Source organism: Labeo rohita, chromosome 12, assembly GCF_022985175.1.
Source record: "Labeo rohita strain BAU-BD-2019 chromosome 12, IGBB_LRoh.1.0, whole genome shotgun sequence".
Lineage (NCBI taxonomy): Eukaryota > Metazoa > Chordata > Actinopteri > Cypriniformes > Cyprinidae > Labeo > Labeo rohita.
Window position 1 is genome coordinate 16,831,124 of NC_066880.1, and position 72,089 is coordinate 16,903,212.

Here is a 72,089-nt window from a genome sequence, read left to right on the forward strand (position 1 = left end):
TTTAATATTGGGGGCATCCAAGTTATTTGAAATATGTGAAAAAAAAATTAAAAAGTAACTTTCCCTGGTAAGTAGTTACTTTTATAATGATGTAATTCAGTTACTAACTCAGTTACTATTTGTGAAAAGTAACTAGTAACTAATTACTTTTTTTTACTTTTCTAATTACTGGTTGTGTTGCTCACTATGCAGGATCAGAAAGTTCTCCGATTTCAATAAAACATCTTAATTTATGTTCCAAAGATGAACAAAGGTCTTATAGGTTTGGAATGACATAAGGGTGCGTAATTAATGACAGAATTTTCATTTTTGGGTGAACTATTCCATTAATATATAATAATGTCATATTTTAAACTCTTATTCAGTCTGCCATGCGCATCTCTTAATCGGCATGCCTTCACATACATCCACCCGGTCTCCATCTTCACTCCATGGTCTTGCTGGCAAGGCCACAGTGTTGTGAGATCCAGGTAACCTCTGAGCAGTGTCAGCAGAATGGCAGGTGACTGAATTCCAGGCTCTGCGTCTTGGGATACTCCATTTTCTCAGGTTTGGGCTGTTCATCCTTCCATCTAATGCAGAAAGTATTCTCTTTCCTAACTGAGCAGCAGGCCCCATCAGGGAGGACTCTGAGCGTGTAGCACGGCGATGTGGAAGGGTATTAATGACACCTTGGAGAGAAGTTGGAGTGGGGTTACATTCTGAAACAGAGGTAGATGGATGTCGAGGGAGCGGTGGCGGCTTTGGTGTTGGATCACGTCCCTCGTAGGTGACCTGCTGAGGTGGAGACCTTCTTCTCTGGTAGATTATGCTCTGGATCTGCTGAAGTTGGAGCTCAAAGTTATAGACTTCTTCGGTCAGCTGGTTGACGCGGTCGAAACCAGCCAGGAGGCTGTCAACACAGGGCACCAGGCGGTCCACGTAATGGTTGAAGTCAAAATTGCCTGAAATTACAGATGAATCGGAGGCCAGAGAAGAGGCAGATGTTACCTGGCGAGGAGCAATGGGACTAAGCGGGACGGAGCAGCTGGAGGCTTCAGAGCCCTGGGAGGATCTGGACGGTGGAGGAACCATTCCCTCAAACTTGACTCTGTGTCGAAACTATGAGGGAAATAAAAAGGAATAAGTTTGTTAATATAATAATGTAATAATATTTATAAAAATTACCCTGTTCAAAAGTTTACACACACTTGATTCTTAATACTGTGTTGTTACCTGAATGTGATAGTGATAGTTGTTCATGAGTCCCTTGTTTGCCCTGAACAGTTAAACTTCCTGATGTTCTTTAGAAAAATCCTTCAGGTCCCACAAATTCTTTGATTTTTCAGCATTTTTGGGTATTTGAACCCTTTCCAACAATGACTGTATGATTTTGAGATCCATCTTTTCACATTGAGGACAACTGAGGGACTCATATGCAACTATTACAGAAGGTTCAAATGCTCACTGATGCTTTAAGAAGGAAAAATTATGCATTAAGAGCTGGGGGGTGAAAACTTTTTGAATTTGAAGATCAGGTTGAATTTCTTACATCTTCTGTAGCTTCTGTAGGGCAGGACTTAATGGAAAAAAATATATAATATTTATACAAAATAAGAATGTAGACATCTTCATTCTGTTCAAAAGTTTTCACCCACGATTCTTAATGCATTGTTTTTCCTTCTGGATATATATATATATATATATATATATACAATAGTCAGATATGATATTTCTACCTCTTTGGTCTTGCTCAGCCCCATCCATAGCTTGAGCCGTTTAATGAGGAACTGTACCATCTCATAGTCCTGCGGCTCCATGGATGGTCTATAAATGTCTGCTTGTACCATTCGGTATGTTCGAATCAATACAGCAGCACATAGGCGCACCACTACCCAGAATCCAATGCCCACGGCAGACAGGCAGTAGACAGTTCCCACCACTGGATGATGCTCACAAAGTCGACGCAACCCCATGTGTCCCCTTAACAAACACAGTAGAGAGGAACTCGCCTGCCCTAAGGTCCTAAAGCCCTTCACTGAACCAGAGAAGAGCTGTAAAAGACAGAGAGAACAATGTGGGCCTGGTTTGAGGTGCAAAAATTATTTAAAGCAAAAATACAATGGAAAGAAAAGCATTGTACAATGATGCCTGTGTGAGAGAACAGAAGCAACAGGAGGAGCAGCAGGAACACCACGCCACAGATCTGAGGGAATACCCTTCGAATAACACGTCCTACCACCAGCCATCGCCTAACAAACCGCAGGATTCCCACCATCTGTAAAAATACACCTGTTAATACCTGCACTACACTTTGACTGACAAAATTAAACACGCTGTTTGATTATAGGGCATGACAATAAATTTCATTGCAGTTCTCGCAAGGCATTTTAAAGGGATAGTTCACCCAAAAATGAAAATTACCTTATGATTTACTCACTCTCAAGCCTTAGCCTACGTACTACGTCATCCGCTGGAGCGCCACTTTCTTGTGAAAGCAAGTTCGAAAAGAAATTATGATTTTTGAGGAAAACATTTCAGGAATTTTCTTCATATAATGGACTTGATGGGTCCCCCGATTTTGAACTTCCAAAATGTAGTTTAAATGAAGCTTCAAAGGGCTCTAAACGATCCCAGCCGAGGAAGAAGGGTCATATCTAGCGAAACAATGTCATTTTTTTCAGAAAATTTAAATTTGTATACTTTTTAAGCACAAAGGCTCATGTAGCACAGGCTCTGGGATGCGCGTTCACGATGCTACGAATTAATGATGGGTCTTTCTTGAACAATTCATTCATTTTGAACGAATCTTTAATGTGACTCGGGAAGAACGAGTCATCTGCGGGAGTGATTCATTCAGTCGCACATTCACAACCTCCTATTAGGTTCTGTACTGGAATTAGTTCACTTGTTTTTTGAGTCGTTCGTTCATCTTATGGGGCTGTCATGTGATGAACGAACGACTCGAACCCGAAGACTCGAGAGATGAACTAATCAATTCTTTTTCCCGGCTCACACTGCTTTGGTTGAGCTTATGAGGCTGTCACGTGATGAACGAACGACTCAAACCCGAAAACTTGTCAGATAAGAAGTGAGGTGAGCTAATCATAGACTAAAGACCCAGGTAAACGCAGAACCTGATTAATCTGTTCTGTTTCTTATAGCATTATAGTTTTGTCTTATTTGTAGTGTAATCAACATTTGTGTAAGCAGTAGATACGTTAAGAAAGTAACACTAAATGAATGAATTGACTCGAAAAGAGATTCGTTCATTTTGCTGAACGAGACTCAAAGGTCCGAGGTGGTAAAATGATCCGAACTTCCCATCACTACTAGGAATTACGTCTAAGTTCATTGTCTGTGTACTCCGGCTAAAAAAGGTAGAGTATGGCGAAAAACTCCTTCTTATTTTTTCCTACAACTTCAGAATTGTCTGACATCGTTGTACCTTTTTGTTTGTAAACAGCGTTTGACTTACTTGCACTTTCTTAGTCTTTGCGCGTTCGCTTTGTAAACACTGGGTCTGTAGTTCCGCCTACATTCGGCATGACCTTTCGATGTGATTCAACAGTACGTGAACATGCATCCCAGAACCTGTGCTACACAAGCTTTTGTGCTTAAAAACTATACTTTTTTATAATTTTTATTTTCCGAAAAAAATTACAGATCGTTTCGCTAGATAAGACCCTTCTTCCTCGGCTGGGATCGTTTAGAGCCCTTTGAAGCTGCATTTAAACTACATTTCGGAAGTTCAAAATCGGGGCACCAATCAAGTCCATTATATGAAGAAAAATCCTGAAATGTTTTCCTCAAAAACCATAATTTCTTTTACGACTGAGGACAGAAAGACATGAACATCTTGGATGACAAGGGGGTGAGTAAATTATTTGTGAATTGTTGTTCTGGAAGTGTACTTCTCCCCTGGAGTCATGTGGAGTATTTTTTATGATAGATGGATGCACTTTATTGGACTTCAAAATCTCAACACCCATTCACTGCCATTATAAAGCTTGAAAGAGCCAGGACATTTTTTTTTTGGTGTTTTTGCATTTTTCTTGAAAGGACAGTGGAGATATGACAAGAAGTAAGTGGGACAGAGAAAGGGGTTCAAGGTCAGGAAGGTCCACAAAGTGGGACTTGAACTTGGGACACCCAAAGCACAACTGCGCCATGTGTCAACACACTGCCCACAAGGCTATTGGTGCCGCCAGAGCCAGGGCCTTTTTAAATATAAGTCCAACTGTTTTCGTCTTAAAGAAGCTCAGATATACACCTAGGATGGCTTGAGGGTAGGTTAATCATGAGGTAATTTTTATTTTTAGATGAACTATCCCTTCAAAACCCAAAGTATAATAGTTCTGCAATTAATTTAACTCGAAAATTGATTGTTCCAATTTCTAAAATAATAAAATATGTTGTTTTGCTTTGTAACCAATACCTTTAGAACCAAGAGGGTTAATAGAATTGCTGAGAGCTGATTGGATTTTCTGGCCAGTGTGGCAGCACTATGGAAGTCAGCAAAGGAGGACCGGGAGCGATGTCTGGAAATGTAGGCTATTGTTGTGTAGAGGAAATACAGACGAAGAACAGCTGCTGCTAACGTCAGAAGAGCTAACAACGGCTGAAACCAGCGCCAGCCTTGCCTCAGGTATTGACTTGGCTTCCTGATCAAGGCCCATACTTCAGCACCCACAAAGCACAGGGCAAAGAGCAGTAGCAGAACCTGGTGAAAAGACAGCTTTTAGCTCCATTTCAATTGTGTAAGACACTGTTTAAACTGTGAAATTAGTTTCTATCGTTATTTAGTCTTGTAGGAGAGCCAGTACCGTCAATGTGACGTATAAGTCTGGACCAAATAACGGAGAGATGTGAAAAGGCTGGATGGAGATGAAAGAAAGGATTCTGCCTGTGTCTGTTTGATCCAGGAGAATAGAAACCGGTGCCAAGATGCCGGTCTGTTTATGATAGTGAGTGAACTCAATCAATACTGCCTGTGTCCTGTCACAGAAAGCATAAGAATCATTGAGCTGATGAGCATGTTGGGTCTCTGGTATTAATAACTTCCATACTTCCATCACTGTGTGTGCAGAAAGGCCCTTAGTACATGTAGAGAACAAGGTATTTTATTCTATAGTGATATTTTATGTATAATGGTGTGACATCATACCTTGTTGTCATCCACTTTGCTGTTTGTAGGTCCGACAGGATCCTACGTGTGGATTCACTGTTGTTCCCAAGCACTACTTCCTCTGTTTGACTGAATGCACATGATGCACTCTTACTCCTTGGCCTTAAGAGAGGATATTGTGATCATTTGCCAGAAGACAAATGCACTAAGGAAAATGTTATGTTCAGGCTGCATATCAACGTATTCACACACTGACAGTCCTTCTCTTTGTGTCCTGTTATCTCTCACCATGTTGAAAGTGCTACAGTGTTCTTGCTGTGTGCTGAGGAGCTCTGGTGTCCAGACTTGGCATGGGATGAAACATGGGCAGTCAGCATCAAAGGAACTCGACCAGATTGGAACTTATCTCTGATGTTTTGACTGCAGACTTTGGGAACAAAAACAACAATAAACCTTTGTAAAAGTTATGTTATTATATTATTTAAATATTTTTTAACAAAATAAAATATATTTTTTGACCTAAAGAAGTCCTTACAGTCTTGAAAATTAACTTTCTGAAGTCTTGCAGGGCCAGTTAAAGAAAGTGAAGGGTTTTCATACAGGTGTGATATTAATCTCTCATCAACCCACTTTTCAGCATTCATCCATCTATGACAAAAACACGTTAAAAAAATTACTTTTACTGATTTATGACAAGTTATAACTCACATATTTGTAGGTTTATTCATTTTCTGAATATATATATATATATATATATATATATATATACACACACACACAACAGTTATTTCTAGTTCTCGAATCTGATTGGCTGACTTACTTACACACTCGTGGCATTGAACTGTTGTATAAACGTGATATCACACTCTGTATATTGGAATGCTATGAATATCTAAAGCAGTGGTTCTCAATCCCAGTCCTGGGGGACCCCTGCTCTGCACATCTTGCATGTCTCCTTTATTTAACACACCTGATTGACATCATCAGCTCATTAGTTCAGCTCATGGATCTCTCTCCTAATGAGCTAATGATCTCAATGAGGTGTGATAAATAAGGGAGACATGCAAAATGTGCAGAGCAGGGGTCCCCCAGGACTGGAACTGAGAACCACCAACCTACAGCACTGTATATATTGTTTTTGTTCTTTAATGGATGTTTTGTGCTGTACTTGTTTATCTTTTTTTAGTTATCTTGTACATTTGTTGTTTTTAAAAAACTCTATCTAACTCATATTTCTATCTAACTCTATCTCATCTCTAACCAATGCATCTCTGTTTCTAATCAGTTTTCTATCCATTTATAAGGTCTCTCAGACCCCAAAAATAAACAGCACTACTATACTTAAGTCACATTTCTGATATAACAAAGGGAGAAAGTTTTGTTTAGGCCAGAGGAGCATTTTAAAAGAAAAATATAGATGGTTTGCACATCATGATTTGCTCAGTTACCCGGATGCGTGGACATACTGGCGATTACTTGGATGTAAATGACAGCATGGATTGCAAGGTTAATGTACAACTGAATATGTTGTTCTGCTAATTTATGCTAAACCATGGAAAAAATGTGTGGAAGTTGATAAATCATATAGAGAAGGACTTAGTAAGCAGGAACGGGTGCAATATTTTGGCAAACTAAAGTTATTAGGTACGTATGTATAGTGTTAATTAAGATATTAGCCTTATATTTCACATACCTGACCAAAAATGATAAGAACAAACATGAATGTTGCCAAGATTGTTGCCCTGGAAGTCCTGGTTCAGTTTGGCTAACCACAAATGCCTTTTGTTCCTTAGAGAGTGTTTTGCACGCTTCTCCTTGATTTGTTATAGTACCTTTTGGAAATCTATAGTGCTCCAAATGTTTTCCGGTCCAATTAGTACAGCCCAAAACATAACAATAATTATTTTGAGCAGAAATAATCAGCAAAATATGCAAGGCTTGTTCGACTCAGTGGCATTGTTTATGTTCAGTGCCGCCAATATGGCCAATTGATGACGTTGTGAAAACTCTATAAAACTCTGTTGAGGAACCTATTAAATCACTGAGCTCTCTGAGACCTCAAAAAGAAAACAAGTCAGTTTCAGCAGAACATGTATAATGCATAGAGTCTGCCTTACCCTGATAATGCAGTGAGATTGGGCTGCCCAGGTGAAGCCGTGATCAGCGTTTGTTTAATAGCTGAGTGAAGTCGTCTGCTGTTAACCTCATGCACATGCTCCTGGTAGTTCACCATCAGAACCACCAACAGGAAGAGCATATAGACTAAGCAGCTCTAATTATAATGAAACAAAAGACCATTAAAATAATATTAATATGCATTAGAGTCAGAATGCAGGAGGAATCCAGCTGTTATATGTCTCTGAGGACTAAATAAGTGCTGAATGGATTCATCTGTGGGTCTGAGCTCACCCTCATTAAGGCTCTAAGCGTTCTCAGCTTACGTGCTTCCTCTTTAGCCTGCAGCAGGCCATATCCACAGAGAGGATGCACCTTATCCCCCAGATCCTCTTCTGTCCTTCTGACTTCTGTCTCCTGAGCCAAACGGTCCTCCACCTCTGGGTCCACCGTTCTCACCACAGCAGCCAGATACAGTGCCTGAATACAGATCTGCAGAAAAATACAAGAACATAAAAATCCACATGTATAAGTTATCTAAAGAACAGTGAAAAATAGGTTTAGAGCTTACCGCAAATGGTTCCAGCAGCAAGGCAGAAGTGAGGAAAGCTGACAGGGTGGACACAAGCCACATGAGAACCACAGTGCTGGAAAACCTGCTCCCATACAGTCCCACCAGAGACAGGCAAGTTCCCAGCAAAACAGCCACCAGCAGGTGAACTACAAGCAGAACCCATGATGGAAGAAACAAGCCAGGTAGACCACGAACAACACCTGAAGAACAGCCCATACAGAGCTTAAATTACATTTTCAAAATGTAATATTTTGTTTTTACTGTATTTTATCAAATAAATGCAACATTGGTGCACCTTAATAAACTTTAAAATATATATATAAGTCATTCTATAATTAGGGGTACATTTAAAATTTGACAATGTGAAGAAAAAAGCTTTCCCTTTTCCCGAAAACACAAACATAGCTACTTTGAAACAATCTATATTGTATAAATAAGTGCTATATAAATAAAGGTGATCTGTAGGAATATGTGCATAAAATACCATCTATGTTTGCTACTGTCTACCATGTTACCTTTACTGGGTAACACAGTTGACAGGTAACTTAGTTGACATTTTTAGTGTTTTGGGCCTATACTCAACTTGGAAGCCTAAAACTACTAAGCATATGGTATGTTTAGAAATATATTTTCATAAAGAAAACATAAGTTTTAGTTCAATTGTCTTGTTAAAATTTGCAGCAATTATACTTGGGTAACACTGTTGACAGTCAATTAAATCCACTCACTCTTGACACAGGTTTGCTAGTTTAACAAATATTAGGGGAAGAGAGAGAACATAACTTCTAGTGTTTCATCCATGTGCTTCTGGAGGAAATATCATACTGTACAAATTGGACAAACCATTCCTTTTTGAAGGGTGGGGGGGTTTCTAGTAGGTAACTTAGTTGACAATGTTTTTTTTCAGACACAAATAAAACAAGATCTTACTGACCCCAAACTTTTGGTATTCTGATTAAGAAATGGCCACATGTTCACCCATGGTCTCAAAAGTTTAAATTACACAATGTGTCATTCAATATCTCAGTTGAAAATATCAATTCTCTTCCTGTGTATGGTGTGGGCTCACCAATGCGTGTGTTGGAGATGGTGCTTATAGAGTCGGGTGGGAGACTAGGGAGAAATGTGCTGGCATCGCTGAGCACTGAGAGTGAGGAGGAGGACTTGTGAAAGCCAGGTTCAGATGTAGGCGTATCCACGCTCAGATCAGACCACTCACTACACAAGCTGTCCTGGCTGAAAAACAAAAGTATGTGACCATGTATCCTGGTAAATTGTGCGTGGGTCAGTGTGAAACGTTCAGTGCAGAACTCACATGTCAGACAGGATGGTGTCGTTGGGTGTGAAATGGCCACTGTCAGATGCTTCTGGCTCCAAGGAAAGCGTGTGTGTGGGATCCAGGTCTGCATATAGAGCTCTAAAATCTTCCTCTAAAAAAGAGCAAATGGTTCCATGTAAGAAATAATTCACCTTAGAATGAAACAGTTTTGTAATCATTTACTCACCCTCATGTTGTTCCAAATCTATAAGATTTTTTTTCTGAAAATGTGAAATATAGTAAACAAGTTGTATGGATGACTTTTATAATGCACTTTATGATGTTTTATTAACAAGGTTCGGGAGGAGCGCGTCAGATACCTAGCCTAATTATCACAAGAGGAGCTCACTTAAGTTAATCAATGCTACAATTTAAATACAGCTGACTTGCCTCTATCAGTTTGATGGTTTATCAGCATCCCACCACCACCCCATCGCTTCACTCCTCACACGAGTTCTCACTACACCTAGGGGGGCTCTCTGGGTTCGGGCCATTCCCGAGCTCGGAGCCCTTCCTCGGACAGCACGCCAAATATGCATTACTATACTCCGGCTAATTATATGTAAGCTTGAACTCGTGAATGTCCTTTTGGATTCAGTTTCAGTTCTTATTCACTTTTATTATACGGGAAAAAAAAACACAAAAAAAACAGGTTTGGAACAAAGTGAGGCTGATTAAATAATGACAGAATTCTTCATTTTGAATTCCAGAGAGTGATTTCTTAAAACCTGAAGACTTTATTGGTTCTAAGGTGTCGTGGGCAGAGGTCGGAGTTGACAAATGTAGTTGTAGAATGGCTTTTTTTCTCTTCAGAAGGTGACTGGTTCCTGTGAGCTCAGGCAGGCCAAAGATACTGTCACATGATGGCCACTGATCCACTCTGTAAATGTTTAAAATACCACTGTAGGTTTATGTAAACTTTTTAAAGGTATGTAATACTGCAATTCCATGTAGAATAGACTTCTTACCGGTCATTTGCAGGATCTGGAGTATTCCAGAACTCTGAATCCAGTTTCTGCAGGGAATTCTTTGAGGGGAAAAAAGAAGATGCAAAGAGAAAATACTGTAAATGAATTAAATCAGGAAATTGTGCTTGATGACTCTATAAAATCAATTCATTAACCATGGGAATAGACTTTCTCTCACAGTGAAAGGAGACGGTCCATCATAGATGGAAGAGTCAGGGCCTGTCGGCAGTGACAGAAAAGATGAACAGGAGAGATCTGGGTGACTGAGGAAAACATCCATCTCCACGGTATGAGACACAGGAGAGGGAGGCAGCGATACCTCCAATGTCACCTACAACACAATCCATCAGCATTGCACTATGAGTGTGGAATTTTCACCAACCTTCTATACTGTTTGGGGTCATTAAGATTTATTATTATTATTATAAATTTTTTTGTTAAGCAAGAATGCAAAAGTGCCAGTTAAGACATTTATAATGACACAAAAGACTATTCTTAAATAAATACTGTTCTTTTCTGCCTTCTATTTAGCAAAGAATCATGAAAAAAATGTATAATAATATACACAAAAATATTAAGCAACAGAACTGTTTTTATCAGGGGCATTTCCTCTGAGAAGTCAAGTGAGGCAGTTCATAATATTGGTTAAAAAAATCGTAGTCCAAAAATGAAACAATGCCAATATAACAAAATTTAGCATTAAAAACTCTATAAATCACTCGTTTTGCTAAAGAAACACTGTCCAACAGCGACACCAGAAGGTAAGGTTGCAGCTGGGGATTATTGGCAGGAGTCCTTGTCTATCGGTTTAGGCTAGAAGGGATACAGCTCCGACCGGAAACTAACAAAAATTAGCCCCTATTAGGTACCACTATAATGCCCTCAAAATGCAAAAACAGTATTATTGTTGTACAGTGTGACAAAAATCACGCATGCCCAGTAGACAGAGCTGTATCCCTTCTAGCGAGTTTTAACAGACCCCGTTAAAAAAAAGCGTGCTGTAAATTTGGGGTTAAGGCTAGAAGGAATACAGCTCTAGCTACTGGGCATGCGCACATCAATCTAACCGTATTTTTGTATTATAGTAATGGCTAAGTTTAGGGTTGAGGTAGAACAATCCAATAGGTAGAACAATTCATTTCATTGTTAGTTTCCGGTTGGAGCTGTATCCTTTCTAGCCACAAAAGTCACGTGAGATGATTGGATATGACTGGTAATGTTCGGCTGTGATTGGTTCATGTGAAAAGCCCCACCTCTAGTGTTCGTGTGAGTTCCACATTCGCAAATTAGTCTTAATAAACAATATAACGTTAGTGGCGCTAATGGGAAGACTAATTTTAAATGCGGTATGCCAACAAAGAAAGATGATGAAGAAGAAGAAGACTAATTTTAAAAAGTAAGTAAACAACTCACACACTTATTATATATGATATAACCTCGTTGTTACGTCAAAATATCACTTAAAATGGCATGAAAAAATGATCCCTGGGAGCTTTGAGTCATCAGCTTGGTGAAATTTAAAGTAAATATCTATGTCTCTGACCAATATTTACCCAGCTTTAGCTTTATTTTATATTAAATTTAAAGTGTAATACAGAAATATTTCACAATATTGCTTTTTTTTTGTATTTTTTTATCAATATAAATACAGTCTCGGTGAGTATATTGTAAGCATACAGATGTCTTTCAAAATCATTTTTCAAAAAAAAAAACATCCCCAAACTTCTGAAAGATTTTGTAGTAGATTAAAAGTCAAATACAGTATGGTTTCAGAAGGGATTATGTAGACTGACATATATACCTTGCTCTTGGTTTTTTGGAAGAGAAATCTGAGAATGGTTTGTAGAGGGAACATCAAAGCTGCAACAGTTATTCCAACCAGAATGTTCTCTGCATTCATCACCATCTGGGTAGAGACCGGACCGCTGCAGTCGGAACAGTAACAAATGTGAAGAATAACATTTGTTTTCAGAGGAACGAGAGGAAATTCATTAATTTGTTTAGTGTTGAATATTATTCTCCTGTGCCATTAATCAATAACAAAGACTTCTGTAGCTCAGAGAAAAACAAAAATTGCTTTGTTTTACAAGATGTAATTACCTGCACCTACAATGTAAGCTATACAAGCTCAATCTGTTTTCCATGCCCTTTGAAGGTTAAGTCCATTACCTGCTGCCCTTTCTGCCCACTGCTCCATACCAAACTGCCCCAGCTGCCAGATAGAGATGTAATAACAGGGCGCAGCAGGTGACCCTCTGGGCTCGGCTAAAGCGGCTGTGGGCTGGCCGTTCCCATAATGAGATCCACAGATGGTGCTCTCGAAGGCCAAACAATAACTGGGAATGTAGGATCCTCTTAAACTGCTGGAGCTCCTGAGGACCTACAGGGATCACAAGGTTAGGAAAAGCAAATATGATTTATGCTGTACTGCATGTGTATACTTACAAGATGCTAAAATAACTTTCTCCACCCTTCCAGAGTTCTTCTCATTCTCAACAGATAGCCAGTCTTCAATCAAGAAGAAGAACATGTTGTCTGTCTGTATGTCCCAGACTACCACGTGTTTTAAGTACCAGGATGGGTCTAGACCTGGAAAACACAGCAGCTGTTTGTGAGTATTTCGTTATTTTAAAAAGAAAGAGGGAAGCTATTCACAGCCACTGACCTGTGTTGTCATGCCAGATGCGTATTTTCCAGATCTCTCCAAGATTGGCATCTGTTTCAACTTGGAAGTCATCCAGGCTATTTCTCTGGAAAGCTCCTTCTCTTTGAAGGTGACGTGAGCCACTTTTATTCAGGCCATACAGGCTAATGCCAACATGCGCTGTGGTACCTGATGAATTCAGATGTTTTATAACTTGGTAAGATCTTGTTTGTTGAGTTTGTGAGGTCAGTGAATAATTTTAGCATACTACTCACCAGACCCTCTTTTCCAGCCTGTTTTGACAAGAACACGGTACTGGTAGCGACCTTTCTGACCACACAGAGGAACCCAACTCAGACGCAGACTTTCCAGGTGATCCAGTTTGTGAGCGATAAGACCAACCAGCAGGTGAATTAACAGCAGAACTCCACAAACTATTCCCACCACCACATTTCTCACTGGCTCCTCTGACTGGTGATACAAATAATGTTCATCACTAATGTGTTATGTTACATTTCATTAAGATGTTAAAGGGATAGTTCACCCAAAAATGTAAATGCTGTTATTAATTACTCACCCTCATGTTGTTCCAAAACTGTAAGACTTTTGTTCATCTTTGGAATGCAAATTAAGATATTTCTGATGAAATCCGAGAGCTTTCTGACCCTGCATAGACAGCAGTGGTGCTACCCAACTAACAGGGAATGTTCCCAAAAGTTCTTTCAAAGGTATTTAAAGGTTAAGACAGAACGTTCTTAAAATAATGTTTACAGGCTGTTCTAAAAACGTTATTAATGGTTGATTTACATTCTCGTAACCTTAAGAAAAAAAGATTCTTACAACAGCATTCTCAGAACGTTCTTTTGATGTTATTTGTACACAACTGAGGTTCTTGTAATGTTAAAAGAAAACAGTCTTATAACAACATTCTTGAAACCTTTTTTTGATGTTATTTGTACACGACTGAGGTTACTGTAACGTTAAAAGAAAACATTCTTATTTGTGCAGTGCACTATAAATCATTTTGCACTATGCACTGCTTCCCTCAAAATCTCTCTTCTGCACATTTTAATGCACAAAATATCTCTTTTGCACATCTCATGTACAAAACATTTTTTTTCATGTACAAATGTCTCTTTTGTAAAATGTCATGTACGGTACTTATGTAAAGTTTTTGTAGTCTCAGTTTTGTATGTATAGTCAACTATTATAACTTATTAAACTATAATTTATTATAGTTGTATTTATAGTATATGTATAGTCAGATGGTTAACTGTTGTATAGGTCTATAATTGCTTTTCTTATTCGTGTACTGTTGTATGTTTATATTATGTTTAACTAGTATGTAGCACTATGGTCCTGCGAGACACGACATGTCGTTCTACTATATGTCTGGCTACGATCGGAGTTTACGATCGAGTTTTTTGACATACCCTAACTGTCTTGAGCCAGAATACACAGAGTTCAGGGAGAGCAAGGCAAGACGAGTGTTTGACATTAAAAAGTATATAAATTGTATTATTTTTATGAAAATAATCGATTCGCTAGATAAGACCCTTCTTCCTCGTCTGGGATCGTTTACAACCGCATAAAGCTGCATTTAAACTGCATTTTGGAAGTTCAAAATCGGGGCACCATATTAGTACATTATATGGAGAAAAATCCTGAAATGTTTTCCTCAAAAAACATAATTTCTTTACGACTGAAGAAAGAAAGACATGAACATCTTGGATGACAAGGGGGTGAGTACATTATTTGTCAAAGGGAATATTTGTCCAGTGTTTGTGTAATTAGTAAAAAAAAATTCTCATGACAAAACATGGGGGTTTTAAACAATTTAAATATAAGTTTCTCATAATGTTATGACAATGGTAGATTAGAATGTTCCTCAAACATTGAAGAAAAACTGGACCGTTTGAATGTTTACAAAACATTACAGAAAGTGCTCTGATTTCATCAAAAATATCTTAATTTGTGTTCCAAAGATGAACAAAGGTCTCATGGGTTTGGAACAACATGAGGATGAGTAAATAATGACAGAATGTTCATTTTGGGGTGAACTATGACTTTAATTTCTTTTGAACTTTTGAGTGTATAAGTTATATCTTTAAACAAAATGGCTTACAGGTGGCAGCAGTAGAAGTGCTTCAGGATGGATGAAGAGGCTGGCTCCAAACATAGTGAGGTGATGTGTGAGGCAGTGGGCAGTGTGGGGGCTGCTGCCACTCAGAGGTCTCAAGCCGTCACTGCTCCAATGCCTCTCATCTACACTGAAGAACTGGCACAGCATGCTGAACACACACACTGAGACGGACATATCCACACCGCTGACGCTACTGTTCAGCTTCACAAACAGGTCTTTGGCAGAGCCATTCAAACTGCAGAATTTACACAGACAATAAAAAAGAGTTTCGTTCAGTCTAACATAATATTGATAATCACTATTTTCAGTTAAATGAATTAAGGAACAAGAAGAACCTACAGTGGTGTAAGGAAGATGGTGTGCTCCAGTGATGAAGCCTCAGATGAGAGAGAGAGGGTGAGTTTTTCAGAATAAGTTTGTTCAGACAGTGGATGAACTGGTTGGTCATCTACAGAGATCCACACTAGTCCAGAGGCTTCCTCACTGGCTCCTGCTGCACACATACAAAACACAGACTTTCCGTATTCTATATTGCTAACACATTATGTATTTTTCTTTTACTAAAACGGACACCCACTGACCATTACAATCATTAAATATAATTTAATATAATATGCACTAATTTTCAAAAGATTTTAAGTCTCTTATGCTCATAAAGCCTGTATTTATTTGATCTAAACTACAGTAAAACAGTAATATTGTGTAATATTATTACAATTACAATACCAATTTTCTATTTTAATATATTTAAAAATATTTTTAAAAATTATTCATTTATTCATGTGATGGCAAAGCTGAATTTTCAGCAGCAATTACTCCAGTTTTCAGTGTCACACGATCCTTCAGAAATCATTCTAATATGCTGATTTTAAGCTCAACATTTTTTTTTTATCTTATTATTATAATGTTGAAAACATAATGAATTAATATTTTTGTGGAAACCATGATCATTTTTTTCAGGATTCTTTGATTAGTGAGATAGAAAATTCAAAATATCTTTATCTTAAGTAATACTATAACTGTTTTTAATGTTAATTTTGATGATTTTAATGCATCTTTGCTAAACAGATTTTTTTTTCAAAATGGTAAATAAATCTTATATTATAATATAATATAAAGAACACTGCATTAAAGGTTTATATATTATAATATATTATATTATTATATTATATTATATTATTGTCTGTATTGTTACTTTTGATGATTTTAATGCATCCTTGCTGAATAGAAGCACTGTTTTTATTAATTACATATTATTATATTATATTATATTATTGTCTGTATTGTTACTTTTAATGATTTTAAAGCATCCTTGCTAAATAGAATTACTTTTTTAAAAATGATATTATATTATATTATATGTGAGCCTGGACCACAAAACCAGTCTTAAGTAGCACATATATATTTGTAGCAATAGCCAAAAATACATTGTATGGGTCAAAATTATCGATTTAATGACAAAAATGATTAGGATATTAAGTAAAGAACATGTTCCATGAAGATATTTTGTAAAGTTCCTGCTGTAAATATATCAAAACTTATTTTTTGATTAGTAATATGCACTGCTAAGAACTTCATCTGGACAACTTTAAAGGCGATTTTCTCAATATTTAGATTTTTTATTTATTTATTTATTTTTTATTTTTTTGCACCCTCAGAATCCAGATTTTCAAATAGTTGTATCTCGGCCAAAAATTGTCCTATCTTAATAAAATATATATATATCAATGGAAAGCTTATTTATTCAGCTTTCAGATTATGTATAAATCTCAATTTCAAAAAACGGACCCTTATGACTGGTTTTGTGGTCCATGGTCACATATTATATTATACTGAAATCTAATAAGATGTATTTGCTGGTGTACATTACCTGGAATGAGACTGAAGTTTAAAGCAACATAGAGGCCAGTCTGAGGATCTGTGTCCATTGCTTTGACTGTGAAATTTACACTTCCCTTGGGTGGCAAAGTAAAATTTTTCCATAGCAACCTCTCATCTTCCATCTCTTTTACTTTTTTGTGTAAAGTAAATTGTATCGCGGTGCCTAATGTCAGGTTGGCAATCGAAATGGGCTGCCCCTGTGGGGTAGCAAACTCCATGGCTGCGAGCGTGGTCGATATAGGAGGTTCTGCTGCTGGAATAAATACGTTTCCTTCACCCTCCATTTGCAGAAGGATCTGCAGGACCTCTTGTTTTTCCTCCTTTAGTTGAGAGCTCAGTGCTGATGGGATGTGAAACTGGCAGTGGCTAAGGGGATCTGCGCACAGGAGGTCTTTAGTAGGGTCACCCCGTACACCCACCGCAGTGATCTTTGGAACAGTGAGGGAAAGAGCTTCTTCCCCACTCATCCGCGACAGCATTAACAAACGCATGAGCTCGAAAATCTGGCCCAGTGCTGATACAGCTGTCTCTGATGTATCCACATGCTTGAGGCCTGAATTGTTCCTCTGCCTCTGATCAGCAGTCAGTGTGCTGCCTGCAGTAAAAATGGAAGGATGGTTAAGCCACGGTTCATTTACAACTTCAGAGTGAACCTCTATTATCACGCTGAATATGAATTCCGCTGAACGTAGTTACTTAAAACAGCCAGAATGTTCCTGCCGGTGTCTGTGGGGTCGATGTCACCCTGTCCTGTTTGTTCTCTTATTACTTTGATCATCTTCTCTGTGACCTTCAGCACCTTTGCATGGCAGCCGTTGCACTGAACTTCAGAGGGTACCACCTGCAGACAGGAAAGTGCATTTGTAACATCACACGTGACAATAACTTGTTCTTGGGTCGCACTCCACATTATGCACAGCAGGCAATCTGTATTCAGTGACAGGCCTCTGATTCTTGTATCACATTGTGCTGGATCTATAAAATGCTGACATGCTTTGTGTCAGTCTATGATTGATGTTGATTAAAGCTATACTTTCAATAAGCTTTAATATTAGAAAGCCTTACAGTAGACTGGGCCAAAGCTGAGCTGATCAGAGTCGCATCCTGGAAGGAGGAGACCGGCAGGGACGCCAGAGCTTGAATGACATTTCCACGTATCTGAATCTTGTCCTCCAATTCTTGAGCATTTATGGATTCTAGCTGTGGACATGGTTGATTATGATATAGAAATAATTTTTCAAACAAAATACAAAATCACAGAAACTCTGTGAAATTATTTTTATGGCAGTTGAATTGGTCTGACACCTAGTGGTGTGGATGCAACTACACAAAAAGCAAATATTGTAGATTGCTAATGAGCTATCCCTTTAAATTCAGAATTTAAAGAGACAGTTCACCCAAAATGTAGTCAACATTTGCTCATCCTCATGCATTCCAAACCTGTATGACTTTCTTTCTTCTGTGAACTACAAAAGAAGATATTTTGAGGAATGTTGGAAACCAAACAACATTGATCCCATTGACTTTCTCAAAATATCTTCTTTTGTGCTTCACAGAAGAAAGTCTTTCAGTTTTGGATGATATAAGGGTGAGTAAATGACAGATTTTTGGGCGAATCCCTTTAAGAAGAAATTGCAGTTTCTGTGGAGCTTGAAGGGGCTCTTCACAATCCCAGCTGAGGAATAACTCGTATCTACTGAAAAGATTGGTCATTTTCTAAAAAAAAAAAAAAAAAAAAAAAAAAGTATATATTCTTTCTAACCACAAATGCTCATCCTGCACTAGCTCTGCGTCCATGACTTTACACATTATGGAGTCACGTTGGAAAGGTCACGTTACGTAGGCAGAAGTACTGACCCAGTGTTTACAATGCGAACGCGCAAAGAAAGTCAAACGCCCTTTACAAAAAAGGTAAAACACGATTTTGCAGTTGGAGGAGAAAATGAGATGGAGTTTTTTGCCCTACCCCTCCTTTCTGAACCAGAGTACACAGATTAAGACCTAACAACCTGTGACCTTTCGAACGTGATTACTTAATGCGTGATGTCATGGATGCAAAACTAGCGCAAAATGAGCATTTGTGGTTACATTTTTTTTTTTTTTTTTTAGAAAATAACCATCGTTTTGCTAAATAAGACCCTTATTCCTTGACTGGGATCATGTAGAGCCCTTTAAGGTTGGACTTTCAACCTGTTGGCTCCCATTGAAGTCCACCATGCAGGAAAATCCTGGAATGTAGAAAGACATGAACATCTTGGATGACATGTGAAGTGCTCTATGCTTACTTTTCTTTTTAGGAGCGCTTGTGCTCCTAACTTAAAACATTTAAGAGCACAGTCAAAAATTTTAGGAGCACCTTCTAATCAATAATCCAAAAATCAAATAAAAAATGGGCCTTCCCATTGCGAGGTGATATTTGACTCCTTAAAGTGTTTTACCGGGGAATTTTGTTTTTACCTTTGTAATGGCATTTTTCTAACTTTATTACAAGTATGTCATCTTTTATGTCAGATATTTAACAATATATATTTGTAAGCTTTTTAAAATGTATAATTAAAACAATAGTATAAGTAACCAATCAAATGAAATCATTATTAACAAAAATTAATTTGTTCTACAGAGGTGATATCGAGTCTTCAGTCGTAAAGAAATTATGAAATGTTTTGAGGAAAGCATTTCAGGATTTTTCTCCATATAATAGACTTCATTGGTGCCCCGAATTTGAACTTTCAAAATGCAGTTTAAATGCAGCTTCAAAGGGCTCTAAATGATCCCAGCCGAGGAAGAATGGTCTTATCTAGCGAAACGATCGGTTATTGCTTTTGATTTTGCTGAACGAGACTCAAAGGTCCAAATTGGTAAAATGATCCGAACTTCCCATCACTATTACGAATCACGTCTAAGTTCATCGTCCGTGTACTCCGGCTCTAAAAGGTAGAGTATGTCAAAAAACTCCATGTTATTTTCTTCTACAACTTCAGAATCGTCCGAATCGTCTGTTTGTAAACAACGTTTGCCTTACTTGCACTTTCTTAGCCTTTGCACGTTTGCTTTGTAAACACTGGGTCTGTAGTCGGCCTACGTTCCGTGTGACCTTTTGACGTGATTCAATAGTACGTGAACGCGCATCCCAGAGCCTGTGCTACATGAGCTTTTGTGCTTAAAAAGTATACACATTTTAATTTTCCGAAAAAAATGACAGACCGTTTCGTTAGATAAGACCCTTCTTTCTCAGCTGGGATCGGTTTAGAGCCCTTTGAAGCTGCATTTAAACTACATTTTGGAAGTTCAAAATCAGGGCACAACTGAAGTCCATTATATGGAGAAAAATCCTGAAATGTTTTCCTCAAAAACCATAATTTCTTTACGACTGAAGACAGAAAGACATGAACATCTTGGATGACAAGGGGGTGAGTAAATTATTTGTGAATTGTTGTTCTGAAAGTGGAGTTCTCCTATAATTCTATTTCCTAAAATTCGACATCTGGCTCACTACCACAAATAAAAATCATAACTGAACTGGATGAACATTATGAGTATGTATGCTTTTTTATCCATTTTATCCATCCATTATTATAGTCTTTTTTAAGTAGGATGATATTGAGTACACCTTTCAAAAACATCCAGACAACAGTTTTGTCAGGACTATCTTGGTTACCTGGTTAAGTTGGCTGGTCAGGGCAATAGAATATTGAATAATATCCTGAGGGTTGCCTTGTTGCCGCAAGGCCCATAACTCTGATTCGCTCTTATTCCTCAACCACTCCGTTGTGCACTGGTCACTCAGCAGCACTGTCAGGTTCCTGCAGAATATGTCAATTATAATTTTGGAGCTGTGATGTTTTGTCCACTTTTATCTGACTATATAATTGCGAAGCTGAATGACTAACTTTCTCGCTGTGATGACTGATGCCCCCATACTGTCCTCTACCAGCACCAGCACATGAATAACAGATACGTTTTCCGCTGTGCTCAGACTACCCAGTGGCACCAGGGAGCTGAACGTGCTCTGAGTGCCTCTGTAAAGGGTAATCAAGGGACATAATGGTCCAAAATCTTCACACTGTGCCACCTGCAGTGAAAATATCAGCTGAGCTGAGTCACCGTCATCATCCATCCACCCTGCCGTTGAGAAAAAATAGCAAAGAATGCGTCAATCCGCAGAGCCATTACTTGGGTGAGAATAAGAGGAGAAGAGAAATGACACTACCTGAGCAACTGTAAGAGACCTGGGTTTCCAAGAAATGAAGCGAGTCGTCAGGTGACAGAGTGCAAATACCCCCGTAGAGAGAACGGTTGGGAACTAAGGTGATGCTTGCCGACCCCCAAAGCCCAGAGGCTGGATCAGACACGTTAAAAGTAAAGGTGTATTCTTGGCCCTCCATTAGCGCCGCTGTTTTAATGACTGTTTCTCTCCAGAGTCTTCCTGTTGAGGTAGTGACCTCATTCAGTGTTAGAGCTTCACCTTTCTGGTTCTCTGCAGTCCACCTGTACTGTAGTTGAAGTGTTGTAAAACATTATTAAGGTGTGTGTGTGAGAGAGATAGAGACTTATGAAAGTTATTTTAAGGTACATTCTGAATTGAATACCTGTACAGTGTCTTGACATGAAGAACAATGACCAGCCAATGTAACATAATGACTGTGACTCACATGGAAAAACAGCAGGGAATTACAAGAGACACACTTTACAGTCACAGGTAGCAGTGTGGTATTGTACACTGTAACCTGCAAAAATAAAAATAGAGGCATTTGAGGAACATAGTTTTCTCTCCTCTGTTGATGTAATTTGGTTTGAAACAGGAATGGGACATATTTAGGGGTTAGTCTGTTTTTTAATGACCAAACACTTCCACTTCCCGACTAAAATTGATAGGATAGTTGCGCAAAAAAAAAAAAAAAAATCTCATTCTAAACCCATAAGACTGCCATTCATTATCAAAACACTAATAAATACACTGCCAGTTTCAATGTTTTTTTTTTTTTAATTCTATTCTGCTCACCAAGCCTGCATTTATTTGATCCACAATACAGCGAAATCAGTAATTTGTGAAATATTTTTACTATTTAAAATAACTGCTTATATATATTTTAAATGTAATTTATTCCTCTGATCAAAGCTAAATTTTCAGCATTCAATCATTCTAATATGCTGATTTGCTGTCCAAGAAACATTTTTTTTTTATTATTATCAATATTTAAAACAGTTGAGTACATTTTTTCAGGATTCTTTGACAAATAGAAAAAAACAAAAATCAGCATTTAACTGACATAAAAAAGCTTTTGTAACATCACATATAACACTATACCATTCAAAAGTTTGGAGTATAATTTTTTATTTTTAGGTATTTATTTTTTGGGGGAAAAAGTCTAGAAATTAATACTTTTATTTAGCAAAGATGCTTTAAATTCTACTCAGCTGTTTTCAACATAATAATAATAATAATAATAAGAATAAGAATAAGAATAAGAATAAGAATAAGAATAAGAATAAATGTTTTTGAGCAGCAAATCAGAATATTAGAATGGTTTCTAAAAAATCGTGTGACTGAAGTAATGATGCTAAAAAATCAGCTTTGAAATCACAGGAATAAATTACATTTTAAAATATATTCAAATAGAAAGCATTTATTGTAAATTGTAAAAATATTTTACTGTTTTTGCTGTACTTTGGATCAAATAAATGCAGGCTTGGTGAGGAGAAAAGACTTTAAACATTAAAAATCTTACTGTTTAAAAACGTTTGACTGGTAGTGTATATTTTATTAGTCCACATATATATAATTTTTTTTGTATCATATTTGATGTGGTCATTGCAGGTTGATCAATGTGTATACACAAAGCCAAAATCATGTCTCTTCAGAAGTTATGGAGTAAACGATTCGATTTATACTGATTAATTGTACAATGTCTTTTTGGTACTCTGTTTTGATTGAGTAGACTTTAAATGGATGGACACAAATGATGATATTACATATTAAAAATATATTTGTGTCTCAAAGATAAATGAAAGTCTTGTGCATTTTGAATGAGAAGAGACTAGAAATTGTAGAGAGTGCAAATCTGAACGGAGTCAAAAAAGATATTTTCTAAGAATGTTTCAACTGCTTTTGTCCATACAATTAAAGTCAGTGGGGTCCAAAACAACATTAGACCCCACTGAATTTCATTATATGACAAAAAAGGTTATGTTTCACAGTAGAAAAAAAGTCATATAGGTTTAACACTAAATAAGTGTGAGAAAATTATGACAGAATGTTAATAACACATATGCTCATGCTGCTGACAGCAATTTGAAGTAAAATAAGTTAACACTCACTGATTGTGATACAGAGACAGGCTGTCGTCCACTTTTGTAAAGGGTAAGAGTAAAGTGGTACATTCTGTCTGGCAGCAGTGCACTTCTGGGCAGAAGCAGTGTACTTTCATTTCCTGGAATATGTTGATGAAGAGTGGAAACAGCTGAAGACAATTCTGTTGTGTTCTGGAAAAATTCACAGAATACACCATCAACTGATTGTTTATGTCAGTGAATCAAGTATTTACTGCATTTGTGATTTTCCATACCTCTATAGCGTAACTCCACTGGTACTGAAAAAACTCGATATCATTTTTCTCAGAATCTGGGTCAAAAGACTCACTTGCATCCAAAATCAGGTCACACTGGCTTGACCAGAACCTGTGAGAGCCACCTTTAATCACAGGCACCAACTCACTGTGGACCACGGTAAGCTGTATTGTCCTGTTCTGCTGTAGAGGAGTTCCTGGAAGTCTGGCAGTAAATGTCAGACAGTAGTTTCCCACTTGCAGAGCGTGCTTTGGCAGAGAAAGAAACGGTGTTGTGACATCCACTGAATCATTTAAGGACACCTTGTCCATTCCAGAGCAATCTAGTCCACTGAAGATCTCCCAGAAATAATATGCTTTGTACGCAACGCAACCGTTAAAGTCCACTCTTGCTTCAAAAAAGCTTGGTCTGGATTTGAATATTTTATAATGTTCTTTTACGATGTAAATGTGCGGCTGGCCACACTCCAGCTTTTGCACTTCAATTGTCATTTGAGTAGAAACCTCACTTATGTCATTGAAAGCTGTTAATTTCACAACAAACGAACCAGTGATGTTATATTTGTGGACTTGTGTGTTGGATTCTGCAACCAGGGCTCCTTCACTGCCATCACCAAAATCCCAACGGAATTTAAGGTTGCTCCCTCCATCTGTGATAGCTACAAACGTGATCGGATAATCAACAAAAGCTCCATCGTTTGAGGTAAAAAACTTCACTTTCTTCACATGCTTCTGTATTGTTGCTATACTGGTCAGGGACTGTGAGCAGAAGCCATTATCAGCTTCCACTGTAACAGACAGGGATCCATTAGTAAAAGGTGTGAAGTGAACATTTCGCCCGATTTCCCAAGAGGACCAGACTCCATTTAGTAGGAAAGTCCAGCGGTAATTGGCTTGTGAGCCACTGGATGCTTGAAAACTGATGTTTTTTGATGCCTCCAGGACAGCAGAGCAACATCCGATCAAATGCAGACCTTTAATTCTTTCCACAACTCTGACAATCACTGTTGCACTTTGGTAACTGACATGATTTGTTGCTGTTGCTCTTACTAGGTGGTTTCCAACTGAAAGAGACGAGGTGGTAAAATTCTGCCAAATGTCTATGGAAGAACTTGCATTAAACTCCAAAGAAAAGGAAACTTCACTTCCTTGGGAGACGGATGCTGTGAAAGTAATCGAATCGTCCTCACACACAACATCACTGCTAGCCATAAGAAAAAATCCCTGGATGGCATCTTGAACCGTGACGGTATTTGAAACAGTCTGCCAGCTAATGTCATTTGAGGCGTTAAGTGAGACACGGTGATCTCCAACATCTGCAAAAGAATAGCTAACAGTTTGATTGTCTCCAAGAACCATAATTCTATTGTGAAATATTAAAACCCATTCCCAATGCAGAACATTTCCTGTTCCTGCAGAGCCATGAAGCAACAGGAGGCTATTTGATCTCACAAAAAATGGTCTGATCTGTCCATTTATCTGAAAGTCCACTTTAGAGATGTTCTCCTGAATTATTAGTAGCTTGGTTGCATCATCAGACCCGAACACATTCGAGACTGAAAGTCTGATTTTGACCACACCAACGACTTTAAAAACATGAAGGACAAAAGGCATATCTGATATTACAGGACTGTGCTCGGAATCCAAGAACCATGAGTAGCGAAGGTCTGTTCCAGATGAAACACTTGCAGATATCCTCACTGGCTTTCCTTTGGCTACAGCATTCGTTGGTGATGAAATACTCAGACCAGACACAAGCTCTACTGCTCTCAGTGAAAGCTTGGTATCAACTGATCCAAGAACATTGGATACGACCAGCTTGATGTACATGTCTCCAGGGCTGTTTGTAAAGAGTGGAAATTGCTTGCTATTACTTGCTATTCTTTGGTTTGCAGTCCACTCATACGTCAAGTTAGAACCACATGTCACTGATGCCGTCAAGAGCACGGTCTGATTTGTCAAGAAATATCTTGCATCCTGTAGCCCTTGAGAATGAATTCGAACCTCATGTATTCTTTCTACAACCTCAATGTGTGTTATGGATTCTACTCGACTGATAAGATTTTGTGCTGTGACTTTAATCTGAAACACTCCTGCTTTAGGAAACACATGCACGAATGTGGACGTCCCAGGCTTTGGAGGCAATAAAGGATTCACAGTCCAATAAAACACAACGTTTGCATTAACATCGGTCTGAGCTGTTAGCAGTATCTCTTTTCCGGCCTCCACAAATGGCTGACTGTTATTAACCACTACGAATGACAGTGGTGCCAGCACTTCAATCTCTACGGACACAGATTCTGAACTTATCACATTAGATGCGGTAGCTGTTACACGAAACCGCCCAGGAAAACAGAAAACGTGTGATTGATTCTGACCCTCCTTTTTGAAGCCATCACCAAAATCCCAGTGAAAAGAAGCTGTTTTATCAGGAAGCTCAGCCCAAAAGTAATAGGACTGATTCACAGCCATTGCATCATGGTTGCCTTCATATTTTATGGATAGATTAGATACAGGCCTTTGAACTGAAATAGTTGCTTTTGCTGTTCCACTGCTGACTTTGTTATGGACCTGCACTGAAATTTCATACAAACCCTCCTCTTGAAAAACAAAGCAATGGTGTGACAGGCCTTTGACTGGGACTAAATCACTAGAAAGATTGTTATACCACCAAAACTGATTATCTGCTACTTTGGGAAGCACAGAAACATCAAAGCATATTTCCTCATTCACAGCTACAGCACTCTTGGCTGAATGCAGAGTAACATCTGCTATTTGAGTCTCAACACATATGCTGGTTTCATAGTGGGATGAAGCCACTAGGCTATAAACATTTACACTAACTGTGTACGTTCCTGAAGTTAGAAAAGTATGAGTGATCGTTCTAGCTCCTTTAACAACAGACAATGATGTGCCATCTCCAAAATCCCAATAGAAAGTCAAAAATGCAACATGTCCTTTGACGAACACCTCAAAAACGGTCTCTGTTTTACTCACAATGCAGTCTGTTGGGATAATTTTACTAATTACCAGACGATACACTTCCACATTGACTAACCTGTGTTCTTTACTTACAGAATTATACGCAGTTGCCTGAACAGTGTAATTTCCGACAGACTTGTAAATGTGAGAGGCTGAGTTTCCGGTGTGATCTTTTAGTACTGAACCATCTCCAAAATCAAAGGTCCATTTTAAATGTGTGCCTGCAGATACTCTGCCACTGATTTCAAAGGTGCAGTTCATTTCAATGGAGCTGTTGTAATATAGCTGGAGACCTGAGACAGCCTCAAATACTTCCACCACAGTAGAGTTAGTCAAGACTGACAGGGAGTTGTTGGCACATATGGTGACATTGTATGTGCCGGGTCTTTTAAAAACATGCCTGACTTTACTATAGTATTCCTTCACTTGATCAGAGTCATCATCGAAATTCCACAAATAAAGCACTCCATATGAAGAAGGCCAAAGTGAGACCTCAAATAGGATGGGGTGGTTCACTTGACATGCGATAGGAGATGACGACACCAACAGTCTTGATATTGGAGTCCTTATTTTAACAGTTACAGTCTTTTCAATTTGGTCATATTGGTTGTAAGCCTTGATTTTCAGTGTGAAGTCACCTAAAAATAAAATAAAATTCAGGTTGTGCGGGCAGATTTGGCAGTCGTCAGGTTTTGTAGCATCAAGTAAAAACAAATGGTTTCAGTTACTGATGCTACTGCAATCAGTCTTGATTATTTTATTCAATAATCCATTTTTAAAGAGATAGTTCACCCAAAAACAAAAATTACACCATGATTTACTCACCCTCAAGCCAACCTAGGTGTACAGTATATTACTTTGTTCTTTCAGATGAATACAACCAGAGTTATATTAAAAATATCCTCTTCTAAGCTTTATAATGGCAGTGAATGGGTGTTGGTATTCAATAGTCCAATAGAAGCCTAATAAAGTGCCTCCATCCATCATAAGGGGGGTTAATAAAGGCCTCCTGAAGTGAATCGATGCAAAAAATATCCAAATTTAAAAGTTTATAAACTGTAATCTCTAGTTTCCCCTAACTGTTGTTTACTCATACACGAAAGAGTGGCATTTCAGTGGATGACGTAGGACGGAGGTATAGCTTATGCTCCAGTTAGAATATGCAAGTCTCGTGAGAACCAAGTTTTTTTTTACAGAAAAGGAAAACCAGCCTCCTCTTGGCTTATATCGAAATCCTCCTACATTTTTCTTTACAAGTCCTCGTTTTGTATTTCTAATTCGTGACCAGTGTTTTGTTTTGCTCTCTCTACTGCGCTTCCGTATACGTCACTTCTCCCTTAAATTTATGCAATGCCTACCTAAGACACCCGCTGGAGTGCCACTCTCATATGAGAGTTAACAGAAGCTAGAGATTATGGTTTATTTTAGATTTTAGATACAGATATTTTCTTACAAAAACACTTTGATTAACTTCAGGAGGTTTTTATTAACCTCACAGAGTCATGTGGAGTATGTTTTATAATGGATGGATGCACTTTATTGGACTTTAAAATATCAGCCATTCACTGCCATTATAAAGCTTGGAAGAGCCAGGACATTTTTTAATATAACTCTGACTGTATTCGTCTGAAAGAAGAAAGTCATATACATCTAGGATGGCTTGAAGGTAAGTAAATCATAGGGTAATTGTCATTTTTGGGTGAACTAACCCTTTAAGTACAACTAGTTGAATAAAATTTTTTAAATAATTTGTAATTATAATTATTTATAGTACCTGGCAAAGAAAATGTATGATGGATGGAATCTTGCAGATAGATATGTTTGGCACTTTGGTGAAGAGAGCTGTCTTCCATTTCTAAAGGAGCAGAAACTGGGTGACTGACAGATGCTGTATTATCACCAAAATCCCATCTGGAGAGATAAATCACTTCATAATATAGCATAATGGAGCATTATACATTCAGAAGAGGTCAAACTTAATTTCATAATTTTAACTCAATTACAATTCAGAAACATTAACCTGATTGTAACGCCTATAGAGATGTCAGCTTTAACTCGTATTGTGTAGCGAGTTGAGGTGTTTACAGCAATGGCCTCTGGCATGGAAATTACTGCTAGGTCAGCTAATGGGGTCATTACATCAGCTGTGAGCTTCACCTCAATTAACTGAGAGCTCACAGGGTTATTTGCCATTACCTAGAGCAGAAAAAGGCAGTAAAGATTTGAAGAAATTATAAACACGAAATCATTCATAACAAAACCTAAAGCAATGATTCTCAATTGGTGGGTCGTGACTTCCAAATGGGTCACAAGGCCATTGGTGGCAGGAAAACAAAAATGCTAAATGCAAATAGTAAAATGCAGATAATGTATAAATTAAATAGTTTAATCTTATCTACTTTTAAAAGAGAGGAGTGAATGCTTTACATATCTTTTGTTGTTGACATCAAAGGTTGTGCATTCAAATAACCCTTACGAAAAAGAAGTTTATTCAAGTGTGCTATTAGTATAATTCTTTAAACTAAAAATAGAAAAGTATACTTGGTCACACTTTATATTAGGTTGCCCTAACTACTATGTACTTACATCAAAAAAATAAGTACAATGTACTTATTGTTGTCATATTGTATTGTAAAACACTTTTGCTTCTATTAAGGTGGGTTATGGGTAAGGTTAGGGACAGGTTTGGTGGTATGGGAAGGTTTAAGGGTGGGTTAAGGTGTAATGACTGTTAAGCTTTGGAGTGTTGATCGACTCTACATCGTCTCTATGACATCTATGTTTTGACTATCATTCTGAATCTAATGCATAGTCTTTTTCAGCTTTTTGTTCAAAATATTGTTTATTTATTTATTTTTCTTATTTATGAAACTTACCCACATTCAAGTTTTTATAAAAAAAAGAATGCATAAAGCTAGAATAAAATGTTTTTGTTTACAAGCAGATACCCTGTTCTTCCTTTTGATGTTTTGTATGTTCAGATATTCAAATAACAAAATATATACAAATTAATACCTAAATAGGGACATAGTAGTATATTTAAAGTATTCACTTAAAGGAAACTTATGAGTATACTTGCAGTATAAAACTATGAAACTAGTAGTTTATTGGGAATATACATCAAAGTGTACTAAAAATGCTACAAATATTTAATTAGTAGTTCACTTTTAGTATAGTTGCAGTACAAACTGAAAACATAGATGTATACTAGTTGTGTACTCAAAGTTTACTACTGTTATACTTAAAGTATACTTAAAAGTATACTTTTATATACTAGAAAGTCGGCCAATTTAGTCCCAAGGAGTATTAAAATAGTACACTTACAAGTATACTACTAGTACACTGATATTTGTATACTTACTACATAAAGTATACTTAAAAATATACTTGAACTTTACTTGAAGTATACTTCTTTTTAGTAAGAGATGCTACCAGCATTTTCATTTGAAACTAATACAAATATGGATTGTGCTGCTACCAAAAATACCAAAAATTTAATTTGAAAAACAAAGAGTTTTGTCTTTGGGTCTTAAAGCAAAGCCAGCTGAGAACCGCTGAGCTCTGAAGACCTGGATCACTGTATCATTGCTTTAGGCTCAGTTTCACAAAGGCGTTTAAACTTGTACTTTAAAATATTTCTGTTATATTAAAAAGTTTACCTTTAGCTTGTATTCTGCCGGCTTCTTAAAAACCACACTGTAAGACTCTCCTGTGTGTGGAAACTGGACCAAGTCATCAATAACCCAAGTATACTTCACTGATGACCCTGTGACTACTGAGGCTGTAAACAACTGTTGAAAAAAACAACAACATCAGAGTACGCACCTCATTTAAAGTCCAGTTATGACATTAAAGAAACCTTTTCTTCAAATACCAGGTAAATACCATTAGCACATCAAATTCTAAAAGGTTGCTGGTGAACTTCTAAGGTAATATTTTCTTTCACAATGACACACATAAGAAATTTATACCTGTGGTATGTCCACCAGAACTCTGCTGAAGCCCCGAGGCTGGATTCTCAGCCCAGTTACAGGAATGTGAGACACAACTCTCAAACTCAGAGTCTGGGAGTTCAAGCTGTTCGAAGCCGTGATGTTCAGTATATGCTCCCCTTGACTAGAAAGCTTCATGTACACATGAGAGAACCACATGTCAAGAGAAGCCCTAACACATCCTCCTTCAATCTCAGGCATCTCAGCGGGGCACGAAGATACAAAAGGGACTCCATTCTCAGACACAGGGTCTGACCAGGAACTGGTTGCGTTTTCTTCGGAAACAATCTGGATGACAATAAGGGTTGGGACATTGACAGCAGCATGCATTTGGTTGTCCTTGTCAAGCTTTGGATACAAAACTTTCAACCCTGTAACAGGACTCTCTGCTTTGATTGGACTGTTGCTTTGTGAGGTGCTGGGTATTGGAGAAACTCCAAAATGTGGCATAGTGTCCTCGTAAATAACCCGGAGGTCACAGACCACTTCATCTAGCCACTGGCCCTGTCCCGGTTGGGCAGACAGACCCCCCTCTAACCAACCCCCCCCACTCAGGCCCATGCAGGGAGAGGTAACTCTGGCGCCAGGATGAGTTGGTACCGGCAATACAATGTAGAAATTCGCCTGCTCTTCTAGTGTGCTGCAGTGCCAGAATATCATCAGGATAGACAGTGATATGTTTGTCTTGTGCTATAACCTGCACAAACATAAAAATAAGCATTGCTGATTTTAGGTCATTGTCAAACTTACTACTATAACTAAAAAAAACTAAAAGTTACAAAATAAAGCCAACTGTCACCCTGTTTTTTTTTTCAAGAATCCAATCAGACTGAATATAATGCACTAACAATTATGCTTTAAAGGAATAGTTTACTCAAAAATAAAATCTATTTATCCATGATTTACTCACCCTCAAGCCATCCTAGGTGTGTATGACTTTCTTCTTTTGGAGGAATACAATTGGCGTTATATTAAAAGATGTTCTGGCTCTTCCATGCTTTATAATGGCAGTGAATGGCTGTTGATATTTTGAAGTCCAATAAAGTGCATTCATCCATCATGAAAAATACTCCACATGGCTCCAAAGGATTAAAAAAAGGCCTTCTGAAGTAAATTGATGCGTTTAGGTAGGAAAAATATCCATATTTAAAACTTTAGAAACTCTAATCTTTAGCTTTCACTAACTGTCGTTCGCGCATTCATAAGAGAGTGGTGAACAAGTGACCGATTTCAGCTTCAGCATCTATTTATAGTGTAGGGGCAGGACTTTTCGAATTCAGAAAACAGAAAGTTTGATGAGAAGTGCAGGGTGATGTCATTAAAATCATTGATCCATATTGGCATAAGTGAGAGACTGTAAGTTTTGAATGCTTTTATCTTGTAAATGCAAATTTTATAATTCTTTTGAGCACATTAGCTTAACCTTAAGGGTAACATATTCATACTAAAAGCCGTAAAACTTTAATTTTAAATTTATAGGGACTTTAACCCCCAGGAGCTGTGTGGACAACTATTTATGATGGATGGATACTGGACTTCAAAATCTCAACACCCATTCACTGACATTATAAAACTTGGAAAAGCCAGGACATTTTTTATAACTCCGATTGTATTCATCTGAAAGAAGAAAGTCATATACACCTAGGATGGCTTTAGGGTAAGCAAATCATGGGGTAATTTTTTATTTTTGGGTGAACTATCCCTTTAAATTTTTCACTTTCCACATGTTCAAATCCTTAAGGCTTAACACTATAAACTTCTGTCCACAAAAATTAGATGCTGAAAACACTGGATCATGAGCTGCTCGTGTGTAAATGAACACAGTATTAGGATTTGGAACAAAGTCAACAAGTCAAATGTTGCCACCTACACTGATGTGTGTGTGTTCAGTGCTTGGGGTCAATGTCACTGACATGTCTGCCATCAAGTGGAAGAACGGTGGCGTCGCAGGGTAGCGGGGAGGCAGCGGGAATACATGTCCCCCGTTAAAGGTGTGGTAAGGGCTACACGGACTGGTGATGGACAGACAGATCTCCAGTAGATGACACCAGTACTGCCCGCTGGCACAACCACCAGTGGTGTTGCACATGGGCGTCAGTGAACAGCAGCTGAAAGGGTTCAGGAGTGAACTACAACCTGGGAGAGAAGATGTTTTATAAAATGTACTTCTGGAACTGATCATCTGACAAAATTTTAACAATGTGTTTCTCATTATTGCTAAATTTGCTCACCAGGTGGTACTAGATGATGACTTGGGCTGCAGTACGGCCGTAAGATTTGCACTCTAGCAAAGGTCAGCTGATCGCTTGGCTGTGTCACCAAATCCAAAGACAAGACTCGACCCTCATGACTAAACCAAAGACCTGGGAACAACATAACCTGTGCAGATACACATTTAATAAAAAAAATGTATTAATTTTCAAATCATAATCATGAACATTTGTGTACGTGTGGGTGTGTATACAGGTTTATATGGTTTATGAGGACACAAATGTGTATAACGTCATAGGTATTACAACGTGAACATGGTCTATGATAACACTTCTAAAAATCAATCTAAAAATTTGTGTGAGGGGTAGGTTTAGGGTTAGGGTAAGGGGATAGAAAATACAGTTGTACAGTATAAAAATCATTACGCCTATGCAGACTCCCCGTAAACCACATACACAAACGTCTGTGTGTGTGTGTTTTAAAGGGATAGTTCACCTAAAAATAAAAATTTGTCATTAATTACTCACCCCATGTTGTTTCAAACCTGTAAGACCTTCGTTCATCTTCACAACACAAATTAAGATATTTTTGATTAAATCCAAGAGCTTTCTGAGCCTCCATAGACAGCAATGCAACTACCACGTTTAAGGCCCAGAAAAGTAGTAAACACATTGCTAAAGCAGTCCATATGACATCAGTGGTTCAATTGTAATGTTATGAAACTTATGGAGGAGACTGACATGGAAGTAAAGATATTGCTGAATAAAATTGTTAGTGTTGTTTTCTTTGTGCACAAAAAGTATTTTCATAGCTTCATAACATTGAATCACTAATGTCACATGGACTGTTTTAATGATGTCCTTACTGCCCTTCTGGGACTTGAATGTGGTAGTTGCGTTGCTGTCTATGCAGGGACAGAAAGATCTCAGATTTCATCAAAAATATCTTAATTCTGAAAATTAAAGAAGGTCTTGCGGGTCTGGAACAACATGAGAGTGAGTAATGACAGAAATGTAATTTTTGGGTGAACTATCCCTTTAAATGTGACTTATCAACATGCATTAACATTTTTAATAAATACATATGCAGAAAAAAGAACAATTTGCATATTCTGCCCCTTTGTCTGATTTTAAGGGTTTTAACATCCCCCTGCTATTGCATGCAAGCAAATTTTTTTTTTTTTTTTTTTTTTTTTTACACAAATAAAACTGTCATTTATAGACCAAACTCAAACAATAAATGTACATTTTTACTACCTTCAAAAGTTTGGGATAATCAGCATATTGGATCACAGACACTGAAGACTGGAGTAACGGCTGCTGAAAATTCAGCTTTGCCATCTCAGTAATAAATTAAAAATGTACATATATTTAAAAAGAAAATATTTATTTTAGGTTGTAATTATATTTCACACAATACTGTATTTTTACTTTTTCTGTATTTTAAAAGATAGTGTATTTTCAACAGTTTAATTTTCATTAACTTAAAATCCCTTGATTAACAATTTAGCGAGCTTATTTGTTTATTTTTACCTCAACCATTTGTGTTCCTGGGTCTGGTGGAGAGGGTAGCAGTTGTATCTGGGACACTGCGTATACGCCTGACATTAGTGGGACACCCGTCACGTAGCTCTCCAGCGATGGCAAAAACACTTTAAGAAAAGTGAATGATGCTGCTGTGAGCTCTTGATAAAGGATTTGTAACATAGCTTATAATAACTGAATGCGATCTTTAAATAACTCAAACGTAAACAAATGTATGTTGTGCTTTGTCACCCCCTAGCTGCTAAAATTAAACTACACTACCACTGGAAAGGCAGTATTTTATTTCCATAAATAACGCTATAAAATGATGAGTTCGGTGAGTGTAATTATAAATATAAATTATTCAATTACTTTTTATCGTCTTGATTTTGCAAAACTCACCACCAGGTGGTGTTTGAAGGTGTAGTTGATTATTTGCCCACCATTTAATCTCTATGATAATGATAATTTGGATAATGTCACATTATCAGTGGGGTTAAAGCAGTTTTATTAGCTTACCTGATATATTTTTCTCACAGATAATGAAATTTCTCTTATTACATTGTTCATTCATCCACTGTCCGGAGCCCAAAGCCATTGAAGTACATTCCTTCATCTCACTGTCTTCAGTATCTAAATCATCAAATGAATCCGGTGCCATTCTGTTTCTCAACCAGACTCCAACTGGAGCTTCTCTGGAAGTTAAAGCAAATACAGAATCAGCTATTACAGAAGTTGCAATGCTCTGTTTTTACATTTCCTTTTAAATATATCAACCGGGGGAAAAAACGCCTGCGACCATATAAAATATTGTGATCTCTTACAGTTGGAATGAATTTTGTATGAAGGTCTGTACAGTCGCACTGTCCACCATAGCAATGTCTCCCCTCTCATGTCTCTGACAGATGCCTTTTGCTTCTAGCCATGTTGATTTAAAAGTGGGCATCCAGTAGCAGCGTAAACCATCACGGTCAATTTTTGCCCCCTTTGGGCAATAATGTTCTAGTGGAAAGCATGAGATATTTCAAAAACATTAGCTGCATCTACAAATAACAAACACAAGTCACGTAACGTAATGCTCAATGATTGAAAACAAGAATAATATCCATTACTGAGCAAGGCAGATAAAACATCTCACCGCTGAAGCAGCTTGTAAAAACACAGAGAATCCAAATGAGAGGCAGGTGCATAATATTTGCCATTTTATCTATTCCCCAGATAGAACATAATAAATGTTAGTAATAATGAATCATACATGAGAGAGACCGCAAGAGGGTCCATTTCATGCTCCGACTGTGTCTGTCCATTAGGACCCTGCTTTAACTTTTCCTTCAGCCTCTTCTCACTCTCTCTCTGGCCTCTATCCTTTTGTCTTTCTCTCTTACTTGTCCTTTTATTGCTTGGTGACTTATTAGCATTGTGCGTTTCAACACATAGTTTCACCCCCCCTTTAACATTCACATGACTTTTGGTTCGTCTCACAGCAACAGCCCCGGAGAGAGAGTGGACGAAGCCCTCATTAACATGCTGTAAAATCCCGGCTGATGAATAGGCCGTTAAAACTGCTCATCCAGGTTAAATGCGTCACCACCTCCATTATTACGCTAAAGATATATATCTATATAAAATTATAAGATGAAAAAGAGCGCTCTGAGCATTCTGGCATCAGTAGTACTGGAATAGATCTTATGTGCAACTTTGCTTAAGCTTCTGCCCAAACCTTTGAAAATACAGTTTGACCTTCGAGCAACTGTTTATTTTTCTCCTCCAGGACACGCCGTCATACCCTACTCCAATTCAAATGTACAGAAAATAAGAGCGAGGAAATGCAAAAAAAGGAAAGCGTGAGCTCTTCTCGGAAGACGCACCAGCTGTTGCTAAGCAACAGAGTAGATAGAGCAGGGGTTGACAGTCATTCTTTTCAAAGCAAAGCAGACAGACGTAACAAGGCTTCCTTGGCTGAATACTGGGTCGTAGCTTTCAGGGGTGAACAATGGAACAGCGTCTAATAGTTTTCAGCAAAAAGGCCAATGAGAATCAGATTGAATTCCAGTGACCTTTCTCCAAACCTTACCGGATCGAGATTTTACATTGAGAATTGCAAACTGTATGATTCTTGGTCAAGTCGTTTCAAAGCTCTATGACTATCTTTCTTATGTGGAACACAAAAGAAGATGCTTTGGAGAATTTCATAGGGGTCTAATATTATTTCCCACTGACTGTAGGTGTGACATTGCAGCAATAAGTTTAGTTCTTACTAGTTCACTTCTAGAACAAAAATGTACAGGTAATGTACTCCATTGTCATCCAAGATGTTCATGTCTTTCTTTCTTCGGTCGTAAAGAAATTATGTTTTTTGAGGAAAACATTTCAGGAATTATCTCAATACAGTGGACTTCTATGGTGCCCATGAGTTTGAACTTCCAAAATCCAAAAGGTAAAAAAAACTCCCATCTCATTTTCTCCTCCAACTTCAAAATTGTCCAATATCACTGATTCACCTTTTTTGTAAAGGGGGTTTGACCTTCTTTGCACATTCACTTTGTAAACACTGGGTTGGTACTTCTGCAGTGATATAGGATGATTTTGAAGTTGGAAGAGAATTATGTGTTTAAAGTGGTAAATATATAAGGAATATGTCAAATTTTGGGGCAGATCGGACATTGTATGGCTGAGTAACAACAACTTCTACTCCGATGGTGAAACATTGAACTTTGTCAGGCTGCCACGGACACACCCTTTAACGAAAACTCAATATCTCCGGAATTTAAAATTCCGACCGACCAAATATAATGTTAATGTCATTAAATCTCTATGAGGAAGTTCATTAGAGTGCAAAACATGACACTTCCTGGTGCCAGTAGGTGGCGCTATGGCTGTAACTGAATATGGTCATGGACATGTGCGCAGGACAAGACTCTTATCAAACATGTGAATTTTGGTGCAAATCGGACATTGTATGCCTGAATTGTAACAACTTCCTTTTTCATGGTGAAACATTGAAGTTTACCAGGCCTCCACGGACACGCCCTTCAGCGAAAACTTAAGATCTTTGCAATTTAACATTACAATGGGCTTTAAATTAGCCTGACCAAATTTGGTGTTGATCTGTTTAAATCTCTAGGAGGAGTTTGTTTAAAGACAACGCCTGAAAATGGCAAAAACTTGCTGAGAAAATTAAAAATAACCGATTTCCTGTTGGGTTTCGGACGTGGTACCAGTGGACTTTTTAGGAGGTATTGGTGTGTTACATGTGTCTACCAAATTTCGTACATGTACATGAAAAATAGCCTGAAAAGCACATTAAAATTTTATAGGTGGTGGTATCGAGCCATTTTGCCACACACACTTCTGAAACCCATATCAGATGTAAATATTCACCACTTTTGGCCCATGTGCAAAGTTTCATGAGTTTTGCGAGCATGTTTAGGCCCTCAAAAATGCGATTCATTTTGGAGAAGAAGAAGAAGAAGAATCTGAGCAATTCCAATAGGGTCCTTGCACCACTGGTGCTCAAGCCCTAAAAAGTGCATTTTAAATACCTTAAATACCTAAGATTCACATATAATGTACTCACCCCATTGCCATCCAAGATATTCATGTCTTTCTTTCTTCAGTCGTAAAGAAATTATGTTTTTTAAAGGAAATAATGGACTGATATAGTGCCCTGATTTTGAACTTCCAAAATGCAGTTTAAATGCGGCTTCAAACGATCCCAAATGCGGTTGTAAACGACCCCAGCCAAGAAAGAAGGGTCTTATCTAGCGTAACGATGAGATATTTTTAAAAAAATAATACAAAGTAAATACTTTTTAATGTCAAATACTCATCTTGTCTTACTCTGCCTGGACTGTTTTATGACAGTTAGGGTATGTCGAAAAACTCCCATCTCATGTTCTCCCTCAATTTTAAAATCGTCCTATATCACTGTTTTACCTTTTTTGGTAAGGGTGTTTGATCTTCTTTGCATGTTTACTTTGCAAAGACTGGGTCAGTACTTTTGCAGCGATGTAGGATGATTTTGAAATGATTTTTGAACTTGAGGGAGAAAATACAATTGGAGTTTTTTGACATACCCTAACTGTCTTGAGCCAGAATACACAGAGTTCAACAAAGGCAAGGCAAGACGAGCATTTGAGAATACAAAGTATTTAAACTGTATTGTATTATAAATGAAAATAACCCATCGTTTCATTAGATAAGACCCTTCTTCCTCGGCTGGGATCGTTTACAACCGCATTTGGGATCGTTTGAAGCCGCATTTAAACTGCATTTTGGAAGTTCAAAATCGGGGCACCATAGCAGTCCATTATATGAAAAATATACTGAAATGTTTTCCTCAAAAATATAATTTCTTTACGACTGAAGAAATTATGAAAGACATGAACATCTTGAATGACAATGGGGTGAGTACATTATATGTGAATCTTTGTTCTGGAAATGGACTTCTCCTTTAAATAACTGAGAAAACAAACAATTGAACAACTGTCGCAGCTTTAAGTATCCAGCGAAGGGGGAGGGGCTATCAGAGTCCGATTATGAATGACAAAATAACCTTATATAATTCATACACTATATAGCTGAGTGCATAGTGCGTAAGTACATAGGTGCATAGTGTATAGTGCTTCATTTCCCTGGTGAAAAAAACAGCATATGCTGGTTAGGTAGGTTTTGATGCTGGTTTAAGCTGGTCCTTTGCTGGTTTATGCTGGTCCTTAGCTGGTTTATGCTGGTCCTTGACCAGCAACATGACCAGCAAAAACCAGAAAAGGACCAGCTTACCTACCAGCATATGCTGTTTTTTTCACCAGGGTTGGGACGCAGTCAGTGTTAAAGTAGTCCAGTTCTAAGTCTGACGTTTCAGTGAGGATTCATCTGAACACCCATTGCATCCAAAAACTGAACGGAATCGTGTAAAAACAAAACAAAACAAAACAAAAAAAAAAAAATAATAAAAAAAAAAATAATTAAAAAAACACAATAATCGTCAAATATGATCCAGCATGAGCATTTCATTTTCACTTTATTTCACTTTCGGATATATCAGTTTCACTAAGGTGGCATACAGGGAGATTGGGATTTGTGGTATTTCTTTTTTTATTTATTTGCCTGAATAATTTAAATACAGTATATACATTTATATAAAATAGAACATTTGATGTAAATTTAATTTCATTCAGGGGTGGTTCACCCAGGGCGGCATAAAAGCTAAAACCGCCACTGGGATGTTCAGAAAAAATACCAGAGGGCTCTGTGGCAATAAATCAAATTCTGTGGTGATGAATCTAGTTAAACAGCTTTGTCCTGGAAAGCATGTCAATGAAAAGAGGGAGTATTGTTGTGCAAATATGACATTAACACCCTCAAATGGTTTAGATCCAAGTAAAATGGAACCATGTTTTCTTCCTACAAATTATGTATCAATGGCATTAAAGCTACAGTGATGTTAAATGTCTATTTGTAAATCAAATTTTTAAATTATTCATATTGTATGTGATTATACTGTTTATACTAAATTTTGCTATGACACAACATTTGCATCTCGCTTCTGCTGAAATATAGTGTGGCAGGCTGTTGTTTGGGGCTGAATAACAATTATCTGCCAGATAGATTATTACACTGAGCATGGCTCAGAATCTCTGATTACTTTCTAAATCAATTCCCCATCCTTTTTCATTAGCATTGAATCCCTTCGCCTCTTTATTCTTTAATGTACAGAAAAGAGTTCCCAGACAATGAAAGTTCCTTGAACATTCTGTACATCTGCATCATAAAAAGGATTTTGAATTTGAAGCGTATAAAGTGGCACCTGCTCAAGTGGCTGTCCTTGGAAAGTGTCAGCACACTCCATATTTAATCCTCTCGTACCAAAGGTGAAAGAGTGGAGCTACGTGGTGGAACAACAACTCATTTGGCACTGTTTCCTACCCAGTACTGGTAAAATCCTTCTTATTTCTCCTTGGCTAGCTCCAACCTGAGGATACTCTCAGGCTTCACTTCCCCTAATCCTGCTAATACACATGAACAACACCCTGAGCCCAAAGGGAAATGCTACAAAGATAGTCCTTGTCTGTTTTATAGAGACAGTCGAAATCCTTAAACGCTAAAGCTGTGCTGAATTTTTGAAACAGGAATGGATGAAGTCAATGAAGGAGATTAAAACACCTCAGCAACAAGACAATGTTTGCAATGTTTAATGCTCCATGAGAAGCAGATCTTAAAGGCTGCAAGTGCTTGTAACTTTATATCGATCTGCTGAAAGCTGAGTCGTCCTCTTTGCCTTTAAAATCAACTCGAAACAGACTAGTTTAATTTAACAATCTCGGTCTTAACGTGAACAGTTCAATCATTGCATCCAATATTTCATCCAAATGTAATACCTTTTTCATCCTCCCTTCTAACCATCTCCTCTTAAATGTATTTAACACCCAATTTACATGATTCAGTTTGTAATGGATAAAATAAAGTCCTTTCCATGTTTCTCATTTCATTTCTCAATTGCTTGCTTCCCTCAAAAATATGTCAGATTATGAAAGTAAAATGTAATACAAACACCAACATTTTTTCCTGTATATAAATATAAATGAATCTGTCACACACACAGTGTTAGGTAAACATTTTTATTAGAATATAACTTGCTGTACAAATAAAAAGAAATTAAATATTTTACTGCTGAATTTCAGACACATTTTAAAGTAGACCATCAGAATATTCCAAGGTGGGTTACCAGTCCAAAGTATCCAGATTCAACTGAAGCTGAGGAAAGTCTTTTTCATACCATGTCCACTAGTTTAAATGTATTCTCCTGTTTTGAAGGAATGACATTAATAAAGGTCTTGTACAGAACAGCACCCTTGGGAAGTTTTGGGATCACATCCCTGGCTTCGGCACTTCTTGGTAGAGGAACGTACACCTCCTTGGTGAATCTGACAATACCATCCTCTAGAGCATAAAGTGTTTTGTTGGTGCCAATACCGACCTGTGAAGACAGACAATGAAATTACTAAAGGAATACTGTCTATTTCCAATTTTTAATAATCGTATGGAAATAAAGAATTTAAAATAGTGCATTATGATGAAAAATTAACAAAATTAACAAAAAACAACTAAATGAGATTTAATGCAAAAAGATTAAATCTTTACCTTGAAGGTCAAATCTTTTTTCAAACTTATAGGTCACTTTTTAAAATGTGTTATACTTATGATATAAATTGTAGTGAACAAACTATACTTTTATTCAATCAGAAAATGCAAAATAGAAGTTTCTTTATTATAGTAAGAAATAAAATAAACATTTAAATAATATTTTAAGAAAAATGTTAAAGTATAAAATGTCAAAGACATAACAATAATAAAAAAATATTTAATAAATCATTCATAAAACCAAAAATTGATCATGTACAAACATATGTATTGTTTTGGTCACCAGAAATTCTAAGTAATAAATTGTATAAAATTATAACATATAAAACACATAGTAATTTGGCCCGGACAGGCACAGCTATAGCTTTATACAGCTATTCTTTGGAAAATATTTTATTCCAAACATCTTACATGGGCTCCAGGTTGCCAGCGCATTAGACCCCTGCGTTGTGTTGCGAGGATGTTGCCTGCGTGTACAAAGTTGCCTTAAAAATAGAAAAGACAAAACGTCTGTTATAATGCAAGTTAATGAAGGATGAAACAGACTAGCCACTGTAAAAGTACACAATAGTCAAAAAAGTACCATCTTGTTTTTTGTATCCATATCTTCGGCCAGCACTCTTCCCTCCTAGGTTTTTGCTGCTTCCTCCTGATTTCTTTGAAGCAAATCTTGCCAGTACAACAGCAGGTGTCTGACTGAACAGAATGCCTGCAAAGACCAGATAAACAGAGAAATCATTACCTGCAACACATTAGATGATGTTTAATCGTTCCTTCATGTCGTCACAGACATCAGTTTAATATAATCCTCATATAACATGATCCTTAACTATCTGCATTACCATTTACAAAATGTAACAATAAGCCAAATCAGTCAACTCATCACAGTTTAAATGCTGTTGATGCTGCTGTCTACATTTAACACATGCTCACTGTGCTGTCAGGGAAAGGTGGCTTAGCACGCTACTACAATCTCGCAGTCATTACAAAAGGCTGAAACGGCTCAGTTATTTCACAAACGCACCATTATTCAATTCTGACTTGCACTGTACATAATACAATCCAAAAAAGTCATAAAATCTGACTTTACTTACACACTCTAGATTGCAGCATCAAGGACGCGAGCGCCGCCATCTTGAATGACGTAAGTGTGACGCAGCTGGCGCGCTCCCGTGATTCAACAGAACCCGCGAACTACAGAATTTGACTGGCGTGAGTAAAAAGAAAAATGTGTATTTGATGTATATTGTTTATGTACCGCTGCAACAAAGGAGTTGTGAGCATGCTGAGTTACATTAGCATTTGTATCTTGATATTTGATGTTGTCTGGAAGCTGGAAACATTTGTTGTTTTCTCTTTCCGTGTGTGTGTGCAAATGTAAATAATAGCTTCCTAACAGTCACACAGGACGGTTCTTGTTTGTGGTTGTGACTGAATATTGCGAAATCAGCACTGTTTCTCTTAACCGAATATTAGTTATGTTTCAACAGCATATTAATGTAAAATTGCTTTATGAAAGTAACAACGTTTTCCTACGTAACGTCACAGTGATTGTACAGTGTTTAAACTTGCTAGCTTAAACAGCGGTTTTAAACTGTGGTATCCACCGCTGTAAAGAGAGAAGTTGCCAGGAAATCCTATAATAATTATGATTTTACAGTAGTAGGCTAATATATTTTCTAGCTATGGATCTCTAGATCTGTGATTATATTAAACGTTGTCAATTCTGCTGATTTAAACAAGCTACCTAGCTTTCTGACAGATCAGATGAGATTTTGTTGAAACTATAAAAAAAAAGTATTGTAGTGTTGAAAACATCAGTTACATATACACTAACTTACAAGTCAAAAGTTTTTGAACTTCGTGTGTTTTTTTTAAAGAAGTATCTTCTGCTCACCAAGCCTGCATTTATTTGGTCCAATACAGCAGGAGTAGTAATACTGTGAAATTATATTTTAACTCTTTAAAATATTTTTACTCTTTAAAATAACTGTTTTCTGTTTGAATATATTTGTGATCCTGGACCACAAAACCAGTCTTAAGTCGCTGGGGTTTATTTGTAGCAATAGCCAAAAATACATTGTATGGGTCAAAATTATTGATTTTTCTTTTATGGCAAAAATCATTAGGAAATTAAGTAAAGATCATGTTCCATTAAGATATTTTGTAAAATTCTTACTGTAAATATATGAAAACTTAATTTTTAATTAGTGATATACATTGTTAAGAACATTATTTGAAGAACTTTAAAGGTAATTTTCTCAATATTTTAATTTTTTTCACCCTTAGATTCCTGTAGTTGTATCTCGGCCAAATATTGTCCTATCCTAACAAACTATACATCAATGAAAAGCTTATTTATTCAGCTTTCATATTTATATTTATAAATCTCAATTTTGAAAAAAATGACCCTTACGACTGATTTTGTGATCCAGGGTCACATTTTACAGTGTAATTTATTCCTGTGATCAAAGCTGAATTTTCAACGACATTACTCCAGTCCTCAGTGTCACATGATCTTTCGGAAATCATTCTAATATGCTGATTTGGCATTTAAGAAACATTTTTATTATTATTAATATTTAAAACAGTTGAGTACATTTTTTTCAGGATTCTTTGATGAATAGAAATATCCAAAGATCAGCATTTATCTGGAATAAAAAGTTTTTGTTACATTATACACTTTACCGTTCAAAAGCTTTTAGTCAGTATAATTTTTGGGGGGATTTTTATTTAAATTAATACTTTTATTTAGCAAGGATGCTTTGATCAAAAGTGAGGATAAAGACATTTACAATGTTATAAAACATTTCGATTTCAGATAAATGTTCTTTTGAGCTTTCTATTCATCAAAGAAACCTGAAAAAATTCTACTCGGCTGTTTTCAACATAATACTACTACTACTACTACTACTACTAATAATAAATATTTTTTGAGCAGCAAATCAGAATATCAGAATGACTTCTGTAGGATCGTGTGACTCGAGTAATGATGGTAAAAATTCAGCTTTGAAATCACAGGAATAAACTATATTTTGAAATTTTAAATAGTAAAAATATTTCAAAATTTGGATCAAATGAATGCAGGCTTGGTGAGCAGAAGACACTTCTTTAAAAGACATTAGAAATCTTACTGTTCAAAAACTTTTGACTGATAGTGTAGATTTTGGGTTTTAACAAACGTGATACTGAAATCTCAGTATGGCTCCAAAATACAAAATAGTGGATTACTTAGTAAATATATATCCATGACATTTCATATTTTGGCTTTCATTGCTATCTTTCTTCAGAAAAAAATATAAAGGAAATCAAAAATTAGAGCCGGGGACCTCTGGTTGAGTTGCTATAATACGTATCAGCAGGGCATTAAACCCTGCGTGTTTAATTGTGTTTTAATTTGAACTCTCTTTCAGCCCGCAGAACTTTAAATGACGGCTCAGCATGACCTGCATCAGTAGACCTGGGTTCCTCCTAAGTGACAGTGACTCCAGTGATTCCGAGGATCTGCCTGTGTTTGATTTCTCACAGTCAAAATCCAAACAGCCCAACTTGGTGGTTTTAGACAGTTCAGACTCAGAAATGGCTCCTGTTGCTGATCCAATTTCATCTCTGGAGGTCCACGCCTCTGCTGGAGCTGTTAGAAGTGACGTGTTGATGGTCAGTAGTGACAGCGAAGAGGAGGAGGAGACCATGATTCCCTTAGCTGTGAGACTGAAACAGAAACAGCTTGGTCTGGGTACAGCAGCCATCAGTGCAGAGGAGACGCGGGCTTCCAATGGTAGTTCACGACTCTTAGATGTTCCAGCACATCATATCAACCCTGAGGCCCAGCCGGTTGAACGTAACAAGATCTGTAGCAATACAACAAGGCAGTACAGCTCAAACAACGATGCACCATACCTCACAAAAGAACCTCCACCTGAAGCGGAGAATGGCACTTACCTGGCCAAACGCAAGAAAACCCCAGCAGAAGTGGAGGCTGCCAGACAGGAAGCCCTGAGGAAAAGAGCAATGCGAGAGCATCAGCAGGAAGAGAAGGAGAGATTGAGAATGGAGAAGAAAGCTCTGGCTGATGCTGTGAAAGCCCTAAGGCCAGAGGAGTGCATCAAACACATGGTGGTGACGGTCGACCCAGGTAGGTGGCAGTGTGCGCCTGCAGTGCTCATCTTTGCTGTCACAGTTGCTTTCAGTGCTCTGTGTGCTTTGATACTTTTCCCGAGTTGTTAAAAAGCACTGGCATGAGGTATTAAGCTGCATTTGCTCAATGGATTAGTATTGATTAGCTGTCTCTCCCCCATAGGCCTACTGCAGCTGGAAGGTGGCGGCGCTCTTCTGACTTCCCTGCATGCCATGGGCTGCAACTGTGCCATAGAGAAGCAGTCTCTTCCTCGTAGTGTCACCTGGGCTAGACGCTCACCTTGCCCTCAGGCACGACAGCACACTACACATACAAATGCACAAAAGAAAACATTTTCTGTTCCTTTTCATTTGCTTTGAGATGCAGATGGTGATTAAAGTAAATTAAATCAATTCAATAAATTAATTATTTTCTTGCTACGATTGATGTTCAATTTTAAATGACATGTTTTATATAATAAAATAAATATTATTATTGTAAATAATAATAAAACACTATGATAACACTCAATAAATGCTGTTTAATTTAGGCATCACAACATAATATAGTGTACGGAAAGTGATTTTTCATTATGAGATTTGCTAAAGATTAAAGAACAAGAACAAAAATGTACAGATAATTTACCCCCTTGTCACCCCCATGTTCATGTCTTTCTTTCTTCAGTCGTAAAGAAATTATGTTTTTGGAGGCAAACATTTCAGGATTTTTCTCCATATAGTGGACTTCAGTGGTGCCAGCAAGTTTGAACTTCCAAAATGCAGTTTACAGTTTAAATGCAGTTTCTAAGGGCTCTAAATGATTCCAGTCAAGGAAGAAGCGAAACGATCTGTTATTTTCTAAAAAAAAAAAAAATGTATAATTTATATACTTTTTAACATTAACTTTTTAACCTTGTGTAGCTCTGTGTGAATTGCGTGTGCATTCTGGGTCAATACAGTTAGGGTATGTTGAAAAAGTCTCATCTCATTTTCTCCTCCAACTTCAAAATCGTCCTACATAGCTGTAGAAGTACCAACCCAGTGTTTACAAAGTGAACATGGAAAGAAGCTGAAACTTTCTTTACAAAAAAAGGTGAATCAGCAATGTAGTACGATTTCGAAGTCCACTATATGGAGAAAAATCCTGAAATGTTTGCCTCAAAAAACAATGTCTTTACGAATGAAGATAGACAGACATGAACAGCTTGGATGACAAGGGGGTAAGTAAATTATCTTGTAAATTTTTGTTCTGAAGTGAACTTCTTTAGCAATGTTATTACTAATGTATTAGAGTGAGGTTACATGATGGCAAAGGTAATCTACCAGTACATTTAACAAGAGGGGAAATTAACATGAACAATTAAATATCCAATTAATTATGTTCATTTTTGTTTGGGTGTTGTAATTGCCAGAGTATCGCTGTTCTGCAATATATCACCAAAGGGATTCCTGTTGAATGTCACAGATACAGATGCTGAATGTGTGACATTTCAATTTCAAATACGTGAATATGACATCATAAAATCTATATAGTTTATCTAATGTTTGTAGATAAAGAAGATACTTAAATGTCTGTATGATGTGTTATATCTGGGTAAAAGTTATCAACATCTAAACCAGTGGTTCTCAACCAAAAGGCCGGGACCCACTAGGGGGCCTTGAACAAACTTTCAGAGAGCCCCAAGTTTTAAAAGTTATTTAAATATAGTAACTATAATCTAAATTAATATGATTGTAAACAAAAAATAAAGATGTACCACTACCACATTAATCTGACATTATATCTTTGCATCCAGAGGTTTGTGTTATTTTAGATGTGAGATATTTTAAATATTGTCTTTGGATAAAGGGAGGCCTTGTGGTTAAAAGAGGTTGAGAACCTTTGATCTAAATCTTTTTAGACATATTTTTATTGTTCATTTGCAGAGTGGTGAGATGATGTCCATTCCAGACTCAAATACTGTAATCCAAGTTCCTGTGGATGACTTTGTAACTATGATTAATAACTACTGCAAGGTAGGCACATTATGTTCTGGTATGGTGTAATTTTCTATTGGACCATTATAATTACTTAATTAACCATTAATAGGGTAATTGTTTGATGTGCCCTTTTTGCATGATCTGGCAACTAAAAATTAAATTTAAAAGGTTTTGTGTCTGAAAGGGCAACAGAAAAACTAGCAGTTATGACCTTTCCAAAAACAGCCGGAGCAATTAAGGGTAATGAATATAATTATAGGATCACCTCTTAATTATGTAAAAAATGATCCGTACAGTCTTTAAAATATGCTGTCGATCAATACTTGAAAAATACATGTCTTCAATTTTGACAGCCTTTTTTATGGGGCTTTTTTGTTTTTACCCTAGAGGCAGTGCAATGGTGTGTTAATAGAAAACGGCATATCTCTGACTGCCTGGATCCAAGGACTTATGAGCAGGAACCCTGGCAGAACCCTCAGTCTGGTTGTGATTGACATAGAGAAGTACTTTAAGTGAGTGACTTACTGGCAGTGTTTTATTTTTTAAAAAATTTAATAAAGGTTTAATCCAAATGCTTTGACAAAAACACAAGCTTTACACTTACGTTATTTAAAGGAGAAGTTCACTTCCAGAACAAAAATTTACAGAGAATTTACTCACTCCTTATTGTCCAAGATGATCATGAATTTTTTTTGAGGAAAATCATTTCACTCTGTATAATGGACTTCTGTGGTGTTCCTGACTTTGAATTTCCAAAATGCTGTTTAAATGCAGCTTCAAAGGGCTCTAAACGATCCCAGCCAAGGAAGAAAGGTCTTATCTAGTAAAACTATCGTCTATTTTCTATAAAAAAAGACAGTTTATATACTTTTTAACTTGTTTAGTTCTGTGTGAACTCTGTGTATTCCGGTTCAAGACAGTTAGGGTAGGTTAATGTGTAACTTTGTAAAAAAAGATCAAATGCCATTTACAAAAAAATGTAGTTAAAAAAAAAAAAAGCTATGTAGGACAATTTTGAAGTTGGAAGAAAGTGAGATGGGAGTTTTTTTTTTTTTTTTTTTGACTTTAACTGTCATGTCATGTAAAAAGTATATAAATTGTACTTTTTTTTTTCTTTTTTTTTTTGAAAATAACCAATCATTTCACTAAATAAACCTTCTTTCTCAGCTGGGATCCTTTAGAGCCCCTCAAAGCTGCATTTAAACTGCATTTTGTAAGTTCAAACAATAGAAGTCCACTATATGGAGAGAAATCCTGAAATGTTTTCCTCAAAAAACATAATTTCTTTACGGCTGTAGAAAGAAAGACGCGAACATCCAGAATGACAAGGGGGTGAGTAAATTTTTGTTCTGGAAGTAAACTTCGCTTTTAACATTTTTCTGTTTTAGAAAATGTTTACATTTTTAGAAGTTTTTAAAATGCTCTAAGATGTTTTGATTTTTTTTTCAACCCCAATTTAAATAGTAGTCATAAAACAAACATAGACAGATTACTGAAGAGTTTATAACTGCTTAATTTAGCATAAAATGTTCTTTTGCAGATCCCAGAATTCAAAATGTCAGAAGAAATACCGTGAGGCAGTGCTGGGCGAGGAGAAAAATGTGGGACTTCAGGGAGGGCAGAAAAAGAGAAGAAAGAAAGACGATATCAATCAGCTTCCTGATGTCTCACGAGTGCAGGTGGAGGAGGTAAGCTGAACCATCTCATTGGCAGTCGATATAAATTCATGGTCATATTTGAGGTCCTCTGCTTCAACTGAGTCTTTTTTTCCCCCTCACCTGTCCATCAGGCTTTGGTAGACCTGCAGCTGCAAACCGGGGTGCAGGTTTGCTTCCTCTCTACCTGGAAAGACTTCACTGATTATATTACCATGTTAACCAAAGCAGTAGCCGAGGCACCGTTCAAGTGAGTGGAAAGCCAGTTTCCATATTTAACGCTCTCCAGCCAACTGCATCTTTAGCTACAGTGGTTTATTTCTTACTTGGGTATGTTTATTCTTTCCAGGCGGGAGCGAGAGAAGACGGGATTCTCATTTTGTTTGGAGAGCGAGTGGGCAGGGGGTCAGAAGGTGGACCGCTCAGGGAACGGCCTTCTGCAAGTTTGGAAGAGACAAATACAGCAGTTGAACCGTGTCAGTCCTGATATGGCCAGTGCTATACTTAGTGCCTACCCCTCTCCTCGGCTTCTTGCTCAGGTTGAATCAATTTTCAATTATGTAATGTCCAACAACAACATAATATTTTATGTATGACATTTAGGGTGTGTTCACACTTGTCGTGTTTGGTTGGATTAAAATGAACTCTAGTGCGATTGCTCTGTTAGTGCAGTTCATTTGAGTAGGTGTGAACGCGTTGATCCGAACCCTGGTGCACACCAATCAAGCGGACCAAGACCGCTAAAAAGATGGGTCTTTGTCCGCTTCCAAACGAACTCTGTGAACACACCCTTAGTAATTTCTGGTGCGAGATCACAGGTTTAAACATATGTTTGTTACTCGTAGGCATATGCACGGTGCAAATCGGAACATGAAAAAGTTGGTCTGCTGGCAGACATACTCATTCGCCGTGGAGAGGGTGTGACGTCTACAACCCGCAGAGTTGGTCCGGAGCTTTCCAAACGGCTGTTTCTTTTGATGACGTCATGTGATGCAAATCAGCCCCTTGATTCTGCTGTATAGGTTCTTCTGTCTCCTTGTACACATGAGGACAAATATTTATTACAGTTTAGATACATTATAAACTTCAAGTCTGATTTTCCCAGATTTTCAAAGTTATATTTTTGTCTGTTCTTACTATAAATTGTTGCTATTAAATGTTTCTTAAAGTCCCTGAAAACCATTTTACTTTACTTCCACCGGAATTAGTTTTCCTCAAATGACCTCGGTCCAAACCTTTTTGTACCTCTTTACACTAAAGGGGGAACCTTGAAAGTTTCACTTTTTCTGGAACGCTCTTTGAGGTTTTTTGTGTTCTTCATCCCAGTGGCAAATAACCTTGGACGGCTGAAGCCGATATGCAGTAAACTCTCAGAAATGCAACACACGCACAGTATTTCTTGGACACACTGAAGACCCATAGGTCATACCCAAGCTGTTTCATTTAGAATTCATTCACTTTATGTTATCCTTACATATTTTAGCAGCACTAAAGAGGACATTGCTAATTGCAGAAGCAACAGTTTTGGTGTTTTTCCTGTTTAAGGCACTACTGCGCTCCTTTCGGTACCAAAATGGCCCCTTGAGCACACCGTACTCACTGTCTAAGGACTGTAGAGGCTCATGGCTCATTTCCAGCACATTAGAGAATGGCACCTGACCAAGGAGTGTCGTGTTGCCTGAAACGAGCGGTGGGGTAACGAGCCGTTAAATGTGCTTAAGAGATGAGCTGCATGCTTCATCCCTGTCCCTAAAGGCAGTATTTCCTCTACAGTTTAAGGGATGGCATAACAAACTATGGCTAGTAGGTGTGCGCTTGTGCCGAGGGGAATTATACGAGCGGAATTACGGCAGCTTGAAAAGGGATCACCTTGGAGTGATTGTTTAGCTGAATAGTATGAAATCCAATTTTCGTGTACTCTGAGCGCAGACTATAATAGCTTTTATGACCTAGAGTCTGCGGTGCTAACATCTTCAGTGGCTTGTGAATGGTTGAATGGGACTTTAATTTCAAAAAGCAGTTGTAGGATATTACGCCTTACAAAGTACAATGTAACTCATCTAACCTAAATGTTTTGGAGGGGGAATGGTTTCCATTTGCATCTGTGTAAGTGCAAGGGCTCTGTATATCTTCAGCTACTGTATCTGCAATGTGCATAAATGAGTCATGACTGCTCCACTTGATAGATTGCATCCTGTAACGTATTTCTGTTCAGCAGAGGAGCAGTTTCTCATTTCTGGTGCGTGCGGGATTCTTCCCGCTTCTTGTTGGAGATTAATAAGGATCGGGTGTGGCGGTAGGTCAACGTCGGCCACCTTCACTCACAGTCAATAGAGTGGGAAGCAAAGCAGGGCTGTTAGTCACTGTCTTTCCCTGGATATTCTCAACTCGGCTCATCTCTTGGAAAAATGCGGCTTCTTATCGGCCGCCACACAAGATGGAGTGCCACAGGCAGCGCTGTTTATGGTTTTGTGAGTTCGTTTTGTTCCAGTTACAGTTTCGTGTTCTTTTTGGCAGAGTGGGTGCACTTTCAATTTCTTGGGTTGTGCCACAGTAATGCCACCTGTAGTGTGCTGGCCTGCCGTTGACAGTGGCATAATAATAACATTTCCTCAGGCAAGCGATGTGGCAACAAGGCAAAGCCTCTGATATTATCCTTCTATTGCATTCCCGGTGTGTTTTGCCTTGGCGCTCGGTGAATCACGATCCACTCAGAGCCACTTGCTAAAACGACAAGAGAGAATGTCAAAGTCTCCAACAATCTATTTCAGAGCGCGAGTAGGACGGCCACTGTGGTATTGGTTTCTTTGCCACCAGCGTTCAATCAATGTTTCCTGCTTCTCTTTAAAAATAAATCATTATATGGCTCTGCTTCTGCCTTTCTTTTGTTCATTTGCAAATCAGACGCAAGCGATTCGGGTGTTCAGATCCAGCTCTTCTGGGAAAAGAGATGCAAAACCCTCAAGAAAACAACTTTGGATGCCAAAGCTGGAGGCTTTTTAACTTCAGAAGGAAAACATTGCATTGTTATTGCAGGATTTTGTTTTCTACCTTGCCCTCTCCTACCAGCCTTTTTTTAGACTGCACATATGTACACAGTTTTCTTCTCTCACAGTGGCTTTTTGTTGTTGTTTTTTTTGTTCCAGTCAGTTGGCTGAATTTTTGATTGCCACATGAGGGCAGAATTGCTTCACACTGACTGTACACTAACTAGACCAGTGATTCCACACTGGTGTTGCTGTTCTCAACTTGATTATTTATTAAACGCCACATTGCGATCCAACACAGTAGCAAGATTGTTCTTAAAATCGAACAGATGTATTAATATTACCATAGACCGCAGACCCAACAATATGCAAAACTGTTATCTTGGCATGGGCTTGTCTATATGGTTTGAATGTTTGATATTGCTTGAGTTTTGGTGGTTTCTTTCTCTCAACAGCCAGTAATTCACTGCACACTTTTATGCTCCCTAGCTGCAGGTGAAAGTAGTCTGGATTGATTTATTTTATTTGATTATATTCTACTTTGCAGCATTTTGTCACACAACATTTTCATGCTGGCATCTGACTTATTTGCCTAGATCAACTTTATGACTCTTTGTCATCCAAACCCCTTTGACGTAAAATATTTACTTGAAGTGCCCTGGGATTTTATTTTAATAATTAAATAATTTAAAACCATATTCATGTTTACAGCTCTCTGATGTCAGTTAATGGTCACATGACATGGATGTTTTGTTTAATTAGTAGCTTTTTTTCCTTCATCTTGCAGATTCCCTCATGAAGCCCAGTATTTTGGGACAGCATGGGCTAGATTGCTAGAGTGAGAGATGAATTTGCTTCAAAAAGTTTGATTGGCCACATCCTTTAAAATTTTGTTATCCAGTTGAATGCATGATGTATAAGTCCTACTGCAATGGTTTACTAGCTTGCCTTCCAGCTAGCACCATCAAGCCTTTACAAGCCATCCAGAATGCAGCAGCACGTTTGGTCTTCAATCAGTCAAAGAGGAGCCACGTCAGCCCTCTTGGTTGCCAGAATTAAATTTAAGGCTCTGAAGCTAGTATACAGGGGCCACCTACTGGTCTGCATGCTCATACGTAAACACTCTCACTCTCCTTCAAATTCATGCTCCTGCTTATTCACTGCAGTCAGTCAAAATTTGATGTCTGATGGCTACTTCAAAACACTTAAAAATAAATGTGCTTTAAAATGTTCTTCACAGCGATGCCATAGAAGAACCATTTTTGGTTCCACAAAGAACCATTCAGTCAAAGGTTCTTTAAAGAACCTTCTCTTCCTTACCTTTTTATAATCTGAAGAACCTTCTTTCACCACAAAGAACCTTTTGTGAAAAAGAAAGGTTCTTCAGATGTTAAAGGTTCTTTATAGATCCATTTAAACAAAAAAGGTTCTTCTGTGGCATTGTGAAGCACCTTTATTTTTAAGAGTGTATGGGGTCACCTTAAAAAACCTCTACACTCCATGATGGTGGGACACGTTCTTCTACCCAAACCCAAATAACAACTAAAACGCACATCTTCTGGTCTTGTTGCATGCAAGACTGCTATAACCTGACTACAAATTAAACGTTTAAAAACCACTACATTATTTAGTTACTTAGTAACAATCATCTGATCTTTGTCATTAGATTCTTTGATGACAATTCTTCATTGTGCTGCTATTTTTGTCTTTTAATCATTTCATCCGTGTAAACATGCGTTAGATGAATGTCTGTGGCTCCTGATCACAGATCATGATGGTCATTAAATGCAGTTTCACAGGTTCGCTTATAAAGTTCACAAAGTTTTTTTGTACCCTAAATGGTCTTTCTTCACCTAACAACAGTTAGGTTCTTCAAATTATGTTCTTTATGAGATAAATGCCTCTTTTAGGAATTATTAGTGAAACCTAAAATGGTTCTTATATGGAATATTTTGTAATCTTTATTTTCAAAGGAGAAGTCCACTTCCAGAACAAAAATTTACAGATAATTGTGTTGTCATCCAAGATGTGTCTTTCGCAAAGAAATTGTGTTTTTTGAGGAAAACATTTCAGGACTTTTCCATATAATGGACTGGTATGGTGCCCCAAGTTTGAACTTCCAAAATGCAGTTTAAATGCAGCTTCAAACAATCCCAAATGCAGTTGTAAACGATCCCAGACGCAGAAGAAGGGTCTTATCTAGTGAAACGATCAGTTATTTTTGTTAAAAAATGGAGAAAAATGCTGAAATGTTTTCCTCAAAAAACATAATTCCTTTACGACTGAAGAAAGAAAGACATGAACATCTTGGATGACAAGAGGTGAGTACGTTATCTGTAAATTTTTGTTCTGGAAGTGGACTTCTCCTTTAAAAATATGTGTAACAATTTTGAAGTGTAAGTATGTAACAGACAAGTTTGAGTAGAATACATCTTAAGCACAGTATTCTCAAAGAACGTCCACCTTCTAAAAGGCCATCAAAAAACAGATAGAGAATCTCATTGAAGGTCCTTATAAAACTGGATCATTATCTCTCTGTTTTCCGCTCGCTTTCTCCTCACAATCTAAGTTTCGCCATGGGAGGCTGTGCTCTCCGAAGGGTGCTTGAGAGTTTGAGGCTGCTGTGTGGAATCAGGCCAGGGCTCTATTTACTTTAGATCCCAGGCCTCAGCCCTGCGGGGACCCCTAATCAATGCCCGCCTCTCGCCCTCCTCATGATCCCTCTCCCGTAGCGACCTGATGCGATCGCTAATTGGGCTATTTGTGTGGAGCTGAGCGAGCCTGACGTTCTTCCTGCTTGTCAGTGTGTGTGTTTTATGATGTATCCGGGCCGTTTACTTATTTATTTGAAGCATGCACCTTCTGGAGTCTGTAAGGTGGTTTGATGGACTGCGTCCCGAAGGAGTCTCCAGAGGCCGCCCGTGTGTCTACGAGCGTGTGTCGATGTGCGCGGGACGCCGCGCCGGTGTCCTGCCCGCCGCCGCTCAGCATTCATTACACACCGTCACCCTCTGGGGCGTTTTTATTAACATTCCAATCAGTGCCGTACCAGATTGCTCGATCTGCGGAAACAAATTGGGAATAGTCTTTGATATAAGGTTGAAAACACTCTGACAAGAGGAGGCACACAAATATGAATTCATGTGCACGGCACATATTGAGATTTGGTCAATGAGCCAAGTCAGGGCCATTACTCCTCTGTTTGTTATTTAAATGGCTTTGCGCAGCACCTGCACCTGGAGTATATCGCTTTCACAAGCTAGGAGATCTTGTTCCACAAAAATGGCCAGTGGGAAGCTGCCGGTTCCTCCTGAAGTGATAGGCACTTTTCCAGTTCTCTCTCGTGATCCATTGTTGTCTGTATTTCCTTTTTCCCTGCAGCTGACTGATTCTCCGAATGGAGGTGCTTGACAGTCATCGTCGTCTGCAAAAGACACACTTTATTCTCACAGGAAGGCGGCGGTGAGATGGAAAGATGAAGGTAAGACAGAGGGTGTCATTCATCGTGTCTCTCAATTCACAGGTCTGTCACACTCCCCTCAATCCGCTGAAGGCTTCGCAAGGCTTAGTGCTTGAGATTCTTTGGTCAATAGCTGTACTTGACCTTTTACACCCAAAAAACTTTGTACGTGTTGGTGCGCTTTCCCACAGCGTGTGTCATGTATGAGTATCGCTTCTGCCTGACAGGTCTCGGGATCAATCCGAATTCATGTCAGTAATATTTTCTCACAGCTGCTGTCCTTAACCTGGTGCTCAGTTCCTGTCTGAATGACGTTAGTGGTGTCTGGGCTCCACAGGAGATGACCTAGAATGATGGTGATGAAGCATCTTTGGCAATGAAAAGGTATGACGAGAAGTGAATCCGGTGATTTTACACTTTCTTTATCCTTTTAGTCTGCTGTCTATCCAAGGTTACAGGCTACTTCCGTTTTCTTTAAAATTCTCCTTTAAATTATATCAAACTAAAGGGAATAAGTGTCTAAAAAATACATGTAAAGCCTGGGAATCTATTCAGATGCACCCGTATTAAAGTTCTGACCAGTACCCATAAGCCGATAATAGGGAATTTTCTCCACAATAAGAAATAGTCTTCCCGCGATAATAACGTTAAAGTCTAGTTGTTGACATATTTCTGTGTGGAACTGGTTTGGTCAAAACTGTGCAGTGCGACAAAAATCGAACTGAGCCTTGAATAACGTTAACAGTTGTGCATGTGTTTGGGCCTGTTTACAACCTGTTGTCCAACAAAGGTATAATTTATTGACATGCTTTTTCTCCAAATTAACTTCATAACATAGTCAAGTGTTTGAAATAACATTTTGCGATCAGATGTGGCTTCATATCACAGAGTGAGGCAGAAATCATACTATTTTATAGTATTATAAAGGCTATGTTGATTAGCATTGCATTATAAATATACTTTATCCTTATAAAAATACATACCTAGAACACATACAAACCATATATTGAATCAATCGTATGTTTATTGTCTTCAAGTTTCCTCAGTAAAATCTGTTTTATTCAGCTACAGCGATAACTGGATTAGAGATTCCTGAAGCGTAGTCAGTATTACTACTTCTATTATAAAACATATGTGGAGTTTCTGCGCAAGGGCGCTCTCCGGCTTCCGAATCTTTATTGCCAAGTGTGTTTCACACACAAGGAATTTGTCGAATTTAGGAGCTTCCAGCACAGAAAGTACAAACAATTTAATTCACATTCCAGTGAATTAAACAGTGTACACAGTATTGCTCACAACACCCTATTTTGGGTAAAAATAGGAAAGATAATACTTTTCTCTAAAGAAACAGGATTTCCCTGAATTATCATCATTGATATAATTATCGCAATAAATACCAGAAATTATTGTGATACATTTTTAAGCCCATATCGCCCATCCCTAACTGATAACTATATTATTATGGCTAATAACCAGTAAATGGTCCATATTAAAGTCAAATCAAAAATGAAAATTCTGCTATTAATTACTCACCCTCATGTCGTTCCAAACCCGTAAGATCCTCATTCATCTTCGGGAACACAAATTAAGATATTTTTTACACATAAAATTAAGGTTGCGTTGCTGTCTATGCAGAAGGGTTGCCAGGTTTGCACAACAAAACCTGACAAATTGCTACTCAAAACTAGCCCAATGACATTTTGAGGGGTGTCTCCAGTAAAAATCGTGTTCTGAGGGATAAAATACAATTTTTTTTGGCGGGGTTGCCCTGGTACACTCACATTCCAGGGGCTAAATATAATGTTATTGGGGTCACATCAAGCTGCAGACTTGGCAACACTGCTATACAGGCTTAGAAAGCTCTCGGATTTCATCAAAAATATCTTAATTTATGTTCCGAAGATGAACAAAGGTCTTTACGGTTTGGAACGACATGAGTGTGAATAATTAATGACAGAATTTTCTTTTTTAGAGCTATTCCTTTAACGCATTCCACAAAACTTATTCTATCACAAATTAAATTTTAGTACATTTTTGAATACACCTGAAGGTTAATAGTATCTAAAGCTTTAGCATGTCTTAAAGTTCACAGAACAAAAACAAAAGCCTGTTTTTCCTCAGTGTGTATGTGTGTGTGTAATATTAACTTCATTATTCATATGAACAAAACACTAAGGTAGTAAATATGCTTATTGCAATGGGGTCCTTCTGCTTTCATGTATTTCTTCTTTTCAAATCTCTTACTATTTGAAGTTATTAACCTTGGGATAAAGGCTAGAACACTCAACATGAGAAAAAGCCTGTATACTTCACCCCCATTCCCATTAAAACCACACACAAAAAGCTCACTGTAAATCCTCCATTTTTTTTATTTTTCCATTCTGTGTGAAGGTGAGGCAGGTAAGCAGTGTGAAAAAATAAAAAAATGCATCCTTTTCATCAAAAAAAAAAAAAAAAAAAAAGTCTCTTACAGTGCTCTTTCTTCAGAGAAGTTCTTAGCTGTTGAAACAAACATGATGAAGTGAGGCTGACTTTTTCATCATGCATCAAGCTTCAGTGTTATTCAAATGCTCAAGCTAGTAAATAATTCAGGGAAGGTGATGTACTTCATATTTCCCGAGCTTTGGGATTTATGTAATTTTCCCAACACCAAATGGTGATTGATAGACAGATAATGATGCAATTATCTTAGCGAGACTTGGTGCTCTCCCATTAAAGAGGATAATGTTGCTGTTGTCCTTCCGGAATTCAGTTGCTAATTTTACCCTTTAGAACTATTACGAAACGACAGCCGACATCCTGGAATGAAGGCATCGTTTAAGGTGCACGGTCTGATGGCGTGATACAAAGGTTAAACTCTTCTTTTCTGAGCCAGCTTGTAAAAGTTGGATGTGCATACTTGCTCAGAGCTTTTGAAGGATTACATCCACACTTTGTTTTATGAAAGGACTAAAAGGTCACATGGCTTAATAGAGAAACCAATTACTTCAGCTCCACTTGATAATGAGATTGTTGATCAGCTGAGTCCTCGCATTCACGTAGCAGATTTCCTCACAGCATTTATTATTTATTATTTCCAATTTAAGGTCTATTAGAAACATTCATTCTGCTTGATTGGCAAGAATCTATATAGCATCTTGCAATTTGTATTTGCTGCTATCAAGGTTATGGGGATTTTAGGATTGATTCGACGAGTGTAGCATTTCATAACCTTCTTAAAGGGATAGTTCACCCAAAAATGAAAATTCTGTCATTAAAGGAGAAGTCCACTTCCAGAACAACAATTCACAAATAATTTACTCACCCCCCTGTCATCCAAGATGTTCATGTCTTTCTGTCTTCAGTTGTAAAGAAATTACGGTTTTTGAGGAAAGCATTTCAGGATTTTTCTTCATATAATGGACTTGATTGGTGCCCCGATTTTGAACTTCCAAAATGTAGTTTAAATGCAGCTTCAAAGGGCTCTAAACGATCCCAGCCGAGGAAGAAGGGTCTTATCTAGCAAAACGTCATTTTTTTCAGAAAATAAAAATTTGTATACTTTTTAAACACAAGAGCTTGTGTAGCACAGGTTCTGGGATGCGAGTTCATGTACTATTGTATTATGTCGAAAGGTCATGCCGAACGTAGGCAGAACTACAGACCCAGTGTTTACAAAGCGAACGCGCAGAGACTAAGAAAGTGCAAATAAGTCAAACGCTGTTTACAAACAAAAAGGTACAATGATGTCGGACGATTCTGAAGTTGTAGGAGAAAATAAGATGGAGTTTTTTTGCCATACTCTACCTTTTTGAGCCGGAGTACACAGACGATGAACTTAGACATGATTCATAGTAGTGATGGGAAGTTCGGATCATTTTACCGACTTGGACTTTTGAATCTCGTTCAACAAAATGAACAAATCTTTTTTTCGAGTCTTTTCATTCGTTTTAGCAAAATGTAATTAAAATGTTACGTGTTACTTCCCAAACACATCTACTGCTTACACAAACATTGATTACACTACAAACAAGACAAAACTGTAATGCTATAAGAAACAGAAAAGATTAATTCATTGTTTACCTGGGTGTTTAGTCTATGATTAGCTCGACTCACCTCTTATCTGACAAGTTTTCGGGTTTGAGTTGTTCGTTCATCACGTGACAACCCCTTAAGATGAACGAACGACTCGAAAAACCCGAAGACTCGAAACAGGTGAACTAATTCCAGTATACAACCTAATAGCATGTTGCGTATGCGCGACTGAACAAATCACTTCCCGAGATGACTTGTTCTTCCTGAGTCACATTAAAGATCCGTTCAAAATGAACGAATCGTTCAAGAACGACCCATCACTAATTCGTAGCATCGTGAACACGCATCCCAGAGTCTGTGCTACACATGCTTTTGTGCTTAAAAAGTATACAAATGTTTATTTTTCGAAAAAAATGACTGATCGTTTCACTAGATAAGACCCTTCTTCCTCAGCTGGGATCATTTAGAGCCCTTTGAAGCTGCATTTAAACTAGATTTTGGAAGTTCAAAATCGGGGGACCCATCAAGTCTTATATGAAGAAAAATCCTGAAATGCTTTCCTCAGAAACCATAATTTCTTCACGACTGAAGACAGAAAGACATGGACATCATGGATGACAATGGGGTGAGTAAGTTATTTGTAAATTGTTGTTCTGGAAGTGGACTTCTCCTTTAAGTACTCACCTTCATGTCGTTCCAAACCCGTAAGACCTTTGTTCATCTTTGAAAGACAAATTAAGATACTTTGATGAATTCCGAGAGCTTTCTGACCCTGCATAGACAGCAACGCAACTAACACGCAAGTCATTCATTTTCAATGAGAGTAATTTTTGGTGAAATGTGGCACAATGGCAATGCATTGTGGATATTTAGTGATGCAACGCAGTTGAAGAAAACTTTATGCAAATAAGTAGTAATACAACGCAGTGACTCTCAATAGGAGTTAAGACACTGAATCACACGTCATCCATCTTCTGAGATACTTTAGTCAAGTGTGGGCAAGAAGTTGTGTAAATGGTACTGTGAAAGATCACTGTATCTCACCACATACACTTATAGTAAACTATCTCTATTGTCTATGTTCCAAGAGAGTTTGATTTATGCATTGACAATTATTCTTGTTCATGATATGATGCATTATGCACAGCTGCAATTTATATTCAAACCTCACCTCTTAGAATGTTAATTTTTAGCAGCAAGGAAACATATCCTTTATCCTTTGTTTTAAATCTCCTCTTATAACTTTAGGCCATCCACAGGTAGAAACACACTTTATGACCAGCAGTCAATAAGCAGCTGTGAACATCCCATTATGCTGTACACTCTTGCCCTTTTTTTTTTTAACCTAGTAGTCTAGTGGATACATTTCAAGTTCATTAACATCTAATTTATAAGTTAAAATATTCAGAAAGTGGGTAGACTGAGTTTAGACTCCTTAACAGATGTTTTCCTTTCATCGGCTCTTAATGATCGAAATACAGTCTCATGGAGTTTCTGAAGGCAATCAATCTCAACCTACGGACCAATTTCTAAAATGCTTAAAAGTACAAAATGTACCACATTGTGAAATGCATTTATGTGTTTATATTTTCAAAATTATGTTTTATATATGTCCACAGTCCTGCTGCAGGATCTTTGTGGAGCCCAAGGGGTCTCAATGACTTGATCCATAATTCATGGACGTCTGAGCTTTAAAGCCTGTACTATGTATTTGTCCTGGTGAATGTGTAGTTCTTGCACAGTATATCCATAGTTTAACTGTAATATTTATTAGACTTTGCAGCATTTAAGTACCCGAAGCTTGTATAAGCAAATACTTTTCAGAGCGTAACCATAAAAGTATAAATTGTTAATTGTTTCCAGTTGCTTATGTCGTTCCAAACCGTAAGACGGAACACAAGTTAAGATATTTTTGATGAAATCAAAGAGCTTTATTATCTTACTGACATGTTCAAGGCCCAGAAAGATAGTAAGGACATCGATAAAATAGTTCACGTGACATCAGTGGTTTAACCATAATGTTATGAAGCTACAAGAATACTTTTTGTGCACAAAGAAAACAAAAATAACTTTATTCAACAATTTTGTCTCTAAGAATTTCCCCGGTGCTCCCAATCCGGGTCATTTGCATGCGTAATTGATTATACTCTCAAAACTTTAATCTTGTAATTGCTACGAATTAATTCTCAAAACATTTTGACTTTATTCTCGAAAATATTTCAACTTTATTCTCGAAACATTTCAACTTTATTCTCAAAACATTTCAACTTTATTCTCGTAATTTAAACTTTATTCTTGAAATATTTTGACTTTATTCTCAACATATTTTGACTTTATTCTCAAAAACATTTTGTCTTTATTCTCAAAATATTTCAACTTTATTTTCGAAATATTTCCACTTTATTCTCGAAATATTTCAACTTTATTCTCAAAACGTTTTGACTTTATTCTCATAATTTTGATTTTATTCTCAAAATATTTTGACTTTATTCTCAAAAACATTTTGTCTTTATTGTCAAAAACATTTTGTCTTTATTCTCGAAATATTTCAACTTTATTCTCGAAATATTTCAACTTTATTCTCGTAATATTTCACATTTATTCTCGAAATGTTTCGACTTTATTCTCATAATTTTGATTTTATTCTCGAAATATTTTAACTTTATTCTCAAAACATTTTGTCTTTATTCTCGAAATATTTCGACTTTTATTCTCAAAACATTTCATCTTTATTCTCGAAACATTTCAACTTTATTCTCGTATTTCATCTTTATTCTTAAAATATTTCGACGTTATTCTCGTAACATTTAGACTTTTATTCTCGTAATTTCGACTTTATTCTCAAAATATTTAGACTTTATTCTTGTAACATTTCGACTTTATTCTTGTAATTTCGACTTCATTCTCGTATTTTCAACTTTATTCTTAAAATATTTCGACTTTATTCTCGTAACATTTCGACTTTATTCTTGTAACATTTCGACTTTATTCTGGTAATTTCTACTTTATTCTAGTAGTATTTCGACTTTATTCTCGAACTATTTCGGCTTTATTCTTGTCACATTTCGACTTTATTCTTTTAATTTTGACTTTATTCTTAAATTATTTATTCTCGTAATTTCCACTTTATTCTCGTAGTATTTAAACTTTTTTCTTAAAATATTCTGTCTTTTTTCTCATAGTATTCAACTTTATTCTTGTAATTTTGACTATTCTCAAAATATTTTGACTTTATTCTCAAAGCATTTTGTCTTTATTCTCAAAATACTACAACTTTAATCTTGTAATCTTTTTTGGGCACTAAAACACTGTTGTTTGTTTAGATGTGGTAGAGAAGGGTTTAGGGCATAGAAAATATCATTAGCTCAGTATAAAACAATAGAAGTCTCCCCCATGATATGTGTGTGTGTGTGTGTATCAGTCAGGCTTATATAAGTGTCTAGGTCTTCTCTGTGCTAGCTGGTGACACTGTTCCCAGTCACAATTAGATGTGTCTGCAGTAAACAATTCTACAGTTTACTCTCTGATCCTTGTTTGCTGTTAAAAGTCTTATACTTTTATAAATATATGGGCTATTAAATCCATGACAAAAAATTACAGCACCCCTCGATGATACACAAAAATGTAATACAACATTTTCTATAAATGCCTCACAGGTCACTTCACTAGCAAAGCTTTAAGAGTGCCATGTTTGTTTCACTTCAACTAGAGTACACTTGCTTTATATTTAGTAGTTTTGTGAAGAGGAAGTTTGTTCAAGGGCCACTTAGTTTGGCTTGAAGTTTGACAACATTTTTGTGACCACACGAGCAGGCTGTTTCTAAGTATACTCTAGCCTAGTTGTTCCTGATAAATATCACTTAAATTCCTTTTTTTTTTAATCATGGGGTGTCATACAATTTTTCAGCCATAGTTCTGCACAAAAGATTGTATTTTAGGAATAGAAGAGGGCATTTCACATATTTGAGTTTTGTGGAGAGATGTTTTGTTAAAGGTGACCAATTATGGCCCTTTTTACAATATGTAAAATAAGTCTCCGCTGTCCCCAGAGTGTGTATTGAAGTTTTAGTTAAAAATACCCGACAGATAATTTTTTATAGCCATTTTTATGTTTGACCCTTTAAATGCAAATGAGCTGGTGCTCCCCGCCCCTTTTCCGAAGAAGATGGAGCTTCAGGAGCCGACAGAAGCAAAATAGGACAATCTTGCACACTGAAAATGTCACAAACTCTTTCTTGTTCAGCCTTATATGCCGGAATCGGTTTAAAAGTGCGCATTTATGAATTACACAGACATGGCGCGATAAATATAACAATTCCCGCGCTATATGCAAATTTAATGAAGTTCACGTCATTAATGAAAGCAGATTACCCTGCATTTTATTAATTATCAGCTCAATTCAAGATCAAAGACTGCAACAGGAGAAAGTGCGGCATTAGCACTGGAAAAATAGGTTAGTCTCACTACTTTTTCAGAGGGCATTTACGGTCTTTTCACGATTGTATAGCTGTCCGATCAGAGAAAACGCATGTGACCAGGTGTAAACAGGTCTTATGCTAATAGGGCAGAGATCATAACAAATGGGGCGTAGAGCCCTGTATTTCAGCCTGGGCCCAACAGGTCCCAACCAAGCGGCAACCTCCCGCTCTCTATATTGAAACCAACACGAAAGTGACTTAAACTGCAATTAATCGACTGGCCGCTAGAGACTGGCTCCAAAAGGGAGTCAATCCCATAGACTCCCCATGTTAAAATGCCCAACTTTACAGCAGAAAAAAAATGTTTACAGTCTGGTACAAAAAGTGATTTTGGTCTATATAACTAATTTTGCCCTTAATGTGAGAGGGGTTATTTTTTTTTTTTTTATAACTCATCCGTTTAAATTATATTAAGCCTTAAAGTTCTGCATAATTTAGGGCGTGGCTAGTTGAGTGACAGGTGGATTGCCGCTACACTGTAAAAAACAATTTGTTGAGTCAACTTAAAATAATTTGTAACCTGGCTGCCTTAAAATTTTAAGTTCAGTCAACTCAAAAAAAGTTTATTCAACTTGAAATGTTAAATTATACTAAATGGCAACTTCGATATTTGAGTTGAATCCACTTAAAATTTGAAGGCAGCTGGGTTACTTACCCATCTGTTAAGTTTAGCAAACACAAATATCTAAGTTGTTACTTAGTACAACTTAACATTTCAAGTTGAATAAACTTATTTTAGTTGACTGAACTTAAAATTTGAAGGCAGCAGTGTAACAAATTATATTAAGCTGACTCAACAAATTGTGTTTTTTATTTTTTACAGTGTAGGTGGAAGTCGTTTTAGCAACCAGCTCCACCCACGTCCCGCCTCTTTGCCCATTTTTGATTATCCACGAGTGATGTGCAATGACGCGATTCCAAGATGACGACGGCCGACTCCCACCCACTAAGAGCTTCAAAAATGCTCTTCAGAAACCTAGGGGTGACGTCACGGACACTGTGTCCATATGTTTTACAGTCTATGGTCCCAACTTATTTATGCCCGTCGGGCCGGGTTTAGGCCAATTTTCACATCATAGCTCAGATGCGGGCCTCAGATGTTTTAGGCTTCTCCTTATTTTTATATTTTAGACATCCATTAATTATGGTGATGAAAAAAATTTACCGCGCTGGTGGAAACAACACGGGGCTCGGATGGTTTTTAGTGTCCCGTCAGCAGTAGGAGCAGCAGCGAGCATGCCTTCAGTGCAGCGGGAAAAGTTCCACGTTCAAGTGCACGCAATAGGCTAAGGCTTGCCTCAAAACACCAGCAAAAGCAATTACTATGAATGTGTCGTGGGGTAATGGTGGTAGGCGATATTTGAATTATCAGTAAACTACTGTTTTTGTTGATGATCCAATCTCGCCATCTCCTCATTGGATGCGCCTTTACAGAGAATTTTTTTTTTGAGGATTTATTAATGAATTATTTCATATTAAAGTAGTAATTCAAAGCTGTCTATAGATGTATTTATTAAGACAGTGAGGCAAGTATTCACTGAGTTTCGGTTTATCGGAAGAGCTCCTGCTCAAAACTGAAAAAAACACGCCCTGTTTTTGTTTATTTTATAAAAGCACCACGTATTGTTGATATTGTGAGTGCACACAAATAAAAGCAGACCCTTTACGGTTCAGAACAATGTATTACTCTTACCTTTATGAGGAAAAATGATGCCGTATTTTGAAATGTTTCCAATGAAAGACTATTTTCCAAACGTGACTATTTCCCTATGACGATGTCATCATAGGGAGAAATCTGGAATCGTGTGTTCAGAGAGATTGTTTATGATTTATTGGGATTCTAAAAAAAAATGGTGGATTTTTACCAACTGTGTTCAAATACCTTATAAAAGTGATTCTTGCATAATAACTCCTCTTTAAATTGACTTTTGTTTGCTCAAAATACTTTATTCTTTTTGAGACAAACACTTAAGATTTGAGACTTGTGGCACAAAAATAACCCCTAAGAAGCTGTCATTGAGATGAATGAGAATTCTTAATGGACAGCTCTCTCTAGGTGTTATAGACCTCCCCGGGTTAAAACGCTGCAATGTGTGGCTTAAGATAATCAGAATCCTCAGGCAGTAAATTATCTGATTGCTGAAACATTATACATTACTGATTTGTGTTTGAATGTTTGACAGTGGGAACATGAAATTCATCTAATAGATTCAAATTTGTTTTTCAATAGACTAATTATGCCATTTATGTCTTTTTTACCTTTCCTTTAAACAATCAGCAGTCTAGACACAAGATGAAATGTCACAGACTGCATCAGAGATGTCTGGAACACAAATAGTGGGATATCATAACACCATCAACAAGAAGAACTGTTGGATGATCTCACCTTTTGGTCATAAGAGACAGTGTGACCAGTCATTACCGGTGTCATTCAGCACTTGATGATGTGTACCTGTTAGCAGTATCAGTGATGTACTACAGATCAGTTGTTACCATGGTCACCACGATGGAAGTGTTTTCCCAGTTATATTTTGTGCAATCTCAAAGTTTTTTTTCACACTGTGTACCAAACCGTATGTACACTGAGAATACTTCTTGGTGGATGCAGAGTCTCTGTATAGTTTTCTCCAATTCGGATTCTGCAGATGTATTTGTAAAGTCAGTGCATGCAGAATGTAAAAGCTGCCCAGGTAGAAATCGTGGGCTGCGTCCAGAATCAAATACTCTCTAAGTTTTGCATAAGCAATTCACAACTGTTACAGGAAAAGATCACCTAGAAATGAAAATTCTGTCATTAATTACTCACCCTCATGTCGTTCTAAACCCGTGAGACCTTTTAAGACCACAAATTAAGATATTTTTGATGAAATCTGAAAGCTTTCTGATCCTACATAGACAGCAATATAACTACAACGTTCAAGGCCCATGAAAGGGAGTATGGACATTGTTAAAATAGTCCAGTGGTTCGACCGTAATGTTATAAAGCTACAAGAATACAAAAATAATGACTTTATTCAACAATTTGTGTCAGTCTCTGCTACATATTCACAAGAGTATGACAACGCAGGTCTTAAAACGACATGAGGGTGAGTAATTAATGGCAGAATTTTTATTTTTTTAAGTTTTATATAGTATTATTGTGTGTAGTATGAATTTAGTCTGGACATACTACACTCTAAAAAAGATGGTTGTTTAAAGGTTCTTTATACATTGAAACTGTAGAACCATATCATCCTAAAGAACCATGTTATGCTGAAATTGTTCTTTGTATTAGAGTTCATGGTTCTTTATGTCAAAACCTCATTATTGGTTTACTGGAGCTCAACCATTCAACTACACAGACTGTCAACACAATCTCAACAGGTAAATGATTTTGTTCTTAAAATGTTTATACATTTTAACTTTACATTGTAACCAATCTTCTACCAACACTTAAAAAATGAAGGTACTTTAAAAGGTTCTTCACAGCGATGCCATAGAAAAACCATTTCTGGTTCCACAAAGAACCATTCAGTCAAATTCAATCTCTTTCATAGTTTTTTTTTTATAATCCGAAGAACCTTCTTTCACCACAAAGAACATTTTGTGAAACTTGTGATTCTTCAGATTGTAAAAGTTCTTTATGGAACCATTAGGACAAGAATGTTTTTCTGTGCCGTCGTGAAGCACCTTTATTTTTAAGAGTAAATTATCAGACTTTTTCTTCTTTGCCATGTTATTTATTTATTTATTTTTAAAGATTTTTAACAGAACATAAGTGTGAATAGCTCTTTTGTTCTTCATTTCATAAACAAATGGAAGAGACAATTTAACTGTAAACTCATTTGTGTGTTTCTACCCAGATGCTGTCACACTCCACAACCTCATCATCTGCAGAGAGAAACCGCCGCTCAGAATATACACATTTTAAAGGGACATTTCACTGGAAGCTGACTGCATCATCTTAATTGTTTCTGTTATTTCTTAATGTATTTATTCATGTTCAACATAAGTTATGTATTAATGTATTCAGCTAATAACTGTTGTTAGAGCACTGTCAATTTTCCATGTCAATAAAAGATAGTAATTAAGTAAGTAATTAATATGGCTTGCCTCTTTTAATGAAAACCCTAATAGAGGATATGAAGATTATATAAGACCCATGTTGTCTTTAATTTACCATGCTGTCATTGGCATATTAATGTCAGCTGTGTTACTTCACTGTCATTCACAATAGAGGTTATGCACGTGATGTCACCGTTAGCAGAAGTGGCTGTGGCTCCGCCCACTGAGTGACATCATTGGTTTCAACGCAAATGCTGCGACAGAACACAAAAACACCTCTAAAACAAGAACAAGCTTTGTGATTGACTGTACAATGACATTTGACAAGAAACCTGAGGTATATTTTTACAGACTGCTCAAAGCTACTGAAAAGAGAAGCAAATGGTCTCCAGGCAGCCAAACACGGACTTGCAGTTATCATTTCATGTTAATATGTTGAATTGTGCAGTAAAATCATATCCTATATATTGCATTGTAGTATATTTTGTATTTACAAAATGAGTTCACAGGCAAATTTGCTTCCGACATGTATGTGTTAGAAAAGACGATTTCTGGCTACATCAATATCCATTGACCACTGGATGTTTGTTAAGTTGTTAGGAACCTTATATCAGGTTCAGCAACCTTTAGTTTAATCTGATTATCGTTTGTTTTACTCGTGTTTTAGCATCTTCCCTTTTAAATCCATTGTTGCTAAAAGCTCTTTTGCCACTTGAGGGGGCGTTTCCCGGTGGGAAAGTGACGTCAATGCATACCCTCTATTCTTCTTCTGTGGCCTCATTGGATAGGCCCTGTGCCAAATGGAACACTTCATGTGCACTTGTGGTCTTACGAACTTACAATGGCCGCCGTGTGTGCGTGTTCCGTTAAGTCCATGAGACCGTAGGGTGTCACATTCATCATTTTATAGCATTCAGAAGGGTGCTTGCGAGCGCCCCCTTTGTGGCCATTATGCGCCCTCTATCCGCACTTCTGCCGAGCCCACACTGGTGGGAGCTCTGAGCAGACTTCTACCCGGCAGTCAAAGCGGCATTACGTCACGAAAGTGTGGATTCAGAGGAAGACTGCGAGGGTTTAGGGTGCCGTTTGGGACAGGGCCATAGTAACCTCATGGATGCACACTTCAGAATCAAAAACTGGAAATAATAGATCATCTGGGAACTTTACGCCTACTGTTTTATGAATACTGTGAATTCGGACATACAGTGGGTACGGAAAGTATTCAGACCCCCTTAAATTTTTCACTCTTTTTTATATTGCAGCCATTTGCTAAAATCATTTAAGTTAATTTTTTTTCCTCATTAATGTACACACAGCACCCCATATTGACAGAAAAACACAGAATTGTTGACATTTTTGCAGATTTATTAAAAAAGAAAAACTGAAATATCACATGGTCCTAAATATTCAGACCCTTTGCTGTAATACTCATATATTTAACTCAGGTGCTGTCCATTTCTTCTGATCATCCTTGAAATGGTTCTACACCTTCATTTGAGTCCAGCTGTGTTTGATTATACTGATTGGACTTGATTAGGAAAGCCACACACCTGTCTATATAAGACCTTATAGCTCACAGTGCATGTCAGAGCAAATGAGAATCATGAGGTCAAAGGAACTGCCTGAAGAGCTCAGAGACAGAATTGTGGCAAGGCACAGATCTGGTCAAGGTTACAAAAAAATTTCTGCTGCACTTAAGGTTTCTAAGAGCACAGTGGCCTCCATAATCCTTAAATGGAAGACGTTTGGGATGACCAGAACCCTTCCTAGAGCTGGCTGTCCGGCCAAACTGAGCTATCGGGGGAGAAGAGCCTTGGTGAGAGAGGTAAAGAAGAACCCAAAGATCACTGTGGCTGAGCTCCAAAGATGCAGTCGGGAGATGGGAAAAAGTTGTAGAAAGTCAACCATCGCTGCAGCCCTCCACCAGTTGGGGCTTTATGGCAGAGTGGCCCGACGGAAGCCTCTCCTCAGTGCAAGACACATGAAAGCCCGCATGGAGTTTGCTAAAAAACACCTGAAGGACTCCAAGATGGTGAGAAATAAGATTCTCTGGTCTGATGAGACCAAGATAGAACTTTTTGGCCTTAATTCTAAGTGGTATGTGTGGAGAAAACCAGGCACTGCTCATCACCTGTCCAATACAGTCCCAACAGTGAAGCATGGTGGTGGCAGCATCATGCTGTGGGGGTGTTTTTCAGCTGCAGGGACAGGGCGACTGGTTGCAATCAAGGGAAAGATGAATGCGGCCAAGTACAGGGATATCCTGGAGGAAAACCTTCTCCAGAGTGTTCAGGACCTCAGACTGGGCCGAAGGTTTACCTTCCAACAAGACAATGACCCTAAGCACACAGCTAAAATAACGAAGGAGTGGCTTCACAATAACTCTGTGACTGTTCTTGAATGGCCCAGCCAGAGCTCTGACTTAAACCCAATTGAGCATCTCTGGAGAGACCAAAAAGTGGCTGTCCACCAATGTTTACCATCCAACCTGACAGAACTGGAGAGGATCTGCAAGGAGGAATGGCAGAGGATCCCCAAATCCAGGTATGAAAAACTTGTTGCATCTTTCCCAAAAAGACTCAAAAAGGCTGTATTAGATCAAAAGGGTGCTTCTACTAAATACTGAGCAAAGGGTCTGAATACTTAGGACCATGTGATATTTCAGTTTTTCTTTTTTAATAAATCAAAATGCAAAAATGTCAACAATTCTGTGTTTTTCTGTTTTACATTAATGAGGAAAAAAATGAACTTAAATGATTTTAGCAAATGGCTGCAATATAACAAAGAGTGAAAAATTTAAGGGGGTCTGAATACTTTCTGTACCCACTGTAACATTATATATTGTTATGTATTAGAGAAGTTTACTATTATGTATTAGAGAAGTATGCGGTTTCAGATGCAGCCTTGATCAACAGATTTACCGCATGAAGTTATACTGAAGCCACAGTGCAATCTGAGTCTTGAAATTTCTACCTGAACCAACTGTTCATTTTGTCTGAACATATCACCTTGTCTGTGTCAGTTACAGTGTATTCATATAAGCTGTAGTGTAATTCATCCCTTTTACACAGCTTTAAAAAGACAAAATTTCATCTAAATGGCTTTTTTGAGGGCTGGTCTGTGTTTTTTTATGGAATAACATCTGTTCTGCTTCATAGCTTCATCTTTTCATCTCAGTCAGCCCAAGTATATAAAGATTAAAAGGATAGTTCACTCAAAAATGAAAATTCTGACATGAATTACTCGCCTTTATGTCGTTGCAAACCTGTAAAGACTTTTGTTCATCTTCAGAACACAAATTAAGATCATTTTTTATAAAATCCAAGAGCTTTCTGACCCTGCATAGATAGCAACGCAACGTTCAAGGCTCAGAAAGGTAGTAAGGACGGCTGTGTTGTGGTATGAAGATGAACGAAGGTCTTATGGGTTTGGAACGACATGAGGGTGAGTAATTATTGACAGAATATCCCTTTGAGTCCCTACTGGTTTATGAGGTGGTCCAGCCACTGATGGAATCTACTGTGCTTTAAAAATGTTCCAAAGGAAGACATTCAAAAGGAAGCTACTGTTTAAAAATCAGACATATCAGTGACTGTATGCTTTCACTTGTCTGTACAACAGTGTTACTGGAGACTTTGAGACAGCTGAGAATGCATTGACATGCTGATAGGAAATATCTAGCCAGGGGACAAATGTGTTGGCTGCTGATGCATTAATTGGGAAGATGGCTGTGGTGCTCACAGCTCCTGCTGGGAGCTCTGCCTCTCCTCAGACTTATTCAAAACACATCCAGACAAGCACCCGCGGCTGCTTCGCACACATTGTGTGGAAACCAACGTGAGGAATCTGGCGGCTTTGCCACATTGTTGGCCAGTGTTGCCTGGGCAGGCTGACAGAAAGCAAGACAGATGAGTGTAGTCATTTTTTCTTATTCGCATCTCAGTTGACAGGGAGCGGTTTCAAAATACTAGTCCTTTTTGAGAAATGGCGACCTGACAAGGGTGATGAAAAGGAGCTGTGATGAGAAGCGTGGATCTGTCAGTCTACCCTAGATCTAACTATACATACCAAATGCAGGTAAATGTCACCCTTTCACATTGACATTGAGTCAGTTCTCTTTTGAGACACATTAAAGCTGGTCTCTGACCACTGAAGAAAAGGACAACCACAGCTAGGAGACTTTAGTGT

At 37.5% G+C, this 72,089-nt stretch overlaps 3 protein-coding genes across 3 annotated transcripts; 1 reads left to right on the plus strand and 2 right to left on the minus strand.

The window, feature by feature from the left end:
• Positions 1–331: 331 nt before the first annotated feature.
• On the minus strand, positions 332–35,226 carry pkd1b (polycystic kidney disease 1b). Its single transcript, XM_051124585.1, is given in 43 exon segments — positions 332–1,101; positions 1,719–2,033; positions 2,123–2,257; positions 4,418–4,702; positions 4,806–4,977; positions 5,147–5,263; positions 5,396–5,534; positions 5,643–5,755; positions 7,225–7,379; positions 7,517–7,714; positions 7,794–7,996; positions 8,866–9,032; positions 9,112–9,226; positions 9,843–9,994; positions 10,083–10,141; positions 10,261–10,413; positions 11,884–12,007; positions 12,252–12,462; positions 12,528–12,671; positions 12,748–12,915; positions 13,002–13,197; positions 14,852–15,104; positions 15,209–15,359; positions 16,740–17,345; positions 17,447–17,591; positions 17,816–17,950; positions 20,409–20,553; positions 20,641–20,872; positions 20,961–21,243; positions 21,340–21,477; positions 23,069–23,233; positions 23,317–26,936; positions 28,073–28,209; positions 28,319–28,494; positions 29,958–30,089; positions 30,270–30,836; positions 30,838–30,987; positions 32,161–32,426; positions 32,522–32,669; positions 34,034–34,152; positions 34,544–34,719; positions 34,849–35,026; positions 35,163–35,226. Coding segments are annotated over 43 exon segments (12,051 nt in total). The 3' UTR covers positions 332–357.
• A 5,413-nt stretch (positions 35,227–40,639) lies between these two features.
• On the minus strand, positions 40,640–42,342 carry mrpl27 (mitochondrial ribosomal protein L27). The gene is made up of 4 exons (XM_051124593.1): positions 42,262–42,342; positions 41,751–41,876; positions 41,579–41,652; positions 40,640–41,003 (listed from the first exon to the last, which is right to left on the minus strand). Exons 1-4 carry the CDS (start codon positions 42,299–42,301, stop codon positions 40,797–40,799), a joined length of 447 nt encoding a protein of 148 aa, XP_050980550.1. The 5' UTR covers positions 42,302–42,342; the 3' UTR covers positions 40,640–40,796.
• Positions 42,293–51,989, plus strand: eme1 (essential meiotic structure-specific endonuclease 1). The gene is made up of 9 exons (XM_051124586.1): positions 42,293–42,379; positions 44,581–45,302; positions 45,468–45,595; positions 47,210–47,299; positions 47,651–47,775; positions 48,804–48,951; positions 49,053–49,168; positions 49,268–49,457; positions 49,764–51,989. The coding sequence occupies exons 2-9, from the start codon at positions 44,609–44,611 to the stop codon at positions 49,938–49,940; spliced, it is 1,668 nt and encodes a 555-aa protein (XP_050980543.1). The 5' UTR covers positions 42,293–42,379; positions 44,581–44,608; the 3' UTR covers positions 49,941–51,989.
• Positions 51,990–72,089: the final 20,100 nt, after the last annotated feature.

What these genes read in the sequence shown, in the direction of transcription:
- eme1 (XM_051124586.1), top strand. Translation starts at nt 44,609, where the DNA reads ATGACCTGCATCAGTAGACCTGGGTTCCTCCTAAGTGACAGTGACTCC. An exon ending in GACGCTCACCTTGCCCTCAG is followed by an intron (nt 45,596 to 47,209) that starts GCACGACAGCAC and finishes GTTCATTTGCAG; the next exon opens with AGTGGTGAGATGATGTCCAT. An exon ending in GACATAGAGAAGTACTTTAA is followed by an intron (nt 47,776 to 48,803) that starts GTGAGTGACTTA and finishes GTTCTTTTGCAG; the next exon opens with ATCCCAGAATTCAAAATGTC.
- mrpl27 (XM_051124593.1), bottom strand. Translation starts at nt 42,301, where the DNA reads ATGGCGGCGCTCGCGTCCTTGATGCTGCAATCTAGAGTGT. An exon ending in GATGCTGCAATCTAGAGTGT is followed by an intron (nt 41,877 to 42,261) that starts GTAAGTAAAGTC and finishes TGGTCTTTGCAG; the next exon opens with GCATTCTGTTCAGTCAGACA. An exon ending in GCTGGCAACCTGGAGCCCAT is followed by an intron (nt 41,004 to 41,578) that starts GTAAGATGTTTG and finishes CTGTCTTCACAG; the next exon opens with GTCGGTATTGGCACCAACAA.